A 72,089-nucleotide genomic window follows, 5' to 3' on the forward strand; every position below is an offset into this window, starting at 1 on the left:
AGTCCCCTAACTTTTGAGATTGTGATAGATTGTCAATATCATGATAAATATTATTTATGGGATATGATTAATGAACTCAAGTTGCCTCCGCAAATTTATGCCGCACCAAATAATATTATAAAGTAGCATATTAATTTTCATGACCATAAGTGAAATATATGTGACTGACATTGCTAGTTCGAAATACAAGGATGTTGCAGTGTTTGAAAATTTTTTTGTTGATTCATATGAGTTAGTAATGGGTAGGAGATATCGGTTTGATTTAAATTGGTGTCACAAAGTTGAGGTAAGACAATTGATTTCAAAATTGATAACATGGTTACATGGAGCATGTCTTGTATCCATTTGAGAATAAAGTGTTTTAAAGTCATCATATGAATGCACATTATGTTTTGGTACAAAACAAGAGTTATGTGATGTCAATTCCAAATTTGTATTTAAATTTTTTTATCATGGTTAGTTCGAACTGGTTTTAGTGTTACCTTTATACTTAAAAGTTATTTTGGGGGAGCATGTGAAGCACAAAGTTTCGACGAGGACTTTTTATTTAAAGTACCATCATGGCCAGATGAGCAGTAAATATACACAATTGTTATTCAACATTGAACTCAAGGTCGAGTGCTTTCAAAGTGGAAGAGACTCATGTAGAAGAATTCTCAATGCATATCAACGGTGTAATGAAATGCGAGAGAAAGGCAAATATATGATCACAGTGGATAATGCATGATCACGCTACTAAGGATGCATAATGAAATGATCGTGCTGCTCATTTGCCCGATCATGTTAAAATATGATTTTTGACTATGAAGGAAGCGAAGATTGTGTATGATCATGTTAAATACTGCATAGTTGTTAGGTATGAAGTGCAACACAGAGGGGGTGAATGTGTTTTTCTGCTTTTCTTGATAGTGTTTATAGCTTTTGAAACTTAACAACTAGAATTGAATTTTCAGTGATAAAAGACTATGTTAGATATATTTGTGATGTCATGTCTAATCTGTTGTGTTTAGTTTCAAAATTTAATTTCAGGACTTATCAGGACTTAGTGGAAATCAGAACTTACGGACGTCAGAACTTATATCAGAACTTAAGGCCGTCAGGATTTATATCAGGACTTAAGTGCGGGTACTTCAGATAAGGAATGCAGCTGATTTACAGGAGAGGGTCATGACTAAAACACTGGAAGATATGCTTTAGAGTTAGATGACTAGAAGACTTGTAGAAGATAATATCAGATTGATATATTTTAGGAGACAAAATTATATTCCATATCAATTAGAAGATATCTTTTAACCGTGTACTATATAAACACAGATTAGGGTTTACACTATATGTGTTATCATTCACGAGAAAGATTATTCATTGTAACCCTAACAACTCTTAGTGATATTGTTCATCACTGAGAGAGTAGTTAAACCTACTTTGTAACAGATCTTATTATATTGAATAAACTTGATTGTTGTTACATACTTGTGTTCTAAATCGATTTGATTCTATAAACACTATATTCAACCCCCTTCTATAGTGTTATGTGATCTAACAAGTGGTATCATAGCCTTTCTGTTGATATACAAACAGTGAGATCCAGTTTAAAATCATGTCTGACGAAACACAAACTCCACCTAAGCCCACCAAAACTCAAGGTACTCAAAACAATCAAACCCACAGTCGATATGAGAGTATTAGGGTTCCCATATTGAGAGCACCTGAGTATCCTATATGGAAGGTAAAGATGACTATGTTTCTGGAAGCCACAGATCCAGAATACCTTGATAGAATTAATGATGGACCATATAAGCCTACCAAGCTTTCTGTTGCAGTTGCTGATCAACCGGCAAAGATGATACCAAAGGAGAAAGGTGATTACACACCTGAAGACATCTCATCTATTGCCAAGGATGCAAGGGTAAGGCATCCGCTTCATAGTGCAATTGACAATGTCATGTCAAATAGGGTAATTGGATGCAAGACTGTAAAGGAAATATGGGATGCTTTGGAGATAAGATGTCAGGGAACTGAAGCCATCAAAAAGGACAGGAAGACTATACTGTTGGGAATATGTTGTGAACTTGATGATTTCATTAACAAAACACCTTAGTAGATTCAACTTAGTGAATTATGTAGCACTCGACGGATAATCGAATATAGTCCCGACGGATGACTCAATATAGTCCCGACGGATGATAATTTGACATCCATCGAGTGAGTAGCTTATGTAACAATAAGTCATGTAGCACATTTCTGCAAACACCTTTGTATAGATTCTGTAGTAACATATAAGTCATGTTGACTTTAACTAGATATGCAGAACAGGTTGATTAATTATAAATATAAGATGTCTTGTAATTCTGCATAAGTGAAATGAAGTCAAGTGTCAAATAGCTACCCGACGGATGATCAACAAAGCCACCGACAGATGATCAATAAAGCCACCGACGGATGATCAACAAGGCAACCCGACGGATGATAATCATGTATGAAAGAGATGTGTCCTAAGTCCAATCATGTATGATGATTTAGGAATAACTTTTATTTAATCTGTTTTAATTTCATTGATATTAATAAAAGACTTATTTTGGTTTTATTGCGGGCTTTATCTATTTAAGTGTTTAAATAAGATATACCATAGTTTAGAGTAAAGCTTTTTATGGATTATGATGAGATCATAATAATGAGACCTAAAAGATGATAACTCTAAACTTAAATATTTCCTGGTCGTAGGATTACTAACTGGTAATTAGTAATCTGCAAAGATCGGTACATACTATGCTTGCTTCATTATGAAGGATGTCTGTTCTCATAGACATTTGTGTGGTGACACTATAGCTAGTATGTAGGTGCTTATTATAGAATAAGTTCACTGAACATGACTCACACAGCTGAACAACTGATGGAGTTCACTAACGTGTCAGCAGTTGTTCACATAGTGATAGTTGTACAAGTATCCTTAGGCTTGAGGTCATCATAGTCATCTTGTGTACACTGAACTATGCTTTGGTTTAGTTCTTAGTCTCCAGGGACGATTATAAGGGCTCTACTGGGTATAGGAATTTGTACACGAAGATAGTGTATGATCAATAAAGGATCTACCCCTTCCAGTGAAGGAAGAGAATGTTCAATGCTGATCCACTTATGCTAGTTCAGGGAATCTCTGGCCAGAGTGAATGAAATTAGAAAGGAGTTTCTAATTTACATTAAATAGAACTAAGCATAGTGAATGGGAAAGTAAATGATTAAATAAGATAAGCTTGACACAAGTTCCATGCCTTGTATTTAATCGTGACATTGCAGGGTAGAAGGAATTGATTGTACGGTAACTACTCACTGAATAGGTTCTTGGTATTCTATGCAGTGAATTCGTATTATCCGGATAGTCGCGATATGCTGAGAAGTATCCCTCACGATGTAGAATAAATATGATTAATTTATTAATTAATCATATTTAATGAATTAGAGAATTTATATAAATAATGATAAAATATTTTTATTATTATTTATTTCTACTACCGGCTTAATATTGAACCTACATGGTCACACCATAAAAGCGAATGATTTAATGGTGGAGGAATTAATTAATAATGGCTGGTAATTATTTATTTGTGAAATAAATAATTAATTAGCAAATTTAATAATTGATTAAATGAGATTTAATTAATTCTTAATATTATTAATTAAGAATTTAATTTTAGAAATTAAATCAAGTGAGAGAATTATTTTTCTAAAGTGTTTAGAAAAGGGATTAATGATTAAAAGGTGTTTTAATTATTAGTTAATTGGTTAATAAGAATAATCAATTAAAGGGTTAATAATAATAATATTTTATGGAAAATTTTCAGCTGTAAATTTTGCCTATAAATATACTATTATAAACCCTATTTGCCTCAACCCAAAATAATTAACCCTAATTCTAAAGTAGAACAAGAGGGAGACAACTAATTCTCTCAACCTCTTCCTCCTCCATCACATTGTACTCTTGGTGGATACCGGTGGAGTGCTTCACACTTGAGGAGCAGCTGCTAGGGATCTCCGTTCATCGTTCTTGGATCGCTATTAAAGACCTCCATCTTTTCATTAACGTAAAGCTTCTTAAGGTAAACATACTGAACTACGAATTAAATATTATTTTTCACATGGATCTTGCGGAAGGTTTCGGTTTTTTAAGATTTAAATTTACGTTTTCGTTGCGTTTATGTGCTAAAAACCCTTCAATGTACCCGACGGATGATCAATTCAAACATCCGTTGATAATGACAACACAGTCACATGCGTCGAGTGTTTGCAAAAGGAATGTGGCAGCCTATTCAACTGGGTTTTTGAGAACAAAGAAGCATTACCATTTCCATGCTATTATGAAGATATTCAAAGATACTGGAATAGAGTAGTGAAGCAGCATAGTATTAGACTTGATAGGTTTTGTTTTATTATCTTGTCTTATTACTATGTAATCTTGGTGATATATAAACCAAGAGGAGCAAGTAGAACAACAACAAGACTAAGCAATACATTTCTCAGAGAAATAATTGTAAGCTGTATCCTTTAGCATTTCTCTGTAAGTTTAGTTGTTCTTATTTATAAGCAGCTGTGAGCTATTCAAGCTTCACAGGGTTCTCTCGATATATATATATATATATATATATATATATATATATATATCTGGTGGATACATTCAAATCCACCAGAAAGTTTTAAAGACTTGTGTTTTTATTACTTTATGTTTTGATTCATTTTAACTTATCATTCCGCACTTTACAAATCAAAACAATCACATATATATTTTGAGTTAGAACATTTTATAATTCAGAAAAAGTTTCAAGAATTCCATTCAACCCCCCCCCCCTTCTGTAATTATTGTTTCATTGTTAGGGACTAACAATTGGTATCAGAGCAAGCTCTTGAAGTACAAAGAGTTTAAAGATCACAACAAACAGCAAGATGAACAAGAAGGATGTTGGAGTCAAGATTCCTTTTCTGGACAAAGATAATTACCATCACTGGAAGGTAAAGATGCAACTTCATTTACTTTCTCAAGATGAGGCCTATGTGGATTGCATAGAGAGAGGCCCTCATGTACCAATGAGAGCTGCAACTGGAAATGAGTCATCAGTTCCCAAGACAAGGCATGAATGGTCAGATCCTGATATTGAATAAGTCAGGAAAGACAAGAAGGCCATGAATATTCTGTTCAATGGAGTTGATGGTGACATGTTTGACAACATCATCAATTGTAAAATTGCCAAGAAAGTTTGGGATACAATTCAGATTATCTGTGATGGCACTGAACAAGTTAGAGAAAACAAGATGCAGTTACTAATTCAGCAATATGAGCATTTTCACTTTGAAGAAGGTGAAACTCTCACTGATATCTTTAGTAGATTTCAAAAGCTACTAAATGCTCTAAAGATGCATGGAAGAGTCTACCAAACCAAAGATTCTAACCTCAAATTTCTGAGATCCCTACCAAAAGAATGGAAACCAATGACAGTCTCCTTGAGAAATTCACAAGAATACAAGGAGTTTACACTAGAGAGATTGTATGGCATTCTAAAGACTTATGAGCTTGAAACAGAGCAAGATGAAAGAATGGAGAAAGGGAGAAAGAAAGGAGGGTCCATTGGACTGGTTGTTGAGTTAAAGAAAGAGAAGGGGGTGAAGACAGAAGCTGTTGAGTCTACTTCAAAGGTTTGTGAAAACAAGGGCAAGGGGCTGGTAGCAGAAAATGAAGACTCTTTGAGCCAAGATGATATGGATGACATTGACGAATATCTAGCATTTCTTTCCAAAAGATTTGCCAAGATCAAGTTTAAAAAGAACTTTGGAGCAACTAAGCCAAATAGAAACATGGTGGATAAATCAAAATTCAAATGTTTCAAATGTGGCTTGGCAGGGCACTTTGCCAGTGAGTGTAGAAAGTCAAATTCCAGCAAGAAGAAGTTTGAGCCTGTGGATTATAAACAGAAGTATTTTGAGTTGCTCAAACAAAAGGAAAGGACTTTCATTACACAAGAAAATGACTGGGCAGCAGATGGTCTGGATGAGGATGAGGATGTCAGCTATGTTAATCTAGCCCTAATGGCCAAGTCTGATGAAACAGAGACAAGTTCTTCAAGTAATCAGGTAATCACCACTAACCTAGCACAATTATCTAAAGCTGAGTGTAATGATGCTATCAATGACATGTCTACATAATTATATCACTTGCGTGTTACACTTAAGTCTCTCACTAAGGAAAATGCTAAAATTAAAGAAAACAATTTGTTTTTAAGTGAGAGGAATAATGTGCTAGAGTCTCAGTTTATTGAATTTGAAAAATTGAGAATTGGGTGTAAGATTGCTAAGGATGAATTAACTGAGTCCTTGAAGAAAGAAAAGGTTTTGAAGAAGCAGCTTGAACGAGAACAGGAGGTGATTAAGGCATGGAAAACATCTAGAGATGTTCATGCTCAAATCACCAAAGTTTAAGGTATTGATTCCTTTTATGATGCAGCCTGGAAGAAGAATAAGGAGAAGCTGGAATCCAATTTGGTTGATGAATTGCTAACAGATGTGGACTCGATGGATGATGAGAACCATCCGTCGGATAACCAAAAGGATTATCCGTCGAGTGACATAAATCTTCATTCGTCGGTTGTAAGCAAACCTGTGAGTAAAGCCAAACTTGCTAAGTTAAATGAAAAATATGGATCAGTTTCCAAAAACTTCATTTTAGGAGAAACTAGTCAAGTGAAGAAGGAGAAGAAAGTGAATGTTGGTCATCTGTCTATCAAGCAATTGAATGACAGACTAGAAAAGATTGAGGTTAAAACAGAGGCTAAAAAGAATAACAATAGAAATGGTAAAGTAGGGATTAACAAACATAACAACTACACACCTGATAAGTATGCTCCAAGAAAAATTTGTGTTAAGTTTGGTAGTGTAAATCATCTGTCTGTTAATTGCAAAACTCCCATGCCTACTTCCTTATATGTACCACCTTCTTTTCCCAACATGAGTGCTATGCCTTCTATGCCTATGAATGTTATGTCTGCACAGAATATGAATGCACAATTTGCTAATATGCCATTTGCACCTAATCTTTATTATGCTGCATTTAGTATGCCTCAAATGTCATTTAGCATGCCTTACTAGAATAACATGTTCACTAATAGCATGCCACTTCCTGTTAATCAAAATATGCATAATAATCCTATTTTAATGAATGGTTTCAAAGGTCCAACTCAGATGACTAAGGATGAATCTGATATCCCCAAGTCAAATGAGATCAAACCTAAGAAACAAAAGGAGAAAGCTAACAAGGCAGGACCCAAGGAAACTTGGGTACCAAAATCAACTTCATTTGGTTTTAATGTGTGCAGGGAAACAGAAAGAATCTGTGATACTTGGATAGTGGTTGTTCAAGACACATGACTGGTGATTTTACCCTGCTCACATTATTCAAGGAGAAAGCTGGCCCAAGTATTACTTTTGGAGATGACAGCAAGGGTTATACTGTGGGATATGGTTTGATTTCAAAAGACAATGTCATCATTGAGGAGGTTGCCTTAGTGGATGGTCTCAAACACAATCTGTTGAGTATCAGCCAGCTTTGTGATAAAGGCAATTCAGTAACCTTCAACTCAGAATCCTGTGTTGTGACAAATAAGAGGAGCAATAAAGTGGTTCTCACTGGAGTGAGAAAAGGAAATGTGTACCTAGCTGACTTCAACTCATCAAATGCAGAATCCGTTACTTGTCTTCTCAGTAAAGTAAGTCAAGATGAAAGTTGGCTATGGCACAAGAAGCTATCCCATCTAAACTTCAATACCATGAATGAGCTTGTAAAGAAAGAACTGGTTAGAGGTATTCCTCAAGTGGAGTTTTCTAAGGATGGACTGTGTGATGCTTGCCAAAAGGGTAAACAAATCAAAGCATCATTCAGAAAGAAGCTTGATTCAACAATTGAAGAACCTTTGTAACTGCTACACATGGATTTGTTTGGACCAGTCAATGTGTTGTCATCTCAAGGAAAAGATTTTGCCTAGTAATTATAGATGATTTCTCAAAGTTCTCTTGGACATATTTCCTTAAGTCTAAAGATGAGGCTAATGAAATCATCATCAATCACATAAGGCAAGTCAACAATCATCCTGATTTCAAAGTTAGAAGGATCAGGAGTGACAATGGAACTGAGTTCAAGAATTCTGTCATGAGGGCATTTTGTGAAGAAAATGGGATTTTGCATGAGTTTTCAGCAACAAGAACTCCACAAAAAAATGGAGTAGTAGAAAAAAAGAACTGATCACTTATTGAAGCTGCAAGGACAATGCTTGAAGAATCTAAGTTACCAACATATTTCTGGGCTGAAGCTGTAAATACTGCATGTTACACTCAGAATATTTCTCTGGTTAATCAAGCAAAATGCATGACTCCCTACCAATTGTTCAAGAACAAGAAGCCAACTCTAAATTTTCTTCATGTCTTTGGCTGCAAATGCTATATCTTGAGAAATCAAACTGATCAGAATGGGAAGTTTGATGCTAAAGCAGATGAAGGAATTTTTGTTGGATATGCTGTGGGTAAAGCATATAGAGTCTACAATCTGAGAACCAACATTGTTGTGGAATCAGTACATGTTGTGTTTGATAATAAAAAGATTGAAGGACTACAAGATGGAGATTACCATGAGAGCCTCAAATTTGACAATGTGGAGATGGTTAGTGATGATGAAAGTGATCAAGAAACAGTTTCAAAGGATAATGCAGAAAAATATACTACCAATGAAGCACAAAATTCAACATCTGTCTAATTGTAAAATGCTTCATCCGTCGGGAGACAATCTGCTTTATCCGTCGGGAGACAATCTGCTTTATCTGTCGGGAGACAACCAACTTCATCCATCGGTACTCAAAATTCACCATCCGTCGGGTCATCAAAAGGAGCTAAAAGTCAGAATAGATCACTTACAGAAAATTCCCCTTTCTCAAATCATAGGTTCACAAACTCAGGGGGAGTTTCTACTAATCAAAACTCAATCACACATCAAGACAACAATGAGGCCTCTTCATCTAGAGCTAATCTACCTCAACAAAGGAAATGGACAAAGGATCACCCCTTTGAGCTCGTCATTGGTGATGTTTCTTCTAGAGTTCAAACAAGGAGAGCAACTTAAGAAGAATGTCTATATAGCAGTTTCCTATCTAAGGAAGAACCAAAGAAGGTAGAAGAAGTTTTTTTTGGATCCTGATTGGATTTTAGTTATGCAGGAAGAGCTAAACCAATTTGAAAGGAACAAGGTATGAAAGCTGGTACCCAAGCCTAAAGGAAAGAAACCTATAGACATCAAATGGGTATTCAGAAACAAGATGGATGAAAATGGCATAGTAGTCAGAAACAAAGCTAGATTGGTTGCTAAGGGCTATTGTCAACAAGAAGGAATAGATTTTGATGAAACCTTTGCTCTTGTTACAAGACTTGAAGCCATCAGAATCTTCTTAGCCTATGCAGCCCATGCCAATTTCAAGGTCTATCAAATGGATGTCAAAAGTGCCTTTTTGAATAGAGATTTGGAGGAGGAAGTCTATGTCAGTCAGCCTCCTGGTTTTGAAGATCCAAATTTTCCAGAATATGTCTACTATATTTTCAAAGCACTTTATGGACTGAAGCAAGCACCTAGAGCCTGGTATGACACTTTGTCAAAGTTTCTTTTAGAGAATCACTTCACTAGAGGTAATGTTGACAAAACTTTATTCTTTAGAAATGTTAATGGCTCTAGCATACTTGTTCAAATTTATGTAGATGACATTATTTTTGGCTCTACAGATGAAAAACTTTGCAAAAAGTTTGCCAAATTGATGCAAAGTAAGTATGAAATGAGCATGATGGGAGAACTAACTTACTTTCTTGGTTTGCAAGTTAAGCAAGTTAGTGATGGAATATTCATTAGTCAAAATAAATACATTTATGATCTTTTAAAGAAGTTTGATATAATAGATTGCACATCTGCAAAAACTCCCATGGCCACTGCAACTAAGCTTGAATTGAACACTACTGAAAAGTCTGTGGATATTTCAAGTTATAGGAGCATGGTTGGCTCACTTCTGTACTTAACAGCTAGTAGGCCAGATATAATGTTTGCTACATGTCTTTGTGCTAGATTTCAGGCTGATCCTAGAGAATCTCACATAGTAGCTATTAAGAGAATTTTCAGATATCTCAAGGGAACACCAAAACTTGGCATTTGGTACCCTAGAGATTCTGGTTTTGATCTAACTGGTTATTCAGATGCAGATTATGCAGGTTACAGAATTGATAGAAAAAGTACAACAGGAACCTGTCAATTTCTAGGAAACAAGCTTGTGTCCTGGTTCAGTAAAAAGCAAAATTCAGTTTTTACTTCTACAGTTGAAGCTGAATATATTGTTGCCGGCAGTTGCTGTGCACAAATTTTGTGGATGAGAAATTAATTTCTAGACTATGATCTGTAAGTGAAAAGGATTCCTATTTTCTGTGATAACACAAGTGCAATTGCCATCACTGAAAATCCAGTACAACATTCAAGAACAAAGCACATAGACATCAAGTACCACTTCATAAGGGAACATGTAATGAATGGCACTGTGGAACTACATTTTGTTCCAAGTGAAAAATAGCTTGCAGATATATTTACCAAGCCACTGGATGAATCCACCTTTTCAAGGTTGGTAAGTGAGTTAGGTATGCTTAATTTTTCTTAAAACTTTTCAGATAATTTTCAAGTATGCATCCAGAAATTTAATTGATTTTTTCAGTCTTGGATGAAATTTTGGCTAAGTCAAAATTTACATCTCGACGGATGATCATTATCCATCGAGTTTGATCATCCGTTGGTATATAATTTGTTAATAAAATCAATTATTTTTTTGGAATATTTTATGTCTCGACGGATAACTGATTTATCATCATCCGTCGAATTATCTTATTCTTAGCAGTTTATTCTCTGAACATTATCCATCGAGTATACTTACAGTTTGTAAGCATAACACGATGGATAATTGATGGAATTTTTACAGTTTATTTTTAAACGGCTATTTTGGGCAATTCTTATTGGCTACTTTATTTTACTTTATTATTTTTGCCAGTTATTTTTGAGATAGTATAAAAGCATAATTCATTTTTATTGCTTTTCTTTTATAATTCTCAAATCATCTGCTCTAACTTCTCTCTTTCTCAAAAGCAATTATCATTTCTCTCTATGTAATTTTCACTCTCTAACAATGACACCAGTCGTCAAGATCATGTCTCAAACTGGATTTATCTATGAGAAGAATAACTTCACGGCTCTAGTGAACAAGGGGATTCAGCAATCTGGAGACTACCACAAAATGATGGATTTTGTGAAGAACTACAAAATCAACTATGCCATGCTGGAATCACCCACCATCTACCGTGAGGTTGTTGAAGAAGAAATGTGGACGACTGCAGTGTACAACTCAACTGATAAGACTATCACTTTCACTATTAAAGGTAAGGAATTCTGTGTTAATAGTGATATTGTTAAATCATGCTTCAAGTTTCCTAATAATACTGTCACTACTCCACACACAGACACTGATATTGTTAATATGCTTAATTTGATAGGCTATGCACTCTCTACTTCTAAATTAAGTGAAATTAGGAGGTTGGGTCTTAGGAAGGAATGGAGTTATCTGTGTGATGTAGTTACTAAAGTATTTTCTGGTAAAATTAGCAATTTTGATTCAGTTAATATCTCCATGCTCAACATGCTTTACATGCTAGTAACTGATAAATTTTTCAATTTTAGTGATCTAGTCATATTTGAGTTGGGGTTTAAATTAGGAGAGCTAAATAAGAGGGGTAAAAATGTTTACTATGCTAGATTTTTAATGATGCTTGCTAACCACCTCTCTGAGGATATTGTGCTTGAGAACTCAACCAACAAATTAGATTGTTGGGTTCAAGAAATGAGAATCATTGCAGATTTAAACAGAGTAAACCATCACAAAGAGGTGTCACTCTTCTACTTCCCAATAATGGAAGCACCTCAGGTAAGTGAGGTAATTTCCACTGTCTCTACTCTTCCAACCTCACAAACTTCTTTGCATTCTAGTGTAGCTATGGCAACTATGTCATTGTCCCAACAATTGCCTACCCAAGCTACCAAATCCAAAATTTCAAAAACAAAGACAAAGAAAGCCCCCTCTGGTGTCTCTCAAAAGATGTCAGTTGAAAAATCCACCAAACCTAAAGAGGGGAGTGTGAAGGTGGGTAAGAAAGGTGAGGGACAGGGTGAACATCAAGGAAACCCTAAGGATAAGGTTGGAGAGGTGAGTGTTTCCCAGCCTAGCCATACTGCAGTTTCCCAACAAACTGCAGTGCTTAATAAGGACATTAGCTCATTACTGGTTTCATCTTCCCAAAAGGATGTTATCATTGAAACAAGCTCTCAGCCAAGAGCACAGGCCAAAAGGGTAAGGGACAAAAGCTCACCCCAAACTTACATTAGAAAGAAGAAATCAAAGACCCTTGGGGATGCACAGGGTTCACACACTGTGCAAACTGGTGCTAAAGACACAGTCATTGCACCTTCTCAAAGTCAGGTTGATGTGGCTCCAATAAATGTGGAGTCACAGTCAAAATATCTAATCATTGAAGCACCTGAAACACCAAATTCTCCCACACACTCTTTGGATGTTGACATGATAAACACATCACTTCCAAATTCTCCATCTTTAACTCTCTTGGAGAATCAAAAATCCAAGCAAGTGAGCATCATCTTATAGATGATTTGTTGGCTCACTTGCCATTTCTTTCTGAGACTATTGAGACATATGTGCCAAAATTTTCATCAATCTGCACAGAGTCCACAATAGTCTCCACTCCAAACTCATTTATTTCTACTCTCTCGATGGATATAGTTCATCCGTCGAGTAGTGATTGTATCCCGACGGATGTACCTAACAGCAGTCATCTGTCGGTTAGCAAAATTACTACCCCGATGGATATTCCTTATCCGTCGACTGTCTCTGCACATCTTCAAATCTCTTCAATTCTTACAAGTGCAGAAGACTTGGTAGTAGTGCAATCACTCCTAGGACTGAGGGGAGAGAGTGAAATGAGTGAGAGTCTGGGTTACTCCCAGGAAAAAGGAGAGGAAAAGAGTGAACCTATGCAGTCCATTTCTTCAGGACTGGCAAAAGTGAGTATGAGGAGTCCCACCTTAGATAGTGAAGGTGAGGGTATGAGGGTGGGGAGCCAAGGTGAGACCTTGATGTAACAAAAGAGAGATCATGAGAGAAATACAGGTACATGAGTGATAAGGATGGAAACCATTGCAAGTGAGTCAATGAATGTCAATGATGCAGAAAGGGAAAGGCTATTTCAGCAAGAATATCAAGCTGTTATAGATTCTATTTTCCTAGATGCTGAGACATTTACTCACCCTGTTACAACTTACCAAACTCTATCTGTACAGGGCAATGAGGAGGCTGAAACATTCCTGAACTTGGTGCATACTACACAATCTTTATAAAGAGCAAATGATGCAATCACTGCTATGCCTTCTAACATTGGCAGTGATTTTGAACTGGATGAAACTTCCTTTGGGGATATTGGTGGGGATGATGAGGAAGATAGCATGAGCATAGGGGGAGATGCAGATGTTCCTGCCTGGATGCTAACAAAAGAATATTCCTACTCACATCTCCAATCAACACTATTCAAGCTAATTCATGACACCCAAACATCCATTCAGACATCTTCTAATGCTAGCACAGAGTAGCTACTTACATCACACCTTGAAGCACTCCAGCTGCATAAAATTCAAGCTCTCCAACACAGTCAGAGTGTGGATGAAATCAAGCAAGAAATTTCTGAAGTAAAGCAAGATCTCATAGCAAGGTTGGATGTTAGACTTCCTGCAACTACCATGACTGAAATAATTCAAAAGCTAAGGAAGGAGGCTGATCTTAATAGGAAAGTTGAGGCCATGGACTCAAGATTATCTGCTGTAGAGAAGTCAATGAACAAGATACTTAACAATCAAGAAACTCAGACTGCTCTACTCCAACAGTTGGTGGCTGCCCAACTCCCTCCCACACAACTTGATGATAACAAAAAGGGGGAGAAAGGCTCAAGTGAGGGGGAGAAACAACTCCATATTCAAGTTAGCAAAGTAATTGTGCCTACAATTGGTTTCACTAAACCACCAACTAAAGAGAGCATTGATCTAATAAATAAAGCAACAGCCATTTTGAGTGCAGCTAAGAAGAAGCAGTTGAGTCCAATCAACTGGGAGAAAATTGATGAGGATATTCAAAAGAAATTTGGTCTAGCAAAGAAGCCAGAAAAATCAGCCATTCATCACTCTCAAGTCAGGAAAATTTCTGTGAATGATATGAGCATGAACTATCTGGAAAGAGGCCAAACATCCTGCATCAAATCCCCAAAGGCAGATCTAATTATGAAGCCAAAGGTGAACTACCCAAAGTCTTCACTCAAGAAACCTTTGGACACAGTGTATAAGACACCAAAGCCTGATGAGAAGAAACTATTGTCAAGATCTATTATATTCTACAAGGATCCAGCTGATTCAGTATTGAAAAGGAGAATTGCCAAAGTTTTCAGAAATGGTAAGGAAATTTGTGTGGTGGCTGGACACCCTCAGTTTGTTGAAGCAAAAAGGGAAGAAGAGGCAAGATTGAAGCAAGAAAAGGAGCAAGCTACTCTAGATGCTAAAAAGGTCAAACAAAAGAAGGAGCAAGCTGCTATCTTGGCCAAGCTGCAAGCTGTGAAACCTACACAACAAATTCCTGAATAATCATCTGAAACCACTGAATCTAAGGAGCTGAAAATGCAAGAAGAATCACAGCAGAGAAAAAGGTTTAGATACAAACTTCATGCAAAGAGGAAAGTGAACTTTGATGAAAAGGATTTGGAAGATCAGTTTCCTAAAAAATCTACATCTGCAATAATTCAAACATCCATGCCCTCTGTGGCACATGAAGAATTCAAGATAGATCCATCCAAGAATTTTCATGGTGAACCTATCATTCCAAAGGATGAGCCAATGGACTGGGATAGTCTACCAATACCTGGACTCAATCTACCTCATTTTATGAATCCAAAGAAAACAAAGACATGAGCAGTTAAGAAAGTGAAGCCCTCAACTCTCAGATCCAAGTCCCTAATCAAAGCTCAAACCAAAGTCAACAAGGGAGATAACATGTACATATGTGACATCAATAAATTCTCTAAACTAAACCTTTATCTAGATAAATTGGAAGAAGTTAGAGGGATTGATGCTTACAGGAATCTACCTGAAAGGTTGGTATTCAAGTACAAGGGAGGAAAAGAGATACAATGGCCACTTCACAGGATCCTTCAAGAAAGCCAATCTATGCTGATAAAAGTTTATTCATCTTTCAAGAAGAACTTTGGATTCGATGTGACAGCTAGAAGATTAGTTCTAAAGAAGATTGAAGAACTTAGGAGTATTAGAGCCAAAGATGCACCCCTAAAGACTTTAACTATTCCTTACACAGGGAGTAGAGTGCATCTAAGGCCCTACTGACTGATGAAATTCATGGATGATAAGGGAGTTAGAAGATTCTTCAGATTAGAAGACCAGTCGAGCATCTCTAGCAATGAGACTCTTCTGGAAATGCAAGGAATGCTAGATCTCTCAGAATCTGATGAACTTGAATTCCACAGACAGCTCCAAAATCAAATAAAAGAAAACAACATAAAGCTTGGAAAGAGATCCAGATTATCAAGGAAATAGATCAATCTGCTCAGGCTGAGGAGCATCTTGAAAAAGACTGTGAGCAAATCTTTGTACACTATGTCTTATAAATTTTTCAGTAAATGTTGCAGCACTTTACAATTTTATCTACTTCCATTTCAATTTTGTATTTTTAGGGTGTTTTGTTATCATCAAGTTTCTCTTAATTTATGGCTACAATTCTAGTAGACATAAATTGGGGGAGATTGTTGGGAATATATTGTGAACTTGATGATTTCATTAACAAAACATCTTAGTAGATTTAACTTAGTGAATTATGTAGCACTCGACGGATAATCGAATATAGTCCCGACGGATGATGATTTGACATCCATCAAGTGAGTAGCTTATGTAACAATAAGTCATGTAGCATATTTCTGCAAACACCTTTGTATAGATTCTGTAGTAGCATATAAGTCATGTTGACTTTAACTAGATATGCAGAATAGGTTGATTAATTGTAAATATAAGATGTCTTGTAATTCTGCATAAGTGAAATGAAGTCAAGTATCAACAAAGCCACCCGACGGATGATCAACAAAGCCACCGACGGATGATCAACAAGGCAACCCGACGGATGATAATCATGTACCCGACGGATGATCAATTCAAACATCCGTTGACAGTGACAACACAGTCACATGCGTCGAGTGTTTGCAAAAGGAATGTGGCAGCATATTCAACTGAGTTTTTGAGAACAAAGAAGCATTACCATTTCCATGCTATTATGAAGATATTCAAAGATGCTGTAATAGAGTAGTGAAGCAGCATAGTATTAGACTTGATAGGTTTTGTTTTATTATCTTGTCTTATTACTATGTAATCTTGGTGATATATAAACCAAGAGGAGCAAGTAGAACAACAACAAGACTAAGCAATACATTTCTCAGAGTAACAATTGTAAGCTGTATCCTTTAGCATTTCTCTGTAAGTTTAGTTGTTCTTATTTGTAAGCAGCTGTGAGCTATTCAAGCTTCACAGGGTTCTCTCAATATATATATATATATATATATATATATCTTGTGGATACATTCAAATCCACTAGAAATTTTTAAAGACTTGTATTTTTTATTACTTTGTGTTTTGATTCATTTTAACTTATCATTCCGTACTTTGCAAATCAAAGCACTCACATATATATTTTGAGTTAGAACATTTTATAATTCAGAAAAAGTTTCAAGAATTCCATTCAACACCCCCCTTCTGTAATTCTTGTTGCATTGTTAGGGACTAACATATACTCACACAAGAGTATGAGCACTTTGACTCAAAAGCTGATGAGTCATTAACTGATTTATATGACAGGTTTGCCAAACTCTTGAATGATCTATCACTGGTGGACAAGGAATATGATCTTGAAGATTCAAATCTAAAATTCCTTTTAGCTCTTCCTGAAAATTGGGATTTGAAGTCTACTACCATAAGAGACAACTATGACCTTACTGAAACTACTCTTGATGAAATTTATGGTATGCTCAAGACTCATGAACTTGAGATGGATCAAAGGAGCAAAAGGCATGGAAGAAAGTCAAAGACAGTTGCACTTAAAGCTGAGGAGGAATCTCCTAAAGTGGTTGTCTCAAAGAGGGGCAAAGGAAAGGCTCTCATCATACAGTCTGATTAAGAGTCATCATATTCTGATGATGATGATTCATAATCTGAAAATTTATCTGAAGTGGATGTTAATGCAGAGATGATGCAATTGTGTGGTCTTATGATGAAGGGTATCACAAAGATAGCCTACAAGAAATTCGAGAAAGGTAAGAAGTTTTCCAGGAAAGGTGGAAGTTCTGAAAATAAAGGGTTCAGAAAGACTATGTTCTCTAATAAAATGGTACCTTACATCAATGTGCTTTGTTTTAGAGTGATTAACTAGATTAGCCATAATAAATATAGCACCAGTATTGTCACACATAATTGGAATTTTGTGTAACGCTAGGCCATAGTCCATTAGCTGATTTCTAATCCAAAGAACTTGAGCACAATAACTTCCAGCAGCTATGTATTCAGCCTCAGCTGTGGAAGTTGAAACATGTTGTTGTTTCTTGCTATACCAATCTGAACTGGAAAAGGAAAAGGAGATAATCAAAATTTGGACTAACTCTGGAAGAACAACTCAGAAAATCTTAGAAAATTGAAATTGGAAAGAAGGACTAGGTTATCCAGATGATAAAGAAGAAAAGAAAATTGTGTCATCTAAACCAAACTTTACCAAGAAAGCTGAAAAGCCTAAAGTTAATCCTGCCAAGTTTGTGTCAAATTCTGACAAGTCAAAATCTGAAAAGGAAGTTAAGGACAAATTAACATCTGACAAATTAAAACAGGATAAACCAGCTGTAGTAAACATTGGCTTAATGACAAAGAAGCAGCTTAAGTATAAGCTGAAAGAGATTAAAAATGTGAACAGGGTCAAGGAAGCTAGGAAAAATAGGAATGGAAAGGAAGGTGTGAATAAAAGCAATAATTATAAGCCTGTTCCCAATGCTCCTAGAAAGAAATGCTATAATTATGAAAACTCTAACCATCTTGCTTCTTTTTGCAGGAAAAATAAAGATATAAACTCTTTACCTCCTAGGTCAGGAGTTAAGAGTCAGTCTGTTAGGTTTAAACTACAAAATCCTTGTTTTCATTGTGGTAGTTTGTGACATTCTATTTATACTTGTAAGGAATATCATAGTTTGTACTATGATTATTATCAAATAAAACCTTCTTTAAAGTAAGTTAGTGTAATTCCTTCTAGTGTAAATTCTGATGCAAAGTCTGATATAAAGTCTGATAAAAAGCATGTTAGCATAAACTCTGAAACTAAATCCGCTGCAAATGCTAACAAACTTAAAAAGTCCATAGGATCCAAGCAAGTATGGGTCCTTAAAACTACCCAATAGTGGTCTTTGTGATTGCAGGGCAACAACTGGAAATAAAGCCCTGCTATCAAACTTTGTGGAGAAAGCTGGCCCGGGAGTTTCTTATGGAGATGACAACATGGGAAAGACTCTGGGATATGGCAATATCAATCTTGGGAAAGTCATAATTGAATCAGTAGCTCTTATCTCAGGACTTAAACACAATCTGCTAAGTGTGAGTCAAATCTGTGACAGAGGTTATCATGTGGATTTCTTTGAAAAACACTGTGAAGTTGTAAGTAATTCTACAGGCAAAGTGGTTCTGAAAGGTTACAGACATGGTAACATATATGAAGCCAGACTTTCAACAAACTCTGATGGTTCTGCAATATGTCTGTTAAGCAGAGAATCAATTGAAGAAAGCTGGGATTGGAACAAAAGACTCTCTCATTTAAATTTCAACGACATAAATGAGCTAGTAAAGAAAGATCTTGTGAGAGGACTGCCAAAATCAATATTTGCTCTTGATGGTCTTTGTGACTCATGTCAAAAGGCAAAAGAAAGAAAATCTTCATTCAAGAGCAAAACTGAATCCTCAATTCTTGAGCCTTATCACTTACTGCATGTTGATCTATTTGGTCCAGTCAATATCATGTCCATTGCAAAGAAGAAATATGCTATGGTTATAGTGGAGGAGTTCACAAGATATACTTGGGTGTATTTCTTGCACAAGAAGAATGAAACTGCATCTACCCTAACTGATCATGTCAGACAGCTGGATAAGTTGGTCAAAGATTCTGTTAAAATATTAAGAAGTGATAATGTCACTGAGTTCAAGAATTCAATCATGGAAGAGTTCTGCAAAGAGCAAGGAATAAAGCAGGAATTTTCTGCACCTGGAACTCCACAGCAGAATGGAGTTGTAGAAAGAAAGAACATGACTCTTATTGAAGCTACATGAACTATGCTTGATGAAGCAAATCTATCAACCTATTTTTGGGTTGAAGTTGTGCATCCTGCTTGTTTTACACATAATGCTACACTCATAAACAAGCATGGAAAAATACCATATGAGATGGTGAAGAAAAAGAAGCCAAAACTGAAATACTTTCATGTATTTAAATGCAAGTGTTTTGTTCTTAAGACTCATCCTGAACAGCTGTCAAAATTTGATCTAAAAGTTGATGAAGGAATTTTTGTTGGATATCCACTTTCCGCAAAAGCCTTCAGAGTCTACAATTTAAGAACAAGGGTTGTCATGGAATCTATTAATGTATCTTTTGATGATAAAAAGATTATTGGACTTGAAGATTTCAATGATCATGATCAGCTCAGATTTGAAAATGAAGATATAAATTCTGATTCTGTAAATTCTGATGACCTAAATCCTGATCCTGTAAGTTCTGACGGGTTAAATTCTGATGTCATTGAAACTGTGGTAACTACTCCAAAGGAAAATGCACTTGTTCAGGGGGAGCAAGATGATGAACATACCACATCTCAAGACTCTCAAGAAGTATCAGAACCAGTCACTGGCCCTTCAAGTTCTGATTCATCAAGTGCTGATGAGCCAAATTCTGACAATTCAGGAAACTCTTATTCTTCAATTCCTGAAGGATCCAACTCAAATTCTGGAATCTCAGAGAGCATAACTTCAGGGGGAGCATCAGAAAATGCTGATGGAGACAGCATGGATCATGAGGGAGGATGCAGTTCTAGAGATCAACTTCCATCTGCAAGGAAGTGGACTAAATCACACACACCTGACTTAATAATTGGAGATCCTGAAGCAGGTGTCAGAAATAGAACAACAACATCAAATGAATGCCTCTATCATTCCTTTCTATCTCAGACTGAACCAAAGAAAGTGGAAGAAGCTCTTCAAGATGTTGATTGGGTGCAAGCAATGCAGGAAAAGTTAAATAAATTTGAAAGAAATAAAGTTTGGACCCTAGTGCCAAGACCAAAGGACAGATCAATTGTTGGTACAAAATGGGTGTTCAGAAACAAAACTGACAGTGATGACATAATTACAAGAAATAAAGCAAGGTTGGTTGCTAAAGGTTACTCTCAACAGGAGGGTATTGACTATGATGAAACATTTGCTCCAGTTGCTAAATTGGAAGCCATAAGATCTTTTTGGATTATGCTGCTCACAAGAAGTTTAAAGTCTTTGAAATGGATGTGAAAAGTGTTTTTCTCAATGGAGAATTGGAAGAAGAGGTATATGTTGAATAACCTCCAGGATTTGTAGATCCAAAATTTCCAAATCATGTCTACAGGCTTGACAAAGCACTTTATGGCCTAAAGCAAGCTCCTAGAGTATGGTATGAGACTCTGACACAATTCCTTCTGGAAAGTGGATTTCACAGAGGCACAATTGACAAGACTTTATTCTACCTCAACCATGGAAAGAACTTACTTTTGTTACAGATATATATTGATGATATCATCTTTGGCTCTACAAATACAAAACTTTTTGAAAGATTTTCCAAGTTAATGCAGTCAAGATATCAAATGAGTATGATGGTAGAATTGAGTTATTTTCTGGGATTTCAAGTCAAACAAACTGAAGAAGGTACTTTTATCAGTCAATCCAAGTACACCAGAAATCTACTCAAGAAATTTGGAATGCAAGACAGTTCTACTGCATCAACTCCCATGGCCACTGCCACCAAGTTAGATAAAGATACTGGAGCATCAGTAGATATTACTAATTACAGAGATTTTGTAGGATGCAAAATTGACAGGAAAAACACTATTGGAAGTTGGAAATTTCTTGGAGGCAAATTGGTTTCTTGATTTAGCAAGAAACAGAAATCAAATTCCACATCAACTGCAGAAGCATAATATATTGTTGCAGGAAGCTGTTGTGCACAGATTCTTTGGATGAAGAATCAACTACTGGACTATGGGTTAGAATTTTCTAAAATACCTATTTACTGTGATAATCAAAGTGTTATTGCTATGACAGGAAATCCAGTTCAACACTCAATGATAAAGCACATCAACATTAGGTACCATTTCATAAGGGAACATGTGATGGAAGGTACAGTGGAATTGCATTTTGTTCCAACAGATCAACAACTAGCACATATCTTTACAAAACCACTATGTGAAGCTACTTTTACAAGACTGGTAAATGAACTTGGAATGGTTTCAGGTTCTTTCTCAAAATCTGTCTAGTTTTTGTTCTTATACATCAGACTTTATGATCAGTGTTTACAGATTTTCTTATCTTAATGTAATCTTTGCTTAAATTGTTACATATTAAACATTGCTTGTTATCTGATGTGATTCTATAAACTCTAAGAGTGTTTTGAATGTTTTGTGACTATTCAATCCAATGAGGATTATCTTGTTAGATGCTGACTTAGTAGTCTTTAACAAACTATGTATCCCATGTTTGAAATAGTTATTTATGTGGAAATCACTAACACAAGCAAATTATTATTTTGATCTTAATCAAATTTACTTCCTGTATCTTATTACTAAGTCACAAACTAGATTATTGCTTCTTATCTGTCAAATTCTGATGTCAGTAAATCTTAAGGATGAACTACATGCTTGATAAGCCTCACTTATCTGAAGGGAAAAAAAAGAAAAATTGAAATCAGGTACTCCTTTGAGATCTAGAGTAAATATGTGAAAGGGAAGACCCAAGTGCATTGCTAGTATTAAGTAATATGCATTAGAAAAATAAATTTTTCTTGGTGACTTTTCACATTCTCTGATTACTGGAGAAATATTCTGATATAAGCATAAATTCTGATGGCAGTTGTAACTCATTTACACTGAGAAGCTTCTTGTCTTAAGAATTTCAAAAGATGCATAAAATAAGCACAAACAGTTGAGGTGGATTTTTGCATAACTTCATTCTACAGTAGACTTCATAATTCAAGACAGATTTTAAGCATTTTTCTTAGTTATGCCTTATTTCTAAGATATACTGAAGTTTATCATACTTTAATCTTTATCTGATCATTTGCACATACACACACTATCACTCCATATGAATGATGAAAATTACTGTGGTAATTAAGTTGTTTCTGATAAACAATTAAGCATTATTTGCATAAATTTTGAGGACAAGCTCTGATTATGTTCTGATGATTAAACTCTGAAGAAACCAGTCAGTATTTGTGTGAAGAAACACAGAAACAGTCATTCATCTTTTTGAGTACAGAAGCCATGTTCTGATGACCGTTAAATTCTGATAAGAGTCAAGTTCTGATGCAAACTCTGATGCTTACGTGTCACATTTTAATTGATTGACTTATTTTTTAGTATTTACTGTAACGGTTATATTTCACAGAAAAATTTTCACTTGATTTTTCAACAGAAATGGCACCAAAAGATGTTATTTTTAACTGAGATCCAATCTTCAGTGAAACTCCTTCTTTCTCTACTTCTGACAGATTATGCCAAAAAGGGGGAGAAGGTAGTTAAGTCCAAATGCTCAATTAGCAAGACACTGAAGAAAAAGGATGATTCTGAAGATGACCAGGGAAACCCTTGCAAGGGCAAAGGTCAAGGAAAGCAAAGCAGCAAAGTTTCTTCACAGAAACTAATTTCTGATTCTAGAAAATCTTCTACACAGAAAAATTCAAGTTCTGAAGCTGTGAATGCTCAAACTCTGATAGCAAGTTCTGATAATCAAGTTCTGATGACAAAGTCTGATGTTCTAATTCAGTCTGGAAGTCAAGAATCTTAGAAGTTTTTACAAACTCTGAAGCTTAAGGGAAGGGAGACTATTGTCTACTATAAGGATCCCAAGATTCAGACTCTTGATGAAGAAATTGCTAAAAGATTGTTTCTCAAGCATAATCCTGGAATGGATTTAGAGACTCTAAAGAAGAAGCTAGATTTGCAGCTGAGAAGACAAATCCTAAGTCTAAAGCTTCTAATTCAAAGAAACCTCCAAGGCCTAAGGAAAAAGGCATTGTGATCAAGGAAAGGTCAACTTCCGAGGCTTCAAAGCCCAAAAAAAGATCACAAGTTGAAATTGATCCCAAATCAAAAGGGAAAGCAAAGATTGATGAACCAATAAAGAAGCAGAAAATAAAGATTCCTCAAATTCTGATGAATCCTATGTGCAAAATGGTTCAAGTCTTTGATGATACTGCTGCAGAAGATGAAACTGTTGAAACTCTGAAAAGAAGAAAGATGACAGAAGAATCTGAGACAACCTCTGACATAGCTCAAGTTGTTCAGAGTGAATAATAACAAGCTACAGAAGGATCTGCAAATCCTGATCAAGTTACCAAGACATCAACCTCTGACAGAGCTCAAGTTAATTTGAACAAGATGACAGTTATTGATAAGAAGAAACTCCTATGGAAAAATGTTAAACCATCAGATCCTAAGAAAAGTCAACTGTTATATGATTTCTTAACTGTTGGATTGAATGCCAGAGAAGCAAGAGACAGATCAGGGTTAGGATCAAGCGAAGTCAAGCTGAAAACAGGAGTTGAAGTAACTATCAAAGATCCATTTTTATTAACTGACAAACCACTTAAGGAAGTTACACGGAAACACCTTGACAAGGTTATATCTGTTCAAGTGGTACTGGATGCTCATGATAAGAGTAATGTTAAAGAAAAGCTGATTCTATTTCTTAAAGATGGAAGAACATACAGAATGTCAGAATCAGATGTGCTGAACAAATCTCTTAAAGAATTTCAATTTTTCATAATCTTTTGAAGATAAAGTCTGAGGTTACCAGAAGATGGTCAAATTTCATCATGAAGACCATAAGGGATAAAGCTAGAATCTCTGGATCAAGGGTTGCAGAATTTATACCAAAGATAGTTGAAGATGATGGAAGTGAAATTCCAATGAAGAAGAATTCTGCTAAGATGGAAGTTATTCTGAAAGAAATGTCTATGCTATAATGAAGACTCATCTCATCCAAGGGTAATCAGACTAGGTGATGAATTGGAAAGAAATCACATTTCAGCACTTAGGACTGCCATCTACCAGATTGGAAGTCAAGATGAAGAACTGAAGCAAGTCAAGGCTACATTAGCTCAAGTCCTGAGAAATACAGAAGAGAAGCTGATATCAAACTTTGTCAAGAATCACTTTGGATTCAGATTGATTCAGTAAGATTGGTAAAAGCTGCAAGGACTGTAAGTTGTAGTTAGTTGTCTAAATAAACTCTCATTGCATTTGTACTTAAATTTTTTTGACATCATCAAATCTATTAATTTGTATATTTTTCATAATTTACAAGTTGGGGGAGATTGTTAGATATATTTGTGATGTCATGTCTAATCTGTTGTGTTTAGTTTCAGAACTTAATATCAGGACTTATCAGGACTTACTGGAAATCAGAACTTGCTGAAGTGAGAACTTATATCAGAACTTAAGGCCGTCAGGATTTATATCAGGACTTAAGTGCGGGTTCTTTAGATAAGGAATGCAGCTGATTTACAGGAGAGGATCATGACTAAAACACTGGAAGATATGCTTTAGAGTTAGACGACTAGAAGACTTGTAGAAGAATAAGAGAGGCAGGATCCTTCCTGGAAAAAGGAGAGGTAGATTAATGTATGGATTTAGTAATCCTTATAAGGGAACTCCGACTCTCAAAAGTCATGAGACTAGTACAGTGAGAATTGATGAGACTACTTATTCAAAAGAACAGAGAGCTTAGGACTTTGATCACTAACAAACTTTTTCTGTAAATCTAAGTGGAGCTTCTATTTTTTTTAAATAATCACCATGAATCTCAATGAAGCTTGGAGCTGTAGACAATGTTCCAAATGGACATTGACAACAACTTGAACAATGTGCATTTAGCTGGATCTTTCTTCCTGGAGATAATGTCAAAAAGGGGGAGAATATACCTAAATGCCAAAACAGCTAATGGATGTTGAATAAATCTGAATGCAACTCAACAAAAGAAGACCTGATGGGAAGACTGGTTTTGGTTTCTGCATTTAGTTAAAGTTTTGACATCATCAATCAGAACTTGTGCATAATTTCATAATGTACAAGTTGGGGGAGATTGTAATATATAATAGATGATGTCAAAGAATTATGCCTCAGAAGAATGTCAAAGATTACTGGAGCTAATAATATCATCAACATCTATGATCTGAGTATATCAGAAGATCGGAAGAGTTGAAAGCAACATGCAAGAGCAGAATATCAAAGGATGGAAGATTTCTGAATATAAAAGCTGGCTCTTTGTCAAGTTATAGGATAGGGATGTTAGCTAGATATCCTAAGCCAGATTTGCTGAAACTAATAGAGGCTCTAAATGACACCCCCATCCTAGAAGAATTGGAAATACTTGTGCAAATTAAGAACATAATTGAGAAAGAATCAGACAGCTCAGTCCTTACTTAATTATTGTAAACTGTCAAATATTCATTGTACAAGTGTTGTATCAGCTTTTGTATTATTTTATTATCATTCTTTAACTTGGGGTTAGACTTGTTAACATGAATGAATTTGTGATAAGCAATCTTCTCACAAATTGGGGGAGATTGTTGTGCAAGACATGCATGTATTATAACAAGACTAAGTCATACTGACAAACCTAAGATTAGTTGTATTGTAACCTTAATCTGTAATTCATACTTGTAACACTTATTTCTGTAAAATGTAAATGGAGCAGACTGGAGCATTTTTCTCTAAACAGTGTCAAGCCTAAGAATTCTATCTGGAAGAAGATCAAGAAGATCATGCCTCAGAAGAATTATGAAGAAGCTTAGAGTTGAATAAATCTGTTTGGTGTAAAACATTCTAAGTCAAGATCTCTACAAGTCACATAATTAGTGTTATAGAGAAATCATTCGAGAACTCCAGAATGACTTATCGAGAAGTCATTTAAGCTCTAGAGAGTACCGACGGATGAATAACATCTACCCGACGGATGAGTAATATCTACTCGACGGATGAGCAATGTCTACCCGACGGATGAGCAATATCTACTCGACGGATGAGCAATGTCTACCCGACGGATAAGCAACATCCACTGGGTGTAGAGAACTCATGAATTACTATTGGAGATATCGATAAGTCAGATACCCATTCGAGAACTCAGAGATATCGACAAGTATACATTCATTAGAGAACTCTGAGTTATCGATAAGTCAAAGTCCATTAGAGAACTCTGAGTTATCGATAAACCAAAATTCACTAGAGAACTTAGAGTTGTCGATAAGTCAAGTTAACAATGAAGTTTCAGAGATATCGACAAGCCAACATGTCTATCGGGATGTCGAGTTCTCTACAGCTTAATTGGAGATCTCGAAGTGAAGAAATTTCTCTAAGTACAGAATTGTAGAACAATTCAATATCCAAGGTTGCAAATCAACAAACAATTCACACAGCTGGATTGACAAGTCTACAAAAAGCTGCTTGAGAGATGTGCAAGATCAATGACAAAGATTAACTGACAGAGGAGATTAAAGTAATCACGGGATGCTAAAGATATGCTAAGACAGAAATTAGAGATTTGCTTTTCTATAAATAGAAATAACAAGTGACAGTTTAGAAAAGCTAATAGCATGTTTATTATCCACTGTGTAAACCAGCAGTTAACTGAGTTATAAAGTTAACACTGGTCCTCTAGTTAAGTAGAACAATAAGAATATAAAATTTGTGTATTCTCTCTCAAGAAAGAAGCTAAGTTCTAAAACAAGAACTTAGAGATTTTGTAGCAAAACACTGCTTGATTTTTAATATAAAATTAAGTGAGTTTTGAAGATCTTTGTTTTACATATTTGCACAGCTATTTATTTTTAACATCCATTCTACTAAATCATTAACAACTACCAACTGCTAAAGCCTAAGTCGAGCGAAAATCAAACATTTAAGCCAAAACACATTTACCCCCTCTGTGTTGTATTCATACCTAACACCGTGACTTGTCGATATCTGACTTAGAACATTTTTCCAGGAACAACATTATTCAACTACGAACTTCTACACTTCTCTCTAAGCCATGATTCTTCCGGAGTTTATTCGTTAGCTTGATGGCTCATGGAATACAATTTCAGTCTAATCTCCTTAGCATTTTTATAGACTTAAGAAATAAAAATACAAAATACAATAAGATTAACATACAACTAATTCTTAGGGTTGTCACTTAGTCTTGATATGTTTAGACATGTCTTGTACAACAATAGCGATGGTGATTATAATTATTAATTTGTTATAAATTATGATTTATTTTTATTATATTTTAAAGTTATATATTCCTATATAAACAAAATCACGATGTAACGGATAATATTTTTTTGTTAAAATTGAAACCCTAATAGTTTATGTCTTACTAAAAATAGAAACAATAGCATAAGCTTAAATTAAAGGTTTTTTAAAAATTTCTCATATAAGAATTATATTCAAGATATTTTAAAATTTTCTTATTTAAAAGTATTTGCGAGGATTAACTCCTGTTCATGATGTTTTTATAAATTTCTTATTTAAAAGTCGCGAGGATTAGTGTTGAGTACTGTGTCAAATAATTAGCATTTTGAAATTAAAGGGAAACACGGAATACAACATTGACATAAAATTCTGACACACACAAAGTAAAACTTAGCTGGTTTGGCAGTTCTTATCTAGAAAGAGAATACGAGCGGCAATGATATAAAACATTACATTTGTTAAGTTTTGCTCAAGTTAAATTATAATAAATTCCACGTTAGTGCAAAATTAACACATTTACCCGTCTTAATGAATAAATAATTCAATATTTTAACAAAACTGTCTAATTATCATGTTAAAGGGCACTAGCATCCACTATGACCAGGAACAATGTTTACGAGAAATGCAAATTTTTCCTTAACTTCTAGTTTACTTCATATTCTCCATCTTTGATTCTTAATTAATATTTTATTTCTATTTTTGAATTAATATAAAACCATATACATAATTATTATATGCACATATTGGTTGGTGAGACAAATTTAAATATTAATATTTAATTTTGTCTTGGAAAGATGTGCTTCAAGCCTTGGCAACCTAATTTCACTTTTCCCAACTATAATTATATATTTTTTTAATTTTTCTTTTCCACCGCACTCCACCAATTCTTTAACCAAAATGCACATTGTCTATACTTTAATAGGATTCATAATTAAAGATTCAATATTTTATACATCTAATTTCAGATTTCTCATTATTTTAATATTTGGGAAAGTGAGAATCAAATTACTTTCACACCCAAAAAACTCCAAATTTCTTTCTTTTTGTTTCATTATCAACTGACATATTAAAAATTAAACTTATCTTTCTCTTTTTCTAAACTCATCTCTTACTCCAAGAAATTAATTTATTATTAATACTTAATTTATGTTCATCACCATTAATAAATCTCTCTCTTTGATTTTCTTTTTCAGCTCATTAATTTAGAAAATGGAATAGGCTCTCATCATTCTCTTAATCTGAAAATCATTTTTCTTAGCTCAGCTAAAAATCAAACTTTTGAATTATCATTTTCTGGGTTTTGGTTTTTTCAGCTTCTAGTTGTTTAAATTTAGTTTTTTTATAAAAATATTTATATCTTCAGCTTCAATCTTCTTGATTTTCTTGATAAAAATAAATTCTTGGAACTTCTTGAAGTTTGATTTTGAGAATATAAGTTTGAGGAAAACTACTTCACTCTATAGAATATAAAACATATTTATATTTTTGAAGTTTGTAGTTTGTTGAGTTTAGATTCTGGAAGCTATGAATACAAGTGGAGTTACAGTAGTGGGATCAGATGCTCCATCTGAGTACCATGTAGCTCCAAGAACTGAAAATTCTAACCAAGTTGCTGCAGGATCAAGCCCAACTGAGTCACCTCAGGTGACTACTGTTGCTGCAGCCCAAGTCACTGTTCCTGCTCCTCAGGTGGTAGGCCCACTGGCTATGGTGGTTGCACCTGTCAAGAAGAAAAGAGGTAGGCCAAGAAAGTATGGTCCAGATGGGTCAGTGACCAAGGCCTTGTCTCCCAAGCCCATTTCTTCTGCTGCTCCACCTTCTGTCATTGATTTCTCATCTGAGAAACCTAAGGGCAAAATCAAGCCTCCTGGTTCAGCTAATAAGCATTTTTCAAAGATGGGGATGGAAAGTTTAGGTAATGATTTATATGTTTTTTTGAAATTTTAAGAGCCTGTGATTTTGTGTAGTTGAATTTTTAATAGTTATGCATGCATGTTGGTGTTCTGTGATTTTTAGATGTGGATTTTTGTACTTGTGTTTTTGATCTAGTTTTGTTTTGCAAGTGGTGTTTAGTGGTAAGTTTAAGTAGTAGATAAGGTGTGGGGACCAATTAATAGATCCCCAGATTGGATCTTGATTTTAATGTGTAGTTGATAGTTGAATTAGGACTTTTATAGGTTGGTGTGGGAATGAGGTATATCTAGATTGTGATACTATTTGGCGATTCTCATCGTTACCTGGGTTGGTTAGGATGAGAGGAAGATTGGATTATGGAATGTGGCAACTTGTTTGTTTAGGATAGGTAGTCATTGACTAATTGGTTGCTGTTTTAGATTAACAATAGTTAGAAGATACATCAGCAACACTAATATTAGCAGAAGGCCAGAAGCTCACTGTTTGAACTTTTCTCATCGAATAACTAAGTTTGTTGGTTTTTAGTAACTCATCTTAATGGCAGAATTGGTTACTGGTTTCAGGGCTCTCTATGGCTTGTGTTCTACAAAAGAATCAACTCGTGCTTTCCCTTGAATCTTTGTCCCTTGTTTTATGCATATTATTATTTAATTTTTTGGAATTCAATTTAAGAGACTAGCGTCTGTGATCGTTTGTTGCTTGATGATTAATCATTTTTTTGTTTTGTTTTCTTTTAAAACTTCTGCAGGTGATTGGATTTCATGTTCTGTTGGTGGTAATTTTACCCCTCACATTATTACAGTTAATGCTGGAGAGGTAAAACTGTAAAGAATTTTGCATTTGAAACTAAAACTTTTCTGTTTACCGGTGTCACAATACAAACTTTAGTCCATATTTACAAGAATTCTACTAAAAGTTGAGTGATTGTTATGTTATCTTTGGTCACGTACAACTATCTTTAGCTCAGACATCTATTATATCAAAGTTCTATTAAGAGGGGTCAACCGGAGAATCTCAGATTATCTGTTATTTTGGTTGTTTAGGATGTCACAATGAAGGTGATATCATTTTCTCAGCAAGGGCCTCGAGGGATTTGTATTCTCTCTGCAAATGGTGTAATTTCAAGTGTTACACTTCGCCAACCTGATTCTTCTGGGGGTACATTGACTTATGAGGTGTGTAGTTCATCATTGCTGTATAGTTTCTTATGTGAATGTACTTCGTTCATCATCGATTATATATGCATGAAGCTCTGCATCTTATAGTCATATATTTTATATTATGAAGCAAATTAGCAATTGTTTTTATGTGAAAATAAAATTTGGACAACTCCGACTTTGTATCACAAATTACTCTTGATACGCAATTTATTATAGTTTTAGAAAAAAAAAACCAATGTTTCTTGCTTTTTTGTCCTATGTTGATTTAGGATGAGCTAATTTGGCGGATGGTAATTTGACCTCTTTATGCCTGTCTTTCAGGGTCGATTTGAGATACTCTCCCTAACCGGATCATTTATGCCATCTGAAAATGGAGGAATAAGGAATAGGTCCGGAGGAATGAGTGTTTCTTTAGCAGGCCCAGATGGACGCGTAGTTGGAGGTGGTGTTGCTGGTCTACTTGTAGCTGCAAGCCCTGTTCAGGTCTGGCTTCTCTTTTACACTATACATTAAACTTTTTAGGTCCTGAACGAGAAAAATATGACTAACGCAACTCATGTTTATGTCAAAATATTTTGAATGTTATTTTTGTACGTGCACCCCTATCTATGCAATTAAACATAGCTTCTTTCTCTTTGTGTAAACATCACAGATCGTCGTCGGCAGTTTTTTAACAGGGAGTCAGCATGAACAAAAAATAAAAAAGCAGAAGACAGATAATATAACTACCGCTGCCCCTACTGCTGCCATGCCTATTTCCGGGGTTGCCATTCCTATTTCTAATGCAGGACAACAGCACACTTCAGCGACGGTGAATCATAACGTAACCTCCTTGTCATTCGGTGGAGATAACTGGTCTTCATATCCATCAGACTCGAGAAATAATCCAACATATCCATCGGAGTCGAGGAATAATCAAACCGACATTAATATAACTCTTCCCGGATAATGGGAGCATTACGAGGCTTATATTACGCCACACCAGATTGTCATGACATACCAGTCAACGATAGTTCCGACTGTCACTTTTCATTTGTCTGTCAGCTCAAATTTTGACATGTTTGATCTAGGTGAGGGCTTACATTTAACTTGTTTAATAGTTGGAATAGTTAGTACAATTTGGTCAGTGTTTCTTGGTTCTTGTTTGTAGATGAGTTAGATGTCTTATGTATCATCTAAGTTGCTAATGTTTGAGTACCTTGTGTTTGTAATCTTTACTTTATTTATCAAAAGCTGTTGTTCTGATCCATAAATGTATCTTCTTTGACCACATTTTATATAATCTAGTCTTTAATTATGTCCTTATTGGCTTAATAGTCTGTTGATTATCCTCTGATCCATCCAGACCAAGTGCTACCAAAAGAAAAGTGATCAAGCATGCTTGTGAAACTTGAATAAAATATGGAACCTGTGAAGTGTTTAGTATAAAAGCACCATGCCATGGGGTCAGAGCCTTGATATGCAGCCCCCACCCATGTGCCCCAGACTAAACATATTTTACATTTATACCACTTTTCTGGAAATTTTAGTAGTAGCTTCTAACCAATTTCATCTTTTAAAAAAAAAATAAAGAGATCTAACAAATTTAATTTGAACATACTTAAATTTTTTAGCATTTTTTAATTGGAAGTAGGAAGCATGGTATAGAGAAAAATCCTACTTTTTGAAATAGACTTGACAATATTTTACAAAATATGCTAAGAGATATTTTATTCTTTCCGAGATCGAAAAAAGAATATCTTTTTTTAAGAATTATTGAATTAAATTATTGTACCGGAAACATCTGACTTTCTCACTACTCAATTCTGACAAACCTAAAAATTCATTCATATTAGGTGGTAAAAGAAGCCAAGAAGGTGCCTGTTTGATTAATAAACTGGATAATTATTTTAATATATATAATATTTTAGGGATGACAGCTTTCTTGGATGTGTAAATTTCAAATCAAAAAGAGATTCCATAATTCTTTTTATATTTGATATTTTATTGTAATTATCATCAACTAAATAAAATATGATTTCTGTTACCGCCCATACATATTATTTAATGCAATAACATTAATTAAATTTATTTTATATTCCAAGTATGTCCCTTTGTTTTTTATTGCTTTTTCGAAAGTTGAATATTTCATTACTTTCTTATGAAACCATTAAAAAATGACCACGCGTATATTTGATATTTGATACTTAATTTTGCTTTAACCTATTGTTCAAATCTATGAAAGTATACTCAACAAATCAAAATCTTCCTAGATCTCACCCTATTACTTGAAGGTTAATCAATTTTTTGAATTTTGGAATACTAGAATGCTCATTTGATCCGTCTTTACCACTAGAATGTCCCCTCTTTCGTAATTTTTAATAAGAGTCTAAAATTATCAGATAAAAGTATACATACTTTATACTTCCTACCTGAGACATTGACAATAGTATTGACCAAAAAGAGAAATATTACAACTGCAGTTTGCCAAGTATTCGTCAAGCAATAATTCCAAGAATGTCCAGTAGTAAATCAAGCATCAGGAAGTTAATATATTACTAGGGAAAAAAATGTTACAATTCCTCCATATAGGCATGAATCGTCGATGACATCTTGTTATGAAGAGAACTGGGGTATCAACTCGGACAGAGTAGAGATCATTAAATCACTTGTTGGCATTGGCATCAAGCCCCAACTCTAGAAAAAACCTACTTGTTGACATTAACACAAGGTAGTAGTTCAAGCATATAATGTTACAAGACAAATTTTGAAAGTTGCCAAATTGCCAAAGGTGAGGCAGAAACATAGAAATCTAGTCTATTAATGTTACAACAAACTTACTACAGCCTATGTCACGTCCCCAAAAAATTTCCACGCATAAACAATCTGGAGACCTGAATTTGCATAGGCCGAGCTTTCTACTATAAATTATGTAACTTCAATCTATTGCACCGGCTCATTCATCATCTTCCAATGCACTGTATATTAACCTATAACAAATGTGTATTAAAAAATTAAAGATCCAATCTCAAAGTTAAAAATAAGCTAAGTTACCCGGACTCTTCAATTTTGCCCTCATACCCGATGTCCATTGCACAAAACATGGGTGTGGGTATGAGATCTGAGTCGGATCCTTCAGATGAAAACTACACTTTGACCATAAGAAATATGGTTCAAAATGATTTAAAAGGCCTCACAACAACTTAATTCTCTTAATTCTAGGGAGGGATTTCTATAGATTACTATATTTTCATGTTATCCTTTTAATTTATGTTATAAATTTGATATAACCAATTATGTATATGTTTACTTTATGTGGTAGAAGACGTAAATTTACAAATGTAATGTAGAAAAAGTACGTATAATTTCGTTCATGTGAAGGTTATATGCCGAATGCTCGCACCCGTGTTCAATTTTGAATCCATATCCACGAATCCTAATTTTTAAAAAACTAAGAGTCTAACACTTGGATCTGCACCCGTATACGACGCCCATACCCGGGTCTGGGTAACTAAACAAATAAGTATATTATAGTATATTTTACAAGAATGAAAGTATGCGCTACATACCAAAATAAGGAGAGGAAAAGGAGAAAAACAAGATAGCCAAGTTTGAAAAGCCGCTTCTTCTTTTCCCAATCAAGCTGGTTGAAAATCTCAGTTACATCTATGAGGTGCTGTCTTCGCATGTACCTAATACCAGAAGAAAGTTAGTGGTCAGTTATTCCAAAATGCATCTTACACAGCTTCAGCACATGCAAGCATTCAACTTACGTATCCATTATGCAGAATGCAGAAGAAAGATGGAAGACTTATTGGGGATAAAAACCAAAAATTGTAGGTTCAATAGGAATTTCACAAACACATGAGAACGTATTGAAGATTCTGGGTAAATGGGATGGGAGGGGTGTCATGTGTGTATGCAGGGAAGGGAAAATAGTGTTTGCACACTAAATAGCATAAAATCGCTAAGGATGTCTATTACAATTTACACAATGCGTGCTGCTCCTTCTTTTCCTTTTTCTTTTTTATTTCTTTGTTTTTTCCCTCTCCCTGTGATTTATATTACACAAAATCTTATGGTGAAATTGATTACAAGATAAATAAATATGCACACATGGAGCTGAAATGCACTCTTAAGAAACATGAAGGCTAACTAAACATTCTAACACAAAGAGCAAAAGTATAAATTATATAATGTCTACAGATAGGTATATATATATATTATTAATTAGCAGTAGCACAACATAGACCAAGTAACTGCAGATAAGACTTACAATCTCACATTGTAGTATAAGTATGGAATACCAAAAAGTGCCATTATCCAATGCCCTGTCACTAGGTAGAGAAAGCACAAAACCCCTTCTGTTATAAACTCTGGTAGAATCACTTGGTTAATTCGAGATGCAGAATCGTAAGGATTAATGTAGTCAAACTCTAGATCTGCCAAGCACATAAGCTGCAATACAAAACGGTCAGTTTTTTTGGTTCAGGACCTTTAAAAGCACCGAAACAACGAAACAGGAACAAAACCGGGCAAATATAATTTTTTTATTAAGCAACTGCACATACATGTATTAACCTTATTTTCACCTATTTCATAAATGAAGAGCTCATGCAGCCTATTCGTTACAAATACCAAGCTAACTAGCTAAGCTAAGGCCATGTAAGCGGCACATAAGCTTTTGACTAATGGGAAGATGACCAGATTTAAACCTCCACCCATTTTTGAAGAAACACACTATCAATTTATAGTCATTACTGGTGTATTATATACAAGCCAATCTCACAGATCCATATTTCCTTAGCTGAGTGGACATGATGGGAGGGTAGGGTGCAATGCAAGTCTTAAGTAGAACGTATCTTTATGTATTTAACGGTTCAAGCAAGTCGTATAGTTATTGGTCACGCCCATATGCTAACACGGTCTCAACTGACCTATCTAGTGCTTTTTTTAGTGCTTTTCTTAGAAGCAGTAGAGGTTGTTTTCTGTTGTGAAATAACAGACTGTGGATCGACATTTTGTTCTAGAGTAGTTTCTGAGACGGTAGGGTTTTCGGTTAATTGGGTAGGTACAGGGAGGTCCATCTCCATAACGGGTTCATGTACCAATTCACCGCCAAAGAAAGAAGAATTGTAGAGATTACCTGCATGTGTTGAGGATAATCCATTGTTGGAATTTTTCCATTAGCCTTGCCACTGTCCTTAAACATTAGAATTTACAGTCATCATATAAAACTATTTGCACTCCACAATTTTGACATGTATAAGCTTGAAGATCATTAATTTCTCGGGCTTACTCTTGCGGTCCAATGAAGATCGTCTACTCTCTTTCTTTTACATATATGAGGAACTCTGTGGACACTGAAGTGCAATCGTGCCACCTTATAATTTGATGGATTACTCCCTATAAATTTTGAATCATCTTCTACAATATCAAGCAATTCATTTATTAAAACATGTTTGTTTTCGTCTCTAAAAAGGATGTTGGATATGTCGTATAAAAAAATTGATGAAAAATGTCCAAGATCTAAAGCATTGTTTTGAAGCATTGTCAGGTCTTGATCAATATTATAATAATCTTGCATAATATAGTGGCAGCATTATATGAAAAAAAACATGAGCATTCTCCAAAGTTGCCCCCATTTCCAAGAATCTTTGAAATCTAAAGTGTACACGGCTTCTGCTAAGTATTGGAAAAGATTAACATTTCTCAGAAGGCTTCGTTTGTAATCTAAACTCTCTTTGCACAAGTATCATATGCAATATTAGAAAATTAATAAAATCAAGCTAAAGGTTGAAGGAATGTTTGCTAACTAATCCTGAAAGGTAATTCTTTGGAATGAAAACAATCATCCAGAGGGGGTTCATTTTCGAGGTGATTCAGAAGCTTCGATAACGAGAAATATGGATTGCATAACATATCAGAAAACAGCTACAGGAAGTCATCAAGCCAAGCCTGCAATTCAACAGCTAAGGGATCAGTGTGACCAAAGTTGTTTATCCAAGATCAAAGATATCAAGTCCAAGACTATAGATGCAATTCTCATCTTCCTCAAGTGCCTCTCCGGTCAAGGACTTGATATATTTTATCTTCGATAAGCAAATTTTGTCACAATGATCCCTAGCTGTTTCCTGTAGCTCTTTTTTGATTTATTGTGCAATCCATATTTCTCTTTCCGGAAGCTTCTCAATCTTCTCGAATGTGAATCCTTCTGGATGATTGTTTTCATTCCAAAAAAATTACCATATCAGAATCAGTTATCAAACATTCCTTCAACCTTTAACTTAATTTTATTCATTTTCTCATATTGCATAGGATACATGTGCAAAGAGAGTTTAGATTACAAACAAAGTCTACCTGACAAATGTTAATCTTTTCCAATACTTACCAGAAGTTGTGTACAATGATTTCAAAATATTAATGAAAATGAGAGCAGCTTTGGAGAATGCTCAGGATGTTTCATAAAATACTGCTACAATATTATGCAAGATTATGATAATATTGAACTGACAATACTCCAAAATAAAGCTCTAGATCTTGGACATTTTCCATCAAAGTTTTTATACGACGTATCCAACATCCTTTTTAAAGACGAAAATAAACATGTTTTGATAAATGAATTACTTGAGATTGTAGAAGATGATTCAAAATTTAAAGAGACGGAAGATGTAATCCATCTAATGCGTTTTTGCACTTCAGTGTTCACAGAGTTCCTCGGATATCCAAAAGAAAAAGCAAAATGGATGATCTTCATTGGACCGCAAGAGTAAGCCCGAGAGATTAATGATGTTCAAGATTATACATGTCAAAATTGTAGAGTGCGAATAGTTTTATATGATATCAGTAGATAGTAATGTTTAAGGACAGTGGAAAGGTTGTCGAAGAAATTCCAAGGTTTATCCTCAACACATGCAAGGTAATCTCTAAAATGCTTCTTTCTTTAGCGGTGAATTGGTACAGGAATCGGTTATGGAGATGCCAACCCTACCTATCTCGGAAACAATTTTATGTGTAGGTTCACAATTTATTGTTTCAGAATATAAAACTTCTATTGCTTCTCAAAAAGCACCAGTTGTAAAGAAGAGAAAATATGTGGCTGCAATTAGTAGTTATGATGAATATGGTATTCCCCTAGCTAAATGGGCTTCATTGAAGGCTGCGACTGAGCTCTCTAAGCTTAATGAAAAGGGTGAAGGACCAAGTCAAGCCTCAAATACAGTCTCCCAAAAGACTGTAGTCTCTCAAAAGGGAAAACAAGGTCTAGCTGCAGCTTCTCAAAAGGCTGTAGATGATGAAAATAGACCTTCACCCATATGTCATACCGTGTCTGCACTCCTTAAGTCTTCTCAAGGTAAACAATTTGCTCAGTATACCAGAAATACAAAGATGAAACATAATTGTCACCTACACTCAGGGTCCAGTTCTAATCTTGTGCAGGTACCCTCAAAGAAATCCAACTCTAAACCTGGGACTGCTCCACAGGTTAAGACAAAACAGGGGCTAAACTTAAAACAAAGGCAGAGGCCTAATGAGTTAGGAGTTGGTGTTAATGCTGTTAGGTCCCCTTTGGTGGTTGACACTGCAAGTGAGATCCCCAGAGATATGGGGGAGAAGTCTCTGATTGATATTCCTGAAGAAAAATTATTATCTATTTAATCAGGTTATACTCAGCAACAAACACTCAAATAAGGTGACACAGACTGTGATGCCTAATGAAGTCATATTAAAGGTGTCAGAAACTAGTGCACACCTTGAGAGTGGAATATTGGAGCCTACAGTCCCTGAAATGACAGTAGAAGCTTGTAAGGGTTCAGGGACTGGCTCATTCTATGGCGAAAACCTTTAGCCCTTTGCCAAATGAGGTTCCCTCTCTCCAAATAGATTCAGGTATTGAAACAACTATCTCTTCTACACCTATTTTTTTTGTTGGACAAATGTGTGCACCTCCCAAAATGAGTGAAACAGATGAAAATAATAAAAATATTGAGAGGCTGGCTCCTGAGCTAGAATGAGAGCGGTTTTCGGATAATTATCGGATATGACTAAATTGAACTGAATTTCAGTTTGGAGAATTGTTACGAATTAGGATAAATTTCGAATAAATTGAATTGATAAGCTAAGGAAATATATTGATAATCGATCAGAGAAACAAGCTTAGTAGACCTTTACGGTGGAGCAAAGTCTGAGTTCAAGTCTACTTCTCACCCTAATAATTAAATTAAGAAAAACACATGATTTACTCATGGCCAGAGTTTCGGACTACTACATAACCTAATACTTAACCGGGGAGAGCATAGAATATTGAACTCATGCTCAATACATCATACAACACTAGAGGCTTCCACTGATTCTTTGCAATTCTTTGCAAGCCTGGACTGGTTAAGCGTCACATAAGCTACTGACTAATGGGAAGATGCTACAGACTTAAACCTCCACCGATTTTTGAAGATACACAATATCAATTTATAGTCATTACTGGTGTATTATATATAAGCCAATCTCACATATCTGTATTTCCCTAGTTGAGTGGACCTTGATGGGAGGGTAGGGTGCAATGCAAGTTTTAAGTAGAACGAATCTTAATATATTTAACAGTTCAAGCAAGTCATACAGTTATTGGCCACGCCCGTATGCTAACACAGATAAGCACACATTACAAACGACAAACATTTGCATGAGCCACATGCATAAGGGGTATGTAATGTATATGCTCTCAATTGATAACTGACCTACCTATAGACACATTCATGTCAATTAAAGTGGTTCAATTATTTCAATACTTAAGTAGTGTTAGAGGTACCGACAAAAAACGACCGGGTAGCTTGGCAATATATTAATTATATACAGTTTAAAATTCTATGTGCATTAGTACAGCTTTATCATATATTCTTTCCCTTTACTTTATTAGAAAAATAATCTAAAACTTTATTTGTTGGTAGAATGCACTAAACAAATATATATAACTTATTAACATGTAGTAGTATAATTATCTCAGTTGTAAATAGATAAGAAGTTACAAGAATCTATACGGTTGATACTAAATATAGATTTTAATAAAAACATAAATAATAATGTAATTCAGTAACGGAATGACAATAGTATTGTTTATTACTTGTAATAAAACTAAACTTGTATGTTATACAAAATTTGTGTTGGATATATAGAACCCTTTTTACAAGTGACATTTAAAATCTATATACAATACATTATAAATAAATATATACTTTTCGAATATGGTGATGTATATATTCAGAAAACTAAACATGTATGTAATGACTGTTTTTTAGTAAAGAACGTGCAAGGAAATAAGTTTTATGTCAATAATAGGTCTAAATATTTTTAAAGCAGAAAGTTTGAAGCATAAAAAGTTTAGAAGATAGGATAACAAAGGAGGCAAGACTTTGTTAACTGTCTTAAATTGCACTTAAATAAAATAACGATGATAACTGGTACCCTTTCATGCTAAATAAGATAATTAGTAGTTTTTACACTTCATTGGGAACACTTTTCTGTATCTCTAGCATTTTCCTACGGTCCAAGCACTACCTCAATATCTCCGGTGTCCAGCTACGTTTAGATATGAAGCCATAGCTCTAATTATGTACACTAAACTAGGTTATTCTTGTATCCAGGGACAGAGGCAATGGGTGGATGGCACGTACAGCCTCCATTCCAATCGTCGGAACTTATATAATTAGTTAAAAAAAATTGTATTATATTTAAGATATAATTGATTGTAAGGTCATTACTGCAATATTTAGCTTTGGCCCATCAACATATGCATGTATGTAAATAATTTAGTTTTAGTTATGTCTGCTTTTTCTATTATAGAGAAAAAGAAAAGACACTTACAGAGAAAAAGAAAAGACACTTACTCTACCAGAAAGGGTCAGTTATGCATTAAAAATCCTTAAACCTAATCCAGATTATAGAAGGCATTACATTTTTTTATGGTTATCTCAACCACAGATATAAATTCCCAGATAATTTTAACTCCCCTTCTTGGGATCAATCAGTACATAAGATATTATACTTTATCCAGTCAAGTACACTTGTCTTGTGTACTTTTTTAGTTTTTAGCATATCCTGAGCATTTAATGGCAGTACGAAGCATAATATAGTATTCGTAAGGGAATATAAGATCTGGTTCTGGAGTTTCAAAGTAATCAAGCCGGTGAGCAGGGGGATGGTATATAGCAGAGCATAACCTAAGACTAAGAAAATAAAGATCCACCGAAGAACCCCATTTTGTCCCCAAATCATGTCAATTCTTTAGAAAAGTATGTAGGAATTGAAAAGGTAAAGAATTGGGTAAGAAGATTTTGAGAAATAACAAAATAAGAGATTGAATCCTGTTTGCAACTGATATAGCCTACACCAAGATTTCCTAAATGTCATTCTCTAATCTACTAGACATTCCTCCCCTCCAATCCATTTCCTCAGCTAAATAGATAGGCTTGGCTCTGATCATCCTTACGCTACCTAGCCAGATAGAATGTAGACACGATCCATCTATTCAAGGTCAGCCTTTCTTTAACCACTAACAAAAAATATTTACAACTACAATTAAATTGCAGAACTGCAGAGCAAGTAACAACGTAATTTTTATTCCGCAAGCATAAGCACTAAATATCCAGAACTATGTTACGTAAAAATCAAAACAGGTGTACAATAAAGCTTAAACCTTTCTAGTTCAATCAAGCATCCAATCATGAAACGACATTTTTACATATGTAAAACCCTTTACAGTGAACCCATCCAACTAAATTTTAAAAAATCATTGAGAAAGAGAACAAAATAAAACAATCAGATAATCATTCATTTGAAAAGAAAGATCACGGCCGTGTTTGGCCTATACCAAAATTGCCTAAATGTCTTCTATAATCTATTAAACAATCCTTCCCTCCTATCCCTTTCCTCAACTAATTATAAAGGGGTCAACTCCAAAGCACTCATCCTTGTGTGACCTAGCTTATAATAAGTACCCCGCGTCAAGAACAAGCTACCCTAGGCTGCTAACCGAATACACGACAACTACAATCTAACTGCGGAACTGCAGAATCTGAGTAAAAATGTAATCTTTAATTCCACAAGCATAAAAACTTAATATCTAGAATTAAATTACATAAAATCAAAACAGATACACAATAAAGTTTAAACCTTTATACTCCAATTAAGCATCCTATTATAAAAAGATGACCTTTTTATACATGTAAGACCTCATCTAGTAATGCCCATTCAACCAACAAGAAATTCATTAGTTGAACTCTGAACTCCAAAACGACAATTCAAGTAGAATTACATCTAATACAACTAAAAAAATAATTGCGGAACTGCAGAACAAGTAAAAGCCCAATCTTTTATTCAGCAAGCATGATCACTAAAATCCAAAACTAAATTACATATAAATCAATACATATTCACAATAAAGCTTAAACCTTTCTACTCTAATAAGGCATCCATTCATAAAAGATGACATCTTTAGCTAAATAAAACCCAATCTTAAATACCCATTTAACTAAAATTCACAAAATCATTAGTTAAACTCCAAAAAGACAATTTAAGGCCAAAATTAAAAATACCCATCAAACAAAAACAAGTATAATTGTCACACAAAGCATCAAGAAAATCAAGAAACAAGCTAAAAGTCAAATAAAAGAATTAAAAATAATAATTTAAAAGGGAGAGACCTGGTAAACAACAAGGATGAGGAGACCAATGAGGATGAAAAAGAACAAGAGCCATGCCAACATATCCCCCATCTTGGTCCTCTTATTGGGTTACTTTTTGTATGTTTGTGTGTGTATAGTGTGGAAGTAGAGGAAGATGAATAAAGGGGGGATGAAGGCGTGATGGTGAGGAAATTTATCTACTGTCAGGCTGTCAGCTACCAAATCTTAATCACCCCTTTGTAAATGGAATCTTGTACTTACTTTTTTATTTGTACTCCGAAAGTTTTTATTAAAAAAAATGTGGATTACATTCTGAGTTTGGAAACTAAATATTATTTTGGGGACCTTCAAATAATCAAAGAATTCTAAAAATAAATTGTTAGCTAACTCGAATTGGTCTCCAATAATATTTAAACTTAATATGTATAGTTTAAACGTGATAACTGATATGTATAGTAGGTAATTTTTCTAACAATAATTTTGCACCCCTACATATAATGTCTCCTCAAGTTAAAAGTATCATATTACCAAAAAAATTGGTAAATAATTCGGGTATTTAGAATTACTCATTTTTAAAATATAAAAATTTAGGTAAAGAATTTGCTGCTTTCTTTACATGAGCTAAAAAATTTGTTTAATATATAAATTTTTGAGTTTGATACTCCTACTAAACACGTACTCACATAATTTAGGCGAATACAAAAAAAATATTAAACGTAGATATAGAAGTGGTATATACGTGATTACACAATTTAATTAAAAATATTATTAAAATATATTATATATACTTATATAATTTTTCTAATTACGTATTTATGAACTTTTTCTCTCAATTTATTAGCTTACTAAATCTTAGGCTAAATTTTATTTCGAGTAATTTACGGTTTATGTACCTACCTGAAGTTTCGGATATATATATTTTGTGTATTTAAAATTTATTATCTAGTGAAAAGTATGCTAAATTTGCAAAAACCTTTAAAAACATACTTTCTTTACTTTACACCAACACTGTTAATTTGCTTTGCGAAAAGAGTTTAGCAACACGGTAATATAATAGTGACAACATGTTCATAGTTTTAATTGGTTGCTATTTTTTTCTGCCTAGAATGACATGATTTTTTTTATTAATAATCAACATTTACGAAATTATACACGAAAATTTTCCATTCTAAATTTTACATTGATTGTTTTTTAGAAAGGAATATTTATATATAAATATGTGCATTTAGTTTAAGTTAAAAAAATTTAAAAAAAATGTCAACAAAACTTGTATTGAAACCATGTTATATGTTTTATATTATCATACTTGGCCATGTTTAAGTGATAGTGATTATGTGAGTCTTAAAGTAGTAACACAAACTTATCTTTGAAATTTAATTTATGTAACGTTGTGATTCTTCAATGTTTCTCTTATTGCTCACCATTTTTTCTGCTTATTTTTAAAACCTTCTCAAGTTTCCACGCACCATGTGCCTAATTTTTAAACAAAAGCAATAGTTTAAAGAAATATTTTCAAAATACTAATATGTCTCTCATTTTTTACATTAAGAAAAGAATGTTCGACATATATTTTAAGTTGCATATTATATATATATATTTATAATTTTTTCTAAATATTTAAATTTTATTTAAAATCTTAAAATCTTAAAAATAAATTGTGAAATTACACTTTATATTTATCTTAAAATACGACACTCTCTTTTCCTAATATAAAAAATTGAAAGGGATGAATGAAGTATTTTAAATTCTTTTTACCATTTTACTATTTCTTTAAAAATATTTGTGAAATACGACTTGGAACAAAAAGTAAACAAAGATACAACTTTTTTTAAGTTCTTTGAAAGTTAAAATTGTTTCGGTTTACATTCAAGGTTGGATTTGGTTACATCGAGTTGCGAAAAAAATCACATTTTTGCATAAAAAATGTATTTTTACAAAATAAATAAAATAATTCTCATTTTTAACAAATCTCTTGTTTAATTTGTACATGGTCCTTTAGAATTGACAATATAATATTACTATAAATTGTAACAAAAAATACAATAAATTATAAAAGTTAGTGTCTTATGTCAATAAAATATTTATTGAAATATTACATTTTAGAAAAAGTTGAATTTACCTCTTTGAAAGTCATACTAACTTAAAACTCGTGTGATCCATGGTGTCTCAATGAATTAATTGCTTTTAATTTATTTTAGGTCGATTAAATATCATATTAGTTTAGACCCGATAATATTATATATTATTTTATTTTAATCTGATATCATCATATTGATCAATGATTTATATTTTGATTTTATTTTGTAATATGTCGATTTAATTGTACAACTTTTTTAGTCGGATTAATTATATTTATTATTTTATTTTAGCTCGAGACCTATATTACTATTCCGACAGAATCCCCCTAATTATATTTAGTTTTCTTTAAATTTTATTTAGGCAGGAGCAATAGTGTAACTTTATTTTATTCGAGATGAATATGATATATATATATATATATTTGCCTAATTACGAGACCATTATACCGAACAACGGGTAGTATTTTAATTTTATTTTCATCTGGGTAAATTGTATAATTTTTTTAGCCCACGCGAATAATAGATATTATTTTGTTGTCCGAATTTTTTTTTATATGGTATATTGTTGCACGAAATCTTTATACCGACAAATTTTTTAATATTTCGACTATTATAATATTGACGTGCAGAATTGTGCTTTCATGATTGACTTGATTACCCAATATTCTTTTCATCTTAATTGACTTTAATTAATAAATTGATTAGAATAATATGAATTAGAATTAGAATACAATTTGAAGAGTTTAAAATATAATGGTAACTAAATAAATAAAATATAAGGACAGTTAATTAAAAATACCGAGATTATTAAATAAGGGTAATTAAATAATTTAATTATTGACCGTACCAATCAAATTTTTAATATTTCGTTTATTATAAGATGGTACTAGCCTAAAACACGTGCGATGCTCGGTTGTTTTAAATAATTATTATTTTATTATTTATATTTTGATATTTTAAGCTGCATTAATTCTTTGGAAAAGCCCTCTCTCTATAACCAGATATGTCTTTCATTATATTCTAATAACTATTTATAATAATTAGATTTTAAAATAAATAAGTTTATACACTGACACGGTAATTAGATACTGAAAATATATATTCAGCCCAATTAAATAGGTGATATTTTAATTTACAATTTGTTGTGCAAGACATGCCTATATCATAACAAGACTAAGTCATATTGACAACCCTAAGATTAGCTGTATTGTAACCTTAATATGTAATTTATACTTGTAACACTTAATGTTTGTAAAATGTAAATGGAGCAGACTGGAGCATTTTTTCCTAAACAGTGTCAAGCCTAAGAATTCTATCTGGAAGAAGATCAAGAAGGTCATGCCTCAGAAGAATTATGAAGCAGCTTGGAGTTGAATAATTCTGTTTGGTGAAAAACATTCTAAGTCAAGATCTCTACAAGTCACATAATTAGTGTTATAGAGAAGTCATTCGAGAACTCAGAAAGACCTATCGAGAACTCATGAATCGTCTATCGAGAACTCAGGAAATGCTATTGGAGATATCGATAAGTTAGATACCCATTCGAGAACTCAGAGATATCGACAAGTATACATTCATTAGAGAACTCTGAGTTATCGATAAGCCAGAGTCCATTAGAGAACTCTGAGTTATCGATAAACCAAAATTCACTAGATAACTCAGAGTTGTCGATAAGTCAAGTCAACAATGAAGTTTCAGAGATATCGACAAGCCAACATGCCTATCGAGATGTCGAGTTCTCTACAGCTTAATTGGAGATCTCGAAGTGAAGAAATTTCTCTAAGTACAGAATTGCAGAACAGTTCAATATCCAAGGTTGCAAATCAACAAACAATTCACACAGCTAAATTGACAAGTCTACAAAAAGCAGCTTGAGAGATGTGCAATATTAATGGTGAAGATTAAATGACAAAGGAGGATCAACCAATACACAGTGGATGAAGATATGCTAATCTAGATATGGAAATCTCACTTCTCCTTTAAATAGAAGTGATTAGTGACAGGTTAGAAAAGTGATAAGCACTTCTTATTATTCACTGTGTAAACCAAAGTTAACTATCATATAAAGTTAACTGAGGTCCTTTGTTTAAGATATGACTGAACATATTAGAAATTGTATTCTCTCTCAAGAAAAGAAACTAAGTTCTAAACCAAGAACTTAGAGATTTTGTAGCAAAATACTGCTTTATTTTTAATATAAAATTAAGTGAGTTTTGAAGATCTTTGTTTTACATATTTGCATTGTTATTTATGTTTAACATCTGTTCTACAAAGTCAATGATAACAACCAACTGCTAAACCCAAAGTCGATCAAAAAGTAAACATTTAAGCCAAAACGCATTCACCCACCCTGTGTTGTATTCATATCTAACAAGTGGTATCAGAGTAAAATCTGAAAGCAAACAGATTAGATCTTGGAAAAATGAATACAAAGAAAATCAGTAGTATCAAGATTCCTCCCTTTGATAAGGCCAACTACACTTTATGGAAAAAGAAAATATTGTTGTTTATAAGAATGACCAATCACCTTTACATTCAGATCCTCAAGAATGGGCCCTTCACTCCTATGGTTAGAGTTGAGGAAACCACAGATGGATACATGGTTATTACAGCTCATTTTGCTCCCAAAGATGCCTCTGAGTATACTAATATTGAAAGAGAGAAAGTTTCCCTAGACAGTGCTTTGCAACTGATACTAATTGAGTCACTTGACAATGTAATGTATAATAACATTGTCAACTATGACACTGCTAAACAGATCTGGGAAAAGATTGAGATACTCTGTGAAGGAACTGGGGAGGTTAGGTCAAATCAAAGAAGGATATTGATTTCTCCGTATGAGGGTTTTATGGCTAAACCAAAGGAAGGTATTATTGATGTGTTTGAAAGTTTTAATAAGCTGATAAATGACTTGCAGCTTCATGATAAATTTTATGATGTTGAAGAAGTGAATTTGAAGTTCTTGCTTACTCTCCCTGATCATTTGGAACAAAAGATCTCTGCAATAAGAGAAGGAAGGGATTTGAGTAGAATCACACTCGAAGTGCTCTATGGGGTTCTGAAAACTTATGAACTTGAAATGATTCAAAAGAAATCATTAAGGGCTGGTCAAGGATATGTAATGGATGACTCAAGTGCACTGATTGTGAATGATGGCTAAACCTCTAATGATGAGCAAAGATCCCAGACTCCAGAAATTTCTACAAGTGAGAAAAGAGTCAATGACACTAAAGAGCAAGTCATACTGGAATTGGATGAAGAAGATGGGTTCTACACTCTTGATGAGCTTGATGAGCTAGACAAATCAATGACTTACTTAGCTAGAAAATTCTCTAACATTAGAGTGAAGAAACCAAGATTTTTCAAGAGCAAAGGACAGTCCTTCAACAAAGACAGCAGTTGGAAAGGAAAAGGGAAGTACACTCCTGATAGCAAAACTGGCTACAAAACTGGATCTGTTGACAGATCAAACATAAGGTGCTTTAACTGTGATGAGTTGGGCCATTTTGCTACAGAATGTAGGAAACCTAAGAAGGCAAAGAAAGACAAAGCCTATCTTGAATTGGAAGCAAAGTATGATGCTCTTCTAAAGAAGCAACAAGGGAAAGCTTATATTGCTGAGGGCAAAAGCTGGGATGATTCAGATAATTATGAAGATGAAGAAGTTGGAAACTATGCACTCATGGCCTTGGAGCAAGGAGATTCTTCATCATCTAAATCACGGGTACCAACTCTTACCATAATTGATTTAAATGTGAGTCAATATAAGGAGACTGTTGAAAAGATGTGCACAGAAATGTTCCACATTCATACAAGCATGGTTGCTGCAAATGAGAAAGTTAGCAGATTGAAAAAGATCAATGAAAAACTTGAGAGTGAAAAACAAGAGACTGAATTGTTGCTAGTTGAGCTTGATGCTGCTAAGCAAGAAAATGCATACTTAAAGAACAAATTAAAGTGTGCAAGTGAAATTGAAGCAGTATTGAGAGAAACGCTGGAGAGGAATGAAGTGAAGCTGAAATCCTTCAAAAATGCTTCTGAGTTGATTGGCCAATATCATGAAAAGAACAAGCCATGTGCAAACATTGCCATTGGTCTTGATTATGAGGGTTTGAATAACAAAAAGAAGTCTGTCAGTGACAAAGGAAAATCAACTGAAACTGAGAATGTTCCAATTATTTTGAAGAAAGTTGAATCACCTTTGTTCAAGGCATGTTAGGTGAACTTCAGTGAAGAAGAGTTGATCATCAAACATGAGATAGCTGATGAGGACAAGGAAAAGAAAAATGATGAGACAATTCAGTCTTCCATCTTTGTTGAAACACTAAAAGCCAATCAAGAAACTAGGAAGCCTGTGAAGGAGATTAAAGCTGAAGAGGTCAAAAAGAAATAGAAAAATAGAAATGGAAAGATTGGGATAAACAAAAGCAATAATTTTGCTTCTGTTGCAGATGCTCCTAGAAAGAGGTGTGAGAATTGTGGATCAATGAATCACCTAACTCACCTTTGTAAAAAGATTGTTAGCAATCCACCTGAAGGATTCTGCAAGTACAATGAAGCTAAGGCTAATGATCCCTATTCATTCTGTGACAAGTTTGATTGCATTCCCTGCAACATGAAAGTGATGAAGAGTTGCCACAAATTGAGAATTGATCTCATAGAATCAAAAGTTGGTTCTATATCTGAAAGGAAAAATGCTCAAAAGTCTATGAATTCCATTTTATCTGAAAACTCTCATTCTACTTCTGCAAAATTAGTTAACAAGAAGAAAGTGCCCAACACAGCTTGGGTAGCTAAACACACTTAATCCTCATTGTGTGCAGGGCAAAGGAAAGAAGGTCATATGGATTATTGATAGTGGATGTTCCAGGCATATAACATGTGATAAGGCCCTGCTATCACAATTTGAGGAGATGGCTGACCCTTTGGTGACCTTTGGAGACAACAACAAATGATTCACAATGGGATATGGCAAGATTGTTTCTAGAAATGTTGTCATTGAAGATGTAGCACTAGTTGCTGGATTAGAAGTAAATCTTCTAAGTGTTAGTCAATTTGCAGACAGAGGTTTTCAAGTTGTTTTCAACAAAGAAGATTGTGCTTTTATTAGCAAAAAGACTGGTGAAATTGCTCTTAAAGGAGTAAGAAAGGGAAGCTTATTTGTTGCAGACTTAAACTCAACAAATAAGGATGGAGTATGTTATTTCTACACCAAGGCATCAGAAGAGCAAAGCAAATTGTGGCATAAGAAGCTATCTCACTTGAATTTCAAAGCAATCAACACCTTAGTCAAGAAGGAGCTTGTGAGAGACATGCCTAGTCTGAAATTTGCTCAACTGGAAGTTTGTGAAGCTTGTCAGAAAGGAAAAATAAAAAGATCAAGTCACAAGTCAAAATCTGTGAATTCTATAAGTGCACCTCTGCAACTTATTCACATGGACTTGTTTGGGCCAGTAAATGTCTTGTCCATTTCAAGGAACAAATATGCCCTTGTCATGGTTGATGATTTTTCAAGATACACTTGGGTTGAGTTCATGTACTCTAAAGATGAAACTCCAAACATTATAATTGAGCACATCAAGAAAATTGAGAAGCAAGCTGAAGGAAAAGTTAGTGTGAAAATATTGAGGAGTGATAATGGAACAGAATTCAGAAACTCAACATTAAGTGAATTCTGCAAAAGCAAAGGTATTGTTCAAGAATTTTCAGCAGCTAGAACACCTCAACAGAATGGAGTAGTTGAGAGGAAAAATAGAACATTGGTTGAAGCTGCTAGAACCTTGCTACAAGATGCTCAGTTGCCAACTAGTTTTTGGGAAGAGGCTGTTAATACTGCATGCTACACTCAAAACAGATATCTCATCAACAAAGCTCATGGCAAATCACCTTACTCAATCATGTCTAACAGGAAGCCTACAGTGAAGCATCTACATGTGTTTGGAAGCAAGTGTTATATTCTAAAAGACAACTCTGAATATGTGGGAAAATTTGACTCTAAAGTTTCTGAAGCAATTTTTCTGGGATATTCATTGGAAAGAACAGCCTACAAAGTTTATGTGATTGATCAAAAGAAAATTATGGAAAGCACAGATGTGACTTTTGATGATGACAAGTGTCCAGGCTTGGAATGCCTTGATATAAATGATGCTGAAGCCCTTGCATTTGAGAATCTAACCATTGATAGTGATTCTGATGAGGAAGTGAAGTTGTGGCATAACAAATGACAAATGAAGAGACCTCTGAACAAAATCATGGGAATGAAAGCTCTCTTCAGACACCTGAATTTGGTGGCACAAACTCAGGGGGAGAAGGAGAGAATGGAAATGACAGTCATGGTAATACTGAAGAAAATGATGAAGGCACTAGTGAACAGACACACACTAGAAAGTGGGATAGGAGTCATACAGTAGAAGCTATTATTGGTGATCCCTCAGCTGGTGTGAGAACTAGAAGTGCAACTGCTAATGAATGCCTACATGCATGTTTTCTATCTCAAGTAGAGCCCAAGAAAACTGATGAAGCCCTATTGGATCCTGATTGGATATGTGCTATGCAGGAGGAGCTGAATCAGTTTGAGAGAAACAAAGTTTGGAAATTAGTCCCTGCACCAAAGAACAGAAGTATAATTGGAACTAAGTGGGTGTACAGAAACAAAATGGGTGAAAATGGAATTGTTACTAGAAATAAAGCAAGGCTGGTTGCTAAAGGCTACTCACAAGAAGAGGGAATTGACCATGATGAGACTTTTGCTCCTGTTGCAAGACTAGAAGAAATAAGAATTTTTCTAGCATTTGTTGTACACTCAAATTTCAAGGTGTATCAAATGGATGTCAAGAGTGCTTTTCTTAATGGTGAACTAGAAAAAGAAGTTTATGTGCAACAACCACCTGACTTTGAAGATCCAGAATTTCCTACTTTTGTTTACAAATTACTCAAGGCTCTATATGGATTGAAACAGGCACCTAGATCCTGGTATGACACACTGTCAGAATTTCTACTCAAACATGGTTTTACCAGAGGTACTATTGATAAGACTCTCTTCTACAAGAAGCATAGTGAAAATATGATCCTAGTTCAAATCTATGTGGATGATATCATCTTTGGATCTACAAATGAAAAGCTTTGTCAAAGATTTCTAGGCTAATGCAGAGTGAGTATGAAATGAGCATGATGGGAGAATTGAGTTACTTCATTGGCCTTCAAGTTAGTCAAAGAAGTGGTGGTATTTTTATCAGCCAAACCAAATATGTGAATGACTTATTGAAGAAATTTGATATGGTGGATAGCTCACCTGCATCTACACCAATGTCTACTGCAACCAAGTTGGATGAAGACAAGAAAGGCAAGAGTGTGGATATTTCAAGCTACAGAGGGATGATTGGATCTTTGCTTTATTTGACTGCTAGTAGACCATACATCATGTTTGCTACTTGTCTATGTGCTAGATTTCAAGCCAATCCAAAGGAATCACATTTGATGGCTGTGAAAAGGATTTTCAGATACTTAAAGGGAACTCCAAACTTGGGATTATGGTATCCTAAGGGAACTGGTTTTGAAGCTGTTGGATACACAAATGCAGATTTTGCTGGATGCAGGGTTGATAGGAAAAGTACTAGTGGAAGCTGTCAATTTCTTGGTCAAAGACTTGTATCCTGGTATAGTAAGAAACAACAATCTGTGTCAACTTCCACAGCTGAGGCTGAATATATAGCTGCTGGAAGTTGTTGTGCTCAGGTGCTTTGGATTAGAAATCAGCTAATGGACTATGGTCTAGTGTTACACAAAATTCCTATTATGTGTGACAATACTAGTGCCATATCTATAGTAACTAATCCAGTTAATCATTCTAGAACAAAGTACATTGATGTTAGGTACCATTTTATCAGGGAACATGCTGCAAATGGTACCATTGAGCTCATTTTTATTCCAACAGAGAAATAATTAGCTGACATTTTTACTAAACCTTTGGATGAAGCAACCTTCACTAGACTTGTGAGTGAAATTGGAATGCTCAATTCTTCATCCTAAGGCAAGAACTCAGCTAATGTGTTGTAGTAGATTAATTTCTAATAAATCAACCTAGTTTGATTTAATTAAAAATTAACTGAAATATGAATTATAAATATTTCAGAATCTTTGTATATTTTTTTTAAACTCAAAAATTAACTTAGAATATTTCAAATTCTAAGTAAACTGCTTAGTTGTTAATTTACATCTTAAATGTGTAAAATCAACACAAGGCAGAATAACAGTACTCAAAGGTATAGAGAACTGAGTTCTCGATAAGTCAAAATGACTTCTCGACAAGTCATTTTAGAGTTCTCAAGTGAGTCCTCGATAAGTCTATTTACAGACTTCTCGAATGACTTCCCGATAAGCTCTATTATGACTTATCGATAAGACCATGGAGAGTTCTCTAATAGTGTTAATTCACAGAGTTCTTGACAATGATATTTTGAGACTTATCAATAACCCATAACTAAAATAATTTAATTCAATGAATTATTTTAGATAAATACTTTTGGAAAATTTATTCTGATTTCAATTTGATTCAATTCAAATAAATTAGAATCTTTTTAGTCCATTTTCGGACAAACTGGGCATTTATCAAAGTTCTCGATAAATCATTTCTTAGTTCTCGAAAAGAATTAATAAAATGACTTATCGAATGTACCTTTTTCAAATTCAAAATTACTTCTCAATAAGTTTAATATCAAACGTTTATTTGACTTCTCGATAAGTATTTTACTTTTTCTATAAATACCCAGACTTCTCGATACATACACTGTACTTACACTTTTTCGAGATCTCAAGTGACATAGCTTTCAGACAAAAGGCGATTTCTCTCTCGTTTTTGCTTCTTTCTCAAAACTTTTTCTTACCCACTACTTCTAAACACTAAAATGGCACAAAACATTGTTAGAGCTATCATTCCAGAGAAGGGAACCAACTTTATTGCTTTTCTTGATGCTAACCAAGCCCCTGATAGTTTCAAGGGGTTCGTGAAGTTTCTTTCTGAATCCTATATTGCAGGATCTTTAACTGCAAGTCATGTGCTGTATTTGGACATTCTTCATGAATTTTGGACATCAGCTATAACTAGGACAGTTGTTCTAGATAATGTCACTTCTATGGTGGTCACCTGCACAATTGGAGGCCAAGAAATTGAGTTTTCAGCTGTTGATGTGAATACAGCCCTGGGATTGCCAACTGAGAACTATGGAGAGATGCCAACTGCAGATGAGCTGAGTGAATTCATGGACTTCATCAACTACAGTGGCTCAATCAACTTGGCAAGCCTGAACAGGATAAACCTTAGGAAGGAATGGTCTTTTGTGTTTGATTCTGTAGTGAGGGCTTTCACCTGCAGAAAAATTGGCTTTGACAACATCTCAAGTGTGGTGCAGAAGCTGGTGTTCTCAGTAGCTCACAACAGGCATCTGAATGTTTGGGCTCTAATTCTGGAGGAGCTGGCTACCAGGCTTACTATGCCTTTGAAGAATAGAGGTAAAGAAATCTTTTTTCCAAGGTTTATTATGTCTACTTTAGCTCATAAAGTAAATGACATACATTTGTTAGCTGGTATTGATAGTAGTAGAATTGGCAATTGTAAGCAAGTGTCCAAATAATATTTGGCTCACTTACTACAAAGAATAAGGTGAGTGTAAGTCTTAGAATCACTCCATTTATGTTGGAGAGATTCAGGACTTATCCTTACCCTATGCCAGACATAAGGGCTCCTCAATTTGCTAGTTCAGCTATGGTTCCCGAGCCTGTGGAAGTACAAACACAGGCACACCAACAGGGACCTTCCAAAGCTGCAGCCCCTTCTTCTAAACCACTAGATGTTAGCAAACCAACCACTTTAGTCTCTCAAAAGACTGAATTGAGTAAAAAGAAGAGAAAGGAACCAACCCTTGCTGTTGTAAATGAGAGTGAAACAGTTCAAACTGAACCAAAGTCACCCTTGGTCAAGAGACCAAAGAAGAGTAAGATACCTGAGTTGACCACTCAAAACACCTCTGTATCCTCCCAAAAGGGCACAGTTGAACAAATGGGGAGTAAACAGTTACTAAATGCATCCTCACAACAGGGTGTATCTATTGAAAAGAGCATTCACCCCAATACATCCTGTACTAAGTCAGCACAACCTGCACCCAGAGTGTATGGTAGAAGAAATAAGGATGGCACGCACATTGAGGGCACATCATTTGAAGCTCCTTCATCCATTCAGGGGGAGCTGCCAACACTCATAACTGAGCAAATCTCTCTAATCTCTCAAATTTCTTCATCATATAGATCACTTGAATCTGATTTTCAAGTGCACCAACACTCAAGTGACATGGTTCATGAAACTGTGCTCACCACCCAGAACCAACATCAAGATGGTGAAAGGCTACTAGTTGGGGTAGACCTTGATGACACCATCAAAAATATGGGGGTTTCATCAGTTTTTACTGAAGACCTCATGGTCACTCTTGCACCTTCATGTGCACAATCATCTTCACAGATGAATAGGTTTGAGGGTAGTACTCTTGAGGGAGAGCTATCTAAATCATCTCCAATTCAATTGGAGGTTCCTCTAGAAGGAACAATTCCCCTCGAAACCCTAGCTAAAATTACCTTGAGAGTTAAAGCTAGGAGTACAATTGCCAATGACCCTGTTATGAGAGAGGCAAGTTCATCATATTTATGTGATAGTGCTCTACAAGGTGCACAAAGGTTTGAGGCCGGTGTACATGACAGTAACCCAGTCAAATTCTCTTCAATTCCAATGGAGGTTCCCACTACATTTGGTGAACAACAAACTGTCAAAACCACAGATTTATCTGTGAGTCAAACTATGACTATACGGGGCCTTGGATACCGGTTCTGTTCCAGGTGCTAAGTCAATTGCAAACTCAATTTCTCTATCTGGAGGAAGTCCTGGTAACTCATCGGGAAACACGTCTGGAAATTTATTCACTACTGGAATATCTTTAAGTTTCGCTGGCTCCCGACTCCTATCAATCACATATGCCACGAAATGCTCGCATCCTTGTCGTAGTAACTTCTTGGCTTGAATCATCGTTAAGAACTTCTTTACTTTTTTCTGGCCCTTGAACGTTACTATTCTTTTGTCTGGCGTCTTCACCATTAACTTCTTATATCGAGAATCTATCTGGGCATCTTGCTTAGATAACCAATCCATTCCTAAGATAACGTCAAATTCTCCTAACTTAAATGGTATCAAATCTACACAAAACTTACTTCCAGAAATCTCAATCTCGCAATTCCCACAAACTTGATTAACAGATACTCGTTCTTGATTTGCTAATTCCACAGTCATTATTTCATTTAAATATTCAACTGGGCAATTTAGCTTACTACTAAAATCTTGTGAAACAAACGATCGAGTTGCTCCCGAATCTATTAACACTTTGGCACATAAAGAATTCACATTAAGCGTACCTGCCACGACATCAGTATCCTGGATAGCATCCTTTACAGACATATCAAAAACTCTGGCCCTTTGAGTCTCATTCACTGCTGGAGTAGATCCCATAATCCTCAATACATTACTGACTGGGGTTGGTGTCTTGCAATCCCTGGCTATATGTCCTGGCTTCCCACATTTAAAGCACGTAAATCCAATGGCTGGAACCTTCACTGCTGGATTCCGGATAGGCTGATCCTTATTTGCTGGCTCTCTTGCTGGCTGATTTCGGCACTCCCTTGAATAGTGCCCTTTCTGATTGCACTTGAAACAAACTACATTCAACTTATTACAAACTCCTCCATGCTTCTTCCCACATACCTGACAATCTGGAAAAGTTAATCTCAACTGATTTGGCTGATTCGCATTAACTGGACGGTTTCCATGGCTTCCGTCGCCTGCATTTTGTCTCTTGAAATTAAAATTTCTTCCTGGCTGAAACTTGCCCTTTTTAAAATTTAGAAACTTCCCTAGTTATGACTGACCTTCATTCCCTTCAAATTTCCTTTTCTTGCTTTCTTTCTCCTTTTGTGACATCTCACTCTTTGTCTCTGCAATCATAGCCTTCTGTACAACTCCTGCATAGGTATCCAATTCAAAAATGGCTACCTTCCCTCTGATCCATGGCTTCAAACCTTGCTGGAATCTCTTAGATTTCTTCCTGTCAGTATCCACATATGACAGCACATACCTTGACAATTCCTCAAACTTACTCTCATAATCCGCCACCGACATATTTCCTTGCTTTAATTCTAAAAACTTCAGCTCCATCTGGTCTTGGACAAACTGAGGAAAATACTTTTCTAAAAATAACTCCTTAAACCTCTCCCAAGTAATAACATCTGTTCCTTCCAACGTCTTCACCATCTCCCACCAATAGGTGGCCTCATTCTTCAAATAGTAACTTACAAACTCAACCTTCTGTTCTTCCTTGACTTTTACTAAGGCAAATGCCTTCTCTATCTCCTTTAACCAAACATTTGCTTCAATCGGCTCTAAGGAACCCTTGAATTCTGGTGGGTTTACTGCCTGAAAAGTTTTGAAAGTTACCTGGGGATTGGTCTGTCTTTATTGTTGTTGTGCCAGGTGAACTGTTTGTTGGGCCAAGATTTGAAGAATCTGGGCTATTGCTGGGTCTATAGGTCCTGGGTTTGCATTCTGGTTTGTATCATCTTAGTTGTTATTATTGTTGTTAGTTTCTTCATTCTGGGTGTTGGTGCGTGTATTTCTTCTGGGAGGCATTTTTCTGTAAAGAATCAAACAACTTATTTAGCTTTTAAATCAAATTCTTTTTATAAAAGAAAAGTTTTATAACACAGAAATATCTCTTTTTGAAAACAGTTGTAACAGTTGAACTAAGTAAATTGCATGCTTCTTTACAAAATATAAACAGTTATGGAAAACAAGGTACATGGTATCACAGGGGTATAACTGGTGCAATAAATAAGGTAAAGTAAAACAGGTGCAGTAAAATAAATGACAATACTGGAAAGGAAAAAGGTACTGATATATATAGATCAAAAATTTTGGGTAGTACAAGCGTAAAGACGCTTCGAAAGTAAAAGCAAAAGGGTACAACAACCTACTCACTAGTCAGCATAGCTAGTCTATAAATACAACCCAAAAGTCAACTGATACACACTACACACTACTGTACATAATACATAACCATCACAATACTGCTCGGCATCTCTGTCTCTGGATCTCTGACTCAACTCCAAGGAAACACTGGTCCTGCCAGCCTCTCAAAGTCCTCCATCACCTCAGTAGCCCAGCCCATCAATGCATCAGGGCCTCTGCCAGGTAATGTAGCTCCATGTAGCCTAGCCTCAAGAACCCTCCGTGTCACATAAATTTCCTCTCGAACCTCCCTCACACCACGATCAACATCTATAGTCCTAATGATATGTTGTAGCTCTCGAATCTGGGCCAACAAGGAATCACGCTCCAGTAGAAGAGCCTCATACCGGTAGTAAGGAACTGGGGGCAATGTAGACTGGAATGGGGCACTCGCAACTGAATGCCCAGTGGAATCTGAATCAGCTGGTGGGGGTCCTCTGATAGGTGGCCTCATGCCTGGGGGTGGAATAGCCTGCAATGGTACGGGCTGCAACACAGGTGGAGGTAGTATAACCAATACTGGTGGAACAACAGGACGTGGATCCGAAGACGGTACTCCAACTGAAGGCTCTGAGTGATCAGCTGATACGGGGATAAAAGAGTCGGCCATCGCTGCTATCTGAAATCATATCGCAATATAAGAATCTCGAACCATGACGTGAATTACACTAATACCTGTTATACCATAGCACTCAACCTCTCGACGTTCTATCTTTCTATTCCTTACTTATAATCCTAACCCTCTACCCATTCCCGTCAATCTAGGCTTGTGTCAGTGACTTATAACCTGTAGCTCTGATACCAAACCTGTGGCGCCCTCCAAATCCGGGTCAGAAGTTTGGGGGTCCACACACACACACCTTATTAATAACCTGCTTATAGTAATGATAAAGATAATAATATGCAGTGACCCTACTTACCAACTACCACGGACCACAACAGGTTAAAGTATGCACACAAGCCAGACACACTTACTTATATTACAAACCGTTCAAATCCCAACTATCCAAACTCAGAACTGAGTATTAAACATTATTACAAATTTTTACAAACTTAAATTATTCCAAAAGAAGCCTACTAGCTTAACTCGATCAACCTGAACCCCTAGCTCTCGCGCTGGACTGGGGATCCTCGGTACCAACCGGTTCCTTCTTAACTGGAAAAGAACATAAACAACATTGCACAAATGAGCTAACTAGCTCAGCAAGTCACAATGACAAAACTGAGAATACTGATCATCAGGTGAATATGGTTATGATATCAAGTGAATAATGGATTATGATTCAGAATTGGATATTATATTTTCATTTTAAAAACCAAGGTTAGGCTGCTGATCAGTCACACACTAACCCCGAGCAAAGCACACAACACTGCTCTAACTACTGGATCCAAGGCACACATTGGTCTAACTTGACCATTATATGGCCTGGCCACGAATCTGGTCCACAATTTTATAAAAACAATCCAATTCTACCATAATAACTGAATAAGCAGTAATAAACAATAAGCAGGATCATTAACAATATTGGACGTTCAATAATGAAAATGGTTTCAATCTGCATAAAGATCAATATGGCATTTCCAAAGCTTGGCTGTTAGGTAGTGAAAGAATTGGATAACAAAAGAATCAGTGTTTCAGGGTTTCAAGGATTTGGCCTTTCAAAGCATAAGATACAATGGTTTGAGTGTGTAAGCAATCTGGTTCAGTGTTTGATAATTAGTTTGTATGTATTTGTGGAGTAGTATCGTATATTTGAGGTTCATATTTGGGTATACAACAATCAATGGTCTAGAAAGAATCAGGTTTACGGCTAAAGATCAATAACTGGAATCAGGGTTTTGGGTTCAGTGCTTCAAAGCACTTGCAATATAAAATAAGATTATCAATCAATACAACATCTCGAGAAAGTTCAGAACACTTGCCGGGTACTAGCTTACTACACTGCACTTGCTCTCAATCACCACTGTCTTACTCCTTGACTACCTGTTTCCCTTTCCTACGCCTTGCCTCTTCTGCTCACATATCATAAGCATCTATCAATATTCAACTCATACGATTCTATTTGACACATACTTCTATCTACCCTTCGTTTCACCCAAATCCGATTAACGGATTGAAAGTTACGCAATGAACAAGTAAACATCGAATATACAGACCGACAGTTAACCAACAAGTCACATATAACACATAACATGTCACATAATCAATGGTATATCATTTATAAAGTAGTCTCGGGTCATAAATAGGCTTTCAGATATTTAAAATGATTTTTAAAATATTTTTCGGAATTAAAACGGGTCGTCGGATCAATTTCGGAGTAATAAACAGGGTTCGGTTGGCCCATTTTGGCTTCAAAACAATTTTATAATAATTATCGAGCCTTGAAAATAATTTAGAAAAATATTTTAAAGCTCAAAACTATTTTTTGGAATTTTTAAATCATTTTTAAATAATTAAATCTAATTAAATAATTAATTAAAATCAATTAATAATTAATTAAAATCAATTAATAATTAATTAAATCAATTAATCAATTAATTTTCAAATTAATTGATCAATTAATCGATTAAAAATTAATCGAAATTAATTAACTAATTAATTCAGATTTATTTTTGAATTAAAAATAATTTTTGGAATTAAAATAATAATTTTTGGAATTTTCAGAAATTAAAATCAAATTTTTATAATAAAATAAATAGGAAATATGATTTTTGAATAATTTTAAAACAAGAATCCTATTTTTGAAAACTCTGGAAAGTTCAAGGACTGAACTTCACCGTTTTCAAAATATAAGGTACTAAACTACAATTTTGACAGGGGTCGCCGGAAAAACGTCGGGGGTGGCCGGATAACACGTTCCCGTCATCCTCACCCCACCACAAGCTCCAGATCACATCTACAGACAAGCAGGAATCGATTCATGCAATCAAAACATATCAATAACCCCAGACTTGGCCGGAAATTGGCCAAGAACATCGTCGGTTTCCGGCGAAACATCGAAAACTTAAAAAGACAACTCCCTACGATTCAAGCATCCTCTGTTAACGAGCTATATACCAATCGATTGCAAATTTCATAAGGAACATAATCCACTATAAATCAACAGCTAATAACCCCTAAATCAAAAAGCCCCAAATTTCAATTGAAAACATTCATACGGGTTATAAACCCTAATTTTAAAATTCGAGAATTAAACCCACTTTTGAGCATGTTCTTGAACTCCAAATCAGATGTATGACATATGAAAATCATCATGAAAACAAGCTCTACAACATGCAATCATCAAATCATACAAACAATCATCCGAACAAAATTCATATTTTTAATAAAAATAATTCGAAATTAAATAAAAATATAGAAAAATAACCTTAATTTCTGCAGTTCTGAAACTTGAAGAAACTGAAAGAACACCTTAAAACCTCTGTTTTGGTTACTCGAGCGTTCCAAACAGAGATTAATAACACCTTCAATTTGTGGTTTGATTTTCAGAAGGGTTTATGAACTAAGGATTTTCTCTGAAAATTTATATAATTACTGACTGCAAATGATTTTGATACGAAATAAAATACGGTAAAAGCCTATTTATAATTACGGAAAATTAGTATCCCGTTGGATCATTCCGGATATAAAATGGTACGTTTATTTGTAAAAACTGATCCAAACGGTATCGGTTTTCGGGATAATTATCCAAATCAGTACAATTTGTATCGCGGTCTTGGTCTAAGCGCCTGGTTACACGTACGACGAGGCGATAATTGGGATAGTTTAATAAAAAGCTCCCGTTTATCGAAAATACGAGTTTTATTGATTTACCGAAACGAATATTGTATCAAAAATGTTGCGCCGGGACCCACGCAGGACAAACCGTACGCCGGATCGAAAATGTCGAAACATGGAATATGCTCGAAGTATTATAATTAGGTTAGGAAGGAGTTCTCGGAAGAGTTTCGGGTTCCAAAAACGTAACAACGGATAACGTCGGTTGGTTCCCGTTTTTATAAAATAGATTTTAAATACCCGGAAAAAGATTTTATAAATTTCATATGATTCTTATAAATTCATAAATCAACATAAAAATAATTAGGAAGATATGACAATTATCTATATTTTATTTTGGACATATAAAAATTAAAATACTCAATTAATAATATTTTTAAACATCCAAACACATTTAACACTTAACAAATAATTCAGAGAATAGATACTGAACACATATAATAATTATTTATTAGCAAAAATAATTACACGATATATCCCGGATATTACACCTCCTGAAGTCTATGATGCCATCATGGATGTGCACAAAGCTCAACTCAAGGCTTTCCATCTCTTTGGAAAGGCCCTTGAAGTAAAATTGACTGGACATGAAGATAAAATCAGGAAGCTGATCAAGGAAAAGATGGATGACATTGTGCCTTCTCAAAAGGACATCAAGAATCAATTCCAGTCTTTCACTGAGCAAATGTCAAGGATGAATCTGGCCTCCATAGAGAAGGAAGTGTCAAATATGAAGAGTTCTTTCAAGGCCCTATTTGATCAAGTTCAAGCTCATATCACAAATTCAAATGATATCAGGGTCAAGCTAAATCAAATGCATACTGCTAGGTATGAGCCTTCATTTCTTCTCATGGAGGGTCAGAAAAGCTGTTGATGAACACTTTGGGTCCTTCTCAACCACTACCTCTACTCCTCAAATAAAAGAACTTCAAGATCAAATTTCTTCACTTCAAGCTTCCAACTCAGATTTATCTTCACAAGTCAGAGCTCTAACCACATTGGTTGAGAGTCAACAGCATGATATTCAGGCCCTAGTGGAGTCCCATAAGCATTTACAAATGCAGAATACAGTTGCTTTGGGAGCCATTATGGGAAAACTCAACATACCACTGCAAGCATTGCCTAAAGATGTAAGACCTGAGATTCCTACTCCCCTACTCATGCCTGTCACCAAGACTAAGGGGGAGATAGATGCAAGGCTAGCACAATCAAAACTCAAAAGTCAAGTACAAGGTCTAGAACAAGAGAGGCTCCTTATGGCTGCCCAAGGTCCAGGAATGACACAAGAGTTTGACAATTTGCTAACTGGACTAAGGAACTCTCTCAACAACAACTTCTTCACTTACAAAAAGACCTTGGAAAAGACTATTGATTACATCAGGGTGCTGCAGATCCCAGTCAAGGACCGGTTTTTGGAGAAATGGATAGTAATCAATCTTAATGATTCTGGTGTAGACAGATGTATGCAAGTCAATTTCAATTATCTAATTTCTAGAAGAGCATCTGAGGTGGATATTTTGATTAACAAGGTCAGGATAATCACCAATGAAGAGAAAATGCTACTAGCAGAGTTGAAGAAGGCTCAAGAAGCTGCATTCCCAGAAGCCTATCTACATCCAAGCAAAGGGGTGCACTATATCTGCTCTACAACCAAGCAACTGAAACATTTCCAAGTACCTAAAAACTGTGTCATGGCCAACAGAAGACTGATAATGGTGCTTGAGGCTGGGCCGAAAAGTAAGAAATTGAAGACTAGTGAAGATGAAGTTATGATCAAGATTCTGAGGAGATACATTGATAACCTTGAAGCCAATTTGCCTAAAACTCAAATCAACAAAGATGACTTGGGTGATGATGAGCAGAAGAAAGATGGTCAAAACCCTTCTGGCTCAAACTCAAGTCAATCTAGTAAGGCAATTGGTGGAAAAGGTGATAGTGAGAAAGAGAAGAAGAAGGAAAGTGGATTTGAGACTCAAAGGAGGGGTGGAAGGAGATAAAGACAAAAGAATGATACCTCACAACCCCTCCAAACCCTAAATATCCAAATACCAATTGCTAAACCTTCACATTCAACCTCATCAAAAACTGCTCAACCTCAAACCTCTAAGTCTAAATATTTCTACAAGCTCACTGCAAACTCTCTCATCAAAACTCAAATCACTCACAGCCATACTTCTCTGAAAAGACTCAAAACTGTACCTTCATTCAAGCCACCCCATAAAACACACTTCAAAACAGTTGGAATAGGTCCAAAAGAAGCCAAGGTCAAGAGAAGATTCAGAAGACAGAGAAGACAAAGAAGAAGACAACTAATAGCTGAATTTCTCAATGATCATGGATTTGGTGAAAAGGCCATCTGGAACAGATATAATCAAGATGATTTCCAACCTCTAAATGTTGTTGATTCAGATGAAGACTACTTCCAATAGCTAGCTGAAAGAATGGTCAGAGTTTGGGTTGTTAACATCAAAGAAGTTTGTTAACATCAAAGAAGTTAGAATCTACTACAGTGATGGGTCCTTTGAACAGCTTGGAAATAGACTAATGGATTCTCTCTCAATTGTTGAACTGAAAAGGGTGATAAGCTTGATGAATGGTAAAGATTTAGCCACTAAGGCATGGAGAACAGTATTGGCAGTGTTTATGGTTAACAGAGAGGAGATGAGAGATGAGCATGGAGCTTTGCTAGCTGAAAAAAGGAGAAAGTATGAGCATGACATTGATGAGTATATTAGAAGATCAGAAGAGTTGAAGGCAGCAGGCAAGAACAGAATATCAAAGGATGGAAGACTTCTGAATGTAAAAGCTGGCTCTTTGTCAAGATACAGGATAGGGATGTTAGCTAGTTATCCTAAGCTAGATTTGCTGAAACTAATAGAGGCTCTAACTGACACCCCCATCCTAGAAGAATTAGAAATACTTGTGCAGATTAAGAACATAATTGAGAAAGGATCAGAAAGCTCAGTCTTTACTTAATTATTGTAAACTGTCAAATGTTCAATGTACAAGTGTTGTATCAGCTTTTGTATTGTTTTATTTTCATTCTTTAACTTGGGGTTAGTCCTGTTAACAGGCATGAATTTGTGATAAGCAATCTTCTCACAAATTGGGGGAGATTGTTGTGCAAGACATGCCTGTATCATAACAAGACTAAGTCATATTGACAACCCTAAGATAAGTTGTATTGTAACCTTAATATGTAATTTATACTTGTAACACTTAATGTCTGTAAAATGTAAATGGAGCAGACTGGAGTATTTTTCCCTAAACAGTGTCAAGCCTAAGAATTCTATTTGGAAGAAGATCAAGAAGGCCATGCCTCATAAGAATTATGAAGAAGCTTGGAGTTGAATAATTCTGTTTGGTGAAAAACATTCTAAGTCAAGATCTCTACAAGTCACATAATTAGTGTTATAGAGAAGTCATTCGAGAACTCAGAAAGACCTATCGAGAATTTATGAATTGTCTATCGAGAACTCAGAAAATGCTATTGGAGATATCGATAAGTCAGATACTCATTCGAGAACTCAGAGATATCGACAAGTATACATTCATTAGAGAACTCTGAGTTATCGATAAGCCAAAGTCCATTAGAGAACTCTGAGTTATCGATAAACCAAAATTCACTAGATAACTCAGAGTTGTCGATAAGTCAAGTCAATAATGAAGTTTCAGAGATATCGACAAGCCAACATGCCTATCGAGATGTCAAATTCTCTACAGCTTAATTGGAGATCTCGAAGTGAAGAAATTTCTCTAAGTACAGAATTGCAGAACAGTTCAATATCCAAGGTTGCAAATCAACAAACAATTCACACAGCTGAATTGACAAGTCTACAAAAAGCAGCTTGAGAGATGTGCAAGATTAATGGTGAAGATTAACTGACAAAGGAGGATCAACCAATACATAGTGGATGAAGATATGCTAATCTAGATTTGAAAATCTCACTTTTCCTTTAAATAGAAATGATTAGTTACAGGTTAGAAAAGTGATTAACACTTCTTATTGTTCACTGTGTAAACCAAAGTTAACTATCATATAAAGTTAATTGAGGTCCTTTGTTTAAGATAGGACTGAACATATTAGAAATTGTATTCTCTCTCAAGAAAAGAAGCTAAGTTCTAAACCAAGAACTTAGAGATTTTGTAGCAAAATACTGCTTGATTTTTAATATAAAATTAAGTGAGTTTTGAAGATCTTTGTTTTACATATTTGCATTGTTATTTATGTTTAACATCTATTCTACAAAATCATTGATAACAACCAACTGCTAAACCCAAAGTCGATCAAAAAGTAAACATTTAAGCCAAAACACATTTACCCCCTCTGTGTTGTATTCATATCTAACACAATTACTTAGATTGTTGCTAAGATTCAAATATTTTTACTAATTTATATGATTACTATTATATCTAATTATATATTTGATTTAAAAATTTCAATGATTATAATTTACGCGATAAAAGTACAACTGATTATAATCGGAGATTGAAATGATTTTTTATTAGTGATTTAGCATGATATAAGTATGTTAGTGCTAATGTTAATATGGTATTTATTCTCGGAAACTTTCGATTTGGGATCAGTTTCAAAACATATAATGCAAGTCGAGACATGTGCAATCTATCAATTGAGGTGGATATGGAAGTATAAGTCCATATCTAATTATTTTCTCTGATCTTGTAGTTTACGTAGTTTATAAAAACGTGTGTGATACATAGATTATTTTTTATATATTTTTTAAATTTGAAATTTTAAAATATGAAATTTGTCATTTAAGATATTTAATAATATTATTTGATAATAATTAAACATACACATACACATATATGTAAGTGATATCCTTAAAATAAGATGTATCTTATAAAAAGCAATATTATTGACTGTGATATATAGTTTTATTGATATTTATAGCTGTGTATATTGATGATAATAATATTTTAATTAAAAGGTAAATTTTAATATTGATTACAATACAAATTACCCTTAATTTAATTTTTTTCTTCTTTTGACCCGGATCAATTTTATACATTATTTTGTTATAGTCTAAGACACATTATACCAACTAAATTCAACTAATTATTTTCAGCTTTAATTTATTTGTTTAAGCTTATATATATGATATACTTATTTTAACCTGTGTAAAAATATATTATTTTATTTTAATTGGTCTAAATATTTTTTAATTTTTTTTTCGAGGAATAATAGTATTAACTTTTTTTAGCCTCGTTGAATAGTATATAATGTTTTGTTTTATTCAGACACTGTTCCATAAATTGACGAATTTTAATAGTGCATATGCAACAAAATAGTATGAAAATTATAGAAATAGAAGAAACCTATAGTTACACAAGCCCATTAGTTCAACCAAATCCAAGTATATATATTTAGTTTGTTTGAAATTTTATTTTAGTACAGGTTTAATATTATTTTGTTTAAGTCAGGATGAGTAGTATATTATCTGAGTCCAATTTGAATATTAATTTGTTTTAACACATGTAACAAATCAAATTAATTATGTTTAGTTGTTTTATTTGTTATTTTAGCCCGTATGAAGGGTATAATTTTTTAAGACTGAATGAATAGTGTGTATTTTTTTATCCCGAGCCATTGTATTTGTCAACAAATTATCTTTTGATTTGAATAATGTTTTAGTTAGCTCAACAATATTATTTTTTGGGCTCGGGTGAATATTATGTATTATTTTGTTTTGTTCCGAATTCATTATACATATTTATTTCTAATTATATTTATATTATTATTTTGTTTCTAATTAAATTAAATGATAAGATTTTTATTTTTTCTTAATATAATTAAACTTGAAACATATGTCTATATTTTATGTTATTTATAATTGAGTAATTATTTTGATAGATGTCGCGTATCTTTTGATAGATTCGAAAGAGAATGGAATTATTTATTTTAGTTAAAAACTTTAGTTTGCGATAGGAGGTTGTTAGGATGAAGGGTTCAAGGGTGATAATTAGTAGGGATGACGATCAGATCGGAACGGGTATTACAAAATCTATATCCAAACCCGAAAATTTTATTCATACCCGAATCCGATCCGAACCCGGAAAATACCCGAAAATAAATATCCAAACCAACCTTATCACCCGTTTAAATGATTGAATAGTTATATTTCATTGAACTTTATTATTAGTTAATTTTTTTATCGTAGGTAACCCGCATGAACCAAGTTAAACCGCATTTAAGCGATAGGCTCTGACTCAGGAGGCATAATCATAAATTCTCCTCCCGTGGGATTCGAACTTGTGACCAAAAGGATAGTTATCCCCTTTTTAACCAACTGAGTCAACCCTTGCGGGCATTATTAGTTAATTTTTAACATAAATATAAAAGTATAATGTATGTTCTAAAAATTATATAATAATATGTATATTATATAAAATAATATATATAATATATTATAATGTGTAATATATAATATTCTAATAATATATATATAATAATAATTCGGGTTTTTTTTCGGATTTCGGATTTGGATCGGGTTCGGATGGAGTTTCGGGTCGGAATACCTAATATCAAAATCCAAATCCAAAAAATCCAAATCCAAATCCAAAAACTCGGGTTCGGTAAATCCAAAATTTCGGATTTCGAATCGGGTATCTGTCGGATCGGAGTGCGCACCTGAAGGGTAGCAGCTGCAGGTTACTTACGATTAAAAAAAATCCAAATCCAAAATTTTTTGGGTTTAAAATTAAATTCATATCCAAATCCAAATTCAAAAAATCGGGATCGGTATATCCAAAATTTTGGATTTCAGATCGGGTATCCATTAGATCGGATTATTTTGTCATCCCTACTAATTAAATTTGACTGCGTTTAAGCCGTACAGAAGGTTTCTTGTTAAGGATCGTTGGTCCCGTATTGATTTTTTGAATTATTATTAAATAGTTAAATAAGAATAATTAATTAGTTTAATAAAAATAATAAAATAAGGATAATTAAGTAATTTCAGCAAGTAAGGATAAGCAAGTAATTTCAGATAGTATAAAAGATATATAGATAATCAGCATATATTAAAACGAATTGTCTATAATACTTTTAGAGAAAGATTTATTTTATTTTGAGAAGATAAAAAGACAACATGTTTTACTTAAAAAATATATAGATTAAAAAGAATTGTCTAAAATATTTATAGAGAAAGTTGTTTTAATTGGTGAAAATAAAAAAGACAACATGTTTTACTTATAAAGGTAATTGGTTATATATTAAATAAGTATGGGCAATTAAGTAAAATATTAATTTTTTTTAAGAAAGGGCAATTATGTAATTGAAGAAAGGACCATAAAGTTTTGTATTTAATATAATAATATAGATAGATAAATAATTCGACTTCAAAAATCAAATAATTTTTTTATTTTGTTTATAATTGAATTGTAAGATAATACTTACTTTAAGTATAGTTGTCTTTACATTAATAGTAAAAATTATATAAAAAAATATTTTTACCATGGACCCGTACAAAATATATATGTGACAGCTACTGGTTAGAGATGCAGATGATTTTGACTTTTGCATTAATTTAAAAATAGAGGGTTGATTTAAGAATAGAGAGTTTTTGCATTATCTTAAACGATTAAACGATGAGATGAGATTGTTGTTGTTGTCCTAACGATGATGATGCTAAGTTGTTCTTGTAAAGAAGTTAAGAATTTATAGATTGCTAAAATCAAAGATCCTAACAAAGTCTTTAAGTAAAATAAATAATTAAGTAGTTGAAAAAGGTAATTTATTAGTTATTAGTGGTTATAAGATTATTATTCTATTTTATTAAATAAATTTGTCTGTGATATTTAGGAAAGTTGTTTTAATTGAGAGAAATAAAAAAAGGTAACGTGTTATATTTAGGAAAGTTGTTTTAATTGAGACAAATATTTCTTTTTCTATTATAATTCGATTACCAAAGCTAATAAAAGTTTTAAGTAAAATAAGGGTAATGCAGTAAATTCAGCGTGTACCAAAAAATAGGTACCGTATCAAATTTTTTTATATTTCGTCTTTTATATAATAGTAATAGATAGATAAAACTCAAATTTTTATTATTTATTATTATAAGTTAGAATTTATATTTTATAATAGTTATCTTAAATGTGACACATTGATGTATGTCCTTTAATATCACAAAATTATAAGTGAAAACATTCCATTATAAAACCCTCAAAATTGAGAAGACATGAATGTTAACATGTTATATATTATCTAATTTATTAACTTTTATAACTTCTTGCCCCGTTTATGATAAGAAAAAACAAGAGGCGACAAATGAATGAAACTAATAAATACAGATACATGTTACTCAAATTACACATATACAAATATGCGTTTTCTAAATTCTATAAAGTTCGACATGCTTTTTGTTAGATATTGAAACTCGAGCACACAAAATGTACGAATTCGAAAGTTCGGATAACCAATATGTAAATTACTCTTCTATTTTACCTAAAACATTTAAGATACGTTGAATATGTTTTCGAGGATTAGTTAACACTCAACGGTTCGTATAGATTCTTTCTTCTATTCACTTCGTGGATGGTCTCTATTAAATTAACCAGCATCTTTACATGGACTCACATTCCATGAACATTTTGTTATTTTAAATTTATATAAAATTAAACATTGAATTATTTAAAAAGAAGTCATGCATATTAAAAATTAAAGTCTTTTCATGTCCACCTAATTTTGTAATTTGTCAAACAACAACTACCAAGTAGTAATACTTTTATTGGAAAGGGTGTGTATATCTCTACTTCTCCTGCCCTCCGACTCCAACATACAGTGGAACTAGGAACATTATTGCATCAATGCAGGAGCAGTTTCCTTCTCTCAACAATATATTCATAGTTTATATTTTTACATGTTAAAAATATTTTACATACTTTCAAGGATTGGAACAGATACAACTACAAACAGCTCCATTACAAATCAATAAATAATATAGTTGGTAGTACAAGACTGATTATATAACAAACCACCTATATCAATACTGAATTAGTAAAACAAGGAAAGACCAATGTACAGTCTACACTTTTTCGAGGTTTGGAAATTTCGAAAAACTGAGGATCAATGACGTCTGATTCAGAGCAAGAAATCCATGAATCTGGAATACGGAAACAGTAATTCATCAGCGTAAATTTCGGCTGCTGTTGTATTTGCTTCATTAGAACAAGATGTTCTACTAGCATCAGAAGCAGGGTTGCTGTTGATGTTGGTTGGCTTTGGACAAAGAAAGAAGTTTCTGGACTCCAAGTTTGTTAACTTTTCCTCTGGCTTCAAGCCTGAACCACATAAACCAGACAGTGATTGGTTAGTTTACAAGAAAACATCACACTACTCAAATACAATATTGTGATTTGTGATATGAAACTAAATGACTCAACTTATAGGATGGTGATAACAGAAATTGCATGCTTCTATTGTGGAATTAATTGCAAAATGCATAGTTATAAAACACATATAGTGCCCTGGATTCCATGTAAAATTGCAAATATATACTAGATACATTCACCATTATCCAGACTCCGAAAGAGATCGAATTCTAGACTCAATAAATAATAAGTAGACACTTTACTTATAATAAAAAACTAGACACTTTAAATTTCAGCTATAAATTTGTTAATCGTCTGCTTAAAACGCTAGAATATGCCATCTTGTTGATATATCTGGCTAGTTTGTTGAGGACGTTTAAATCATGAAATTTCAACATAGGTATCATGAATGAATGAGAATGATGTTCTAATATGTTTTTGTATTGAAACTTTATTTTTATTTTCGTTAACTGAGTTGAAATACCATGAAACAAACGAAACAAACGAAACATCCAACACTACATCGGTGAAGTATCTATTGAATTAATATAGTTATACCAGAACCTGAAAACTCAATCAACCACTCATTATTACTTGCAAAATCTGGAACAATTAATGAATATAACGTTTAACAGAGAAACTACTATCCTTTGAAATCTACTAGCTGGGTAGGTGTCGAATAGTTTGGCTTTGGCTTCTTATAATTCAATGCTTGTGTTTTACATTCGTAAAAGGACAAAACTACAGGAACCATGCACTATCATGCGAGCCTAAACCTCGTTTTACACACGCCACGCACTGAAGCACAGGACAAAACCACGAGAACCATGCACTCTCATGTGAGCCTAAACCAGTGTGCGTGCCCAGAAGCAAAAATCAATCAAATAGCTACTCAGAAAGATAAAGAATCATCAAAGCCAAATATCACATAGAATTTTCGAATTTATTTGTTTACAGATCGCATTGAAACATTAATATTCGTGCAACCTTATGTTTGCTAATGCAATGCAACAGGAAAAACAAAATCAGAATTTGAGATAGAACTTACATTCAAGGTTGAACTGGGAATAATGAAGATCAAAACAGCGAGAATCCGTCTGCGTTAAGAAAGGCCGTCTTTTCTCCTTCAAGTAAACCTCAATGGCCGCCTTAATCAGATCACCCACCGTGTTTTCCACCGATATAATTACATGTACCGGTCCAAAACTCCTCTGAATATTAACGTTCAACAATAATTTCGTAAGCTTTTTATTCGAACTTGTTGGCGGACTAGTCTCACTGCGTAGTAGTTTCTTCGGAATCGTGACGGTCGTC

The 72,089-nt window shown here is 34.3% G+C and overlaps 2 protein-coding genes across 2 annotated transcripts; one reads left to right on the forward strand and one right to left on the reverse strand.

Moving 5' to 3' along the window:
• Positions 1 to 28,845: 28,845 nt before the first annotated feature.
• Positions 28,846 to 32,108, forward strand: LOC141682460 (AT-hook motif nuclear-localized protein 1-like). Its single transcript, XM_074487158.1, has 5 exons — positions 28,846 to 29,677; positions 30,425 to 30,492; positions 30,720 to 30,851; positions 31,158 to 31,319; positions 31,489 to 32,108. The coding sequence occupies exons 1-5, from the start codon at positions 29,287 to 29,289 to the stop codon at positions 31,783 to 31,785; spliced, it is 1,050 nt and encodes a 349-aa protein (XP_074343259.1). The 5' UTR covers positions 28,846 to 29,286; the 3' UTR covers positions 31,786 to 32,108.
• A 1,278-nt stretch (positions 32,109 to 33,386) lies between these two features.
• LOC141684136 (protein cornichon homolog 4-like) lies at positions 33,387 to 42,733 on the reverse strand. The gene is made up of 4 exons (XM_074488976.1): positions 42,509 to 42,733; positions 35,092 to 35,273; positions 34,385 to 34,507; positions 33,387 to 33,805 (listed from the first exon to the last, which is right to left on the reverse strand). The coding sequence occupies exons 1-4, from the start codon at positions 42,578 to 42,580 to the stop codon at positions 33,772 to 33,774; spliced, it is 411 nt and encodes a 136-aa protein (XP_074345077.1). The 5' UTR covers positions 42,581 to 42,733; the 3' UTR covers positions 33,387 to 33,771.
• Between the last annotated feature and the right edge of the window lie 29,356 nt (positions 42,734 to 72,089).

Source organism: Apium graveolens, chromosome 9 (genome assembly GCF_009905375.1).
Source record: "Apium graveolens cultivar Ventura chromosome 9, ASM990537v1, whole genome shotgun sequence".
Lineage (NCBI taxonomy): Eukaryota > Viridiplantae > Streptophyta > Magnoliopsida > Apiales > Apiaceae > Apium > Apium graveolens.

Excerpts from the sequence above, each read along its gene's own strand:
- LOC141682460 (XM_074487158.1), top strand. The coding sequence starts at position 29,287 with ATGAATACAAGTGGAGTTACAGTAGTGGGATCAGATGCTCCATCTGAG. Across the intron at positions 30,493-30,719 it reads TTACAGTTAATGCTGGAGAG|GATGTCACAATGAAGGTGAT; the intron begins GTAAAACTGTAA and ends TTGGTTGTTTAG. Across the intron at positions 30,852-31,157 it reads GGGGTACATTGACTTATGAG|GGTCGATTTGAGATACTCTC; the intron begins GTGTGTAGTTCA and ends CCTGTCTTTCAG.
- LOC141684136 (XM_074488976.1), bottom strand. The coding sequence starts at position 42,580 with ATGGGGGATATGTTGGCATGGCTCTTGTTCTTTTTCATCCTCATTGGT. Across the intron at positions 35,274-42,508 it reads TCATCCTTGTTGTTTACCAG|CTTATGTGCTTGGCAGATCT; the intron begins GTCTCTCCCTTT and ends TTTGTATTGCAG. Across the intron at positions 33,806-34,384 it reads CTTTTCCTCTCCTTATTTTG|GTTAATATACAGTGCATTGG; the intron begins GTATGTAGCGCA and ends CATTTGTTATAG.